The sequence below is a fragment of the Amblyomma maculatum genome, chromosome 10 (genome assembly GCF_055883805.1).
Source record: "Amblyomma maculatum isolate TAMU_Amacu chromosome 10, ASM5588380v1, whole genome shotgun sequence".
Taxonomy (NCBI): Eukaryota; Metazoa; Arthropoda; class Arachnida; order Ixodida; family Ixodidae; genus Amblyomma; species Amblyomma maculatum.
Genome location: NC_139353.1, coordinates 100,824,446 through 100,896,534, shown reverse-complemented (window position 1 = coordinate 100,896,534; position 72,089 = coordinate 100,824,446). Strand labels below are relative to the sequence as shown.

Sequence of the window (72,089 nt, the reverse complement as noted above, 5' to 3'; positions counted from 1 at the left end):
GGCCCGCCAAATGCCCGAGCAACATTCAGGCCTGCGTTCAGACGGGGTTACGATCTCGGGCCACAGGCACTGGCCAAATTCTGCCCAACATAGTACATGACCGTACTGGTAGGTATCCAACGATGGGCCGTTGCATGGCCAAGCCCCCATTGCTGGCCAGGTCGGCTGGCGACCAGCAGCCGATGGTCGGCTATATATCAGCAGTCGGACGATGTTGCCCGGGATTTTAATCAGACAATCTTAAGACGAGCTGAAAGTGCTTCAAAAATGGCAATTTTATTTCAAAAATTACGCTGCTAATGAATAGTAGTAACTCGTCCAATTTCTTCAGCTCGTTTCAAAAATGCTCTTGTACGGAAGCCTTCCTAGCCTCTTCAGCTTTGCTGAAAGTGTTACATTCATTTATGAGCTGTTAGTGAAACTGTCGGGGCTCATCAAAAACCGCCACTAGACTCTGTTAACGTTGAAATCTTATCAACCATATCTTCAGAGCCCAAATGCACAAAAGGAACACTTACCCTCTACGTCTGTTGCATTGTCAGGATATGTAAATCCGCTAAAAGCAAGGAGAAATAACATTTATGATTTAAGCTAAATGAAAGAGCTTATTAGGCAATGACACACATAATTTTTAAACGTTCTATATGAAGGTAGTTTTGTGCAGATGGTCAAAAATATCTGGTTATATTACATTTATATTGCCTTTATATAAAGCAAAGTCTTTGTCATCTGTTTCCGAACTGAATAAAACAGTGCTTCTGTAGTAACAAGCATTGCATCGATTTCGGTTAGCAATTTATAAATTCCCTGTTGAAAACATATGCAGAGTAGAGATATATTATAATAAGGATATATAGGAATATAGGCTGACCCTTCTATGCTTAGCACATATGCAGTTATCGAAGTGCGTCTATTCTTCTCTGCATTGCCTCACTGCGTCGTTGTCCTATCACATACTCCCATCACAAAAATGAAGTCCGAGTTATCAGAGTCTACCAACCGCAAATCCCTCTTCAAGGCCTTATACGTATGCCTGAGTGGTCTAGGGGTATCATACCTAATTCAGTACCCACGGGGCCCAAGATGGCTGCATTCTTATGACACCCACCGACCTCTCAAGCTAAAACCTGTGCTCGTAGCGCTTGTTGACTCAGGAATATCATGTGTGCCCTTAACGTAATAAAGCGGGAATATCAGTCCACGCACGGGTTTGTCACCTACCAGCTACGAGCATGATTATCACACCAAGAGCGTTTACTTTCCACGCTAACAACGCGGAAAACGACATTTAATGCTGGCGACTGAAATACGTTTGGGTTTTGGCATCGCGTTAGAAGTCTTGTTTTTCTGTGCTTCTCGTTCTAGTAAGGCCAGTTTTCATCGATAGTGCGAGTATAAAACTATTATTTCTTTAAATGAGCGAAGCCTGAACCGCAGTTTCCAGTCGCTTACTCCAATTAGTGTTAGTTTTAAGGATATGTACGCCTCTTGTCACAAGTGTACAGTTCATCGCATTGTTTTTCAGGCAGTATTGTGGAATGTTTAGTCCAGCCAGGCTGATATTAATACATCTAGAAATAAACAACTGTACGCTCTAAGAAAAAAAAACGGCTGAAGTGGGAGTAACGTTCCCTTTGCTCCTTAAATCGGGCCATTACTCCGCGAGAGGAGCAACTGCGGCGAGAAGTGTGCCGTGTGCACACTTGGAGGATTAATGTTTAGTCCTGGCTCGAAAAAGACTAAAAAGAGGAGGAACAGGAAGACGAACTGCTCACTTGATCCCTGGCCCCCTTTCCGCCTCTCTCGTGGCGCGTTTCAGGTGCTGAGAACGTCTTACTGGCTCGATGGTCAAAACGTGCATGTTTCTGGAATTACATACTACGTGCTGGAATTAGCATTTCGACGTTGGGTGTGTCGCCGGCATCCGCGATGCCCTGGGAAAAGTGCTGTATGTGCACTGGGGCCACACTTGTTCCAGTATCGCTTTGGAAATAGTCGGATGTCCGGATACTGGGAGGGAGATATAATGCGCACATGAAAATATGGTTCGAATAAGCGCTTTTTTGCTATGAAGTGGCTGCGTACCAGTAATAAAACAAAGGGAGTATTTTTTTCTAGAGTTTCTATGTTTAGATCGATTGTTTTGAGCGTTTCGAGAAAGATCACGATCGCAGCGCCTCTGAATCTCATGACACACTGACGATTAACCTAAAACTAAAACTGGAATTGAATAATGTGGGCTACCATGCAAAACAAACTTCAAAGCTGATCTTGAGGGCACTCTAACAGAATGATTACTGCCAAAATGTTCAATGCAAGCTCAATCGCAGGCAATCGTAGCCTTACACATCAGCGAGAGTAGCCTGCACCGCGGACCAGTATATACAGAAGAAAGAAAAAAATAAAACGAAGAGAGTAGTTTACTGAGCGATTGGCGCATGAAATAAAAAAAAACATACAGCGCTTGTAATGCATAACATTTTGCGTGTTTCTCAAACCTTTTGCGCTGCTTCTTGCTCTGCACATAAACCAGCCGAGCCATCGGTCATCGCAACGCTTCCCGAAATGTTTACATGCAAATCAGATTTAGTTACCAACAAAATAGTGTCGTCACTGTTGCGCTTTCCAGTATTGAAGCTTGATTACACTATTTTTCTTGAAGGTTTGTGCTAGAGCTCCGTCTTCAGCGAAAATTACGCCCATAGTAGCAGAGCACCATCGAAGAGCCGGCGCTGGCGAATTTTCTAGCGATGTCAAACTCTACATGTTAAAATGGTTCCAGTGCACAAAATAGTGCGCATAAGCACCCATGAATGTTATTTGCATGTCGTGAGGGCAGGCAGTAAGAGCCAATGGTCAAGAAGTTGTAATCGTTAGAGCGGCAGCTATGGTCTGTATACTTCGAAACTTGAAGTCCCAACCTTATAAACGCGATCATGACCAACATGAAAAAATATTTTAAAGAATGCCGGTTCTCGGCGTGGCCGATTAAAAGGGCTTTACTGAAGCCAGCTGATCCAGCGCTTTAGGCAGAACGTGTGCTTAAAAAATTGGTAATAAAGAAAGTTCGAAGCGCACTAGTGCAGTGGTATTTTTTTCTCCCGGTTTTTTCTTTTCACTTTTTAGCTCATTTTAATGTACTTGAGATGCGTCGTTACTTTTAGCTTTTATTTTTTATCTGAGTCCTTTTTTTTTCCCGGGCGACTAGTGCCACCAGTGCAAGTCGTGCGAGTATGCCGCGTCCCAGGACACTAGTATCTTGGGGTGCATCTGCAAGGACCAACCGTTCCTCCTCTGGCAGTTCATCTTTTGGAGATTAAGTTTTTGTCCGCATGCAGGCCGTCCCCAAAAGGATTATTGGTTGTGGCAAACCAGTTGGTCCCCAAAAGGACTAACCTTACTAGCCCTTTTACGCTTCTTTTCTTAGAGTGTAACTAATTGCATTGCTCTGAAAGGCTGGCTCATAAGTCTTAAAAGGGTCAGCTACTAAACAGGAAGTAGTCAGAAGCTTGCCGACCTAAATAAATCAAATTTGTTTCCCGCGGCCGATATAAGACCATGCATACCGGTAGGAGGCGTAAAGCAAGTCTAAAAAATGTGTGGTTCCTGTGTCGTTCGCGGTCGGTGTCAAGAGGGCCTTTTAAATATGCTACCTCTCAGACCACAGCATATATTAAGTCATAACTACTGTTCCGACTTGAAAATTTGAGCTAACTTTAATGCGCTTCCTTTCACTTTGCATCTTTTAATACCTCCCAGCCATCTCTTTGGTTACAGCTGCGCTTGTGCGCATCATTGCTGCCTACGTGAGAATAAATGCCCCCATTAGCGTACCAGGATGGTCTATTTTACACCGTAAATACCAGCTAACTTGAGTTCAAAAATGTGAATAATTAATAATACATTCTTCTCTTGTTTATTTATTTGTTGCCATTGTGCCGAAGGAACGTGGCTTTCTTGCAGTATTACACACGACAACAGCCCTACTGTGGATTTTTAACCCTGTGTGAATGAGATGGCACCGAACAGATTAGTGCTTGCAACCGTTGTTGAAGCGTTGAAGACAGGTCCCCAGGCATTGGTCCATTTCATTCCGCCTTTGCTCTCTGATTACGTTTTCTTCAAGGCAGCCAAGTACCCTATGTGTAGTATTATTCGTTCTGTATGTAGTCTCCGGAATTCAAACAGCCGATAAAGGTGATCTGAAAATGGCTGAGTGACGTTAGTGTGTGGTGAAGAAGACATTCACATATATCATATCACTGTAGCAGTTGACAAATTTTACTCCTGGTGTGACAGGCCATCGCTTTCTAATGGTCAGTCACGGTTCTAGAGAGGACGACAAACCCACATGAAATCGCAGGATAATAGGTAAGTTGGCTACGGCTACTCTCAAAAATGTACAATTGTCCCCGCAAGAGGAGAATTCATACATGAGAAAGCCGGCCAGCATTCGTTTTCAGACAAAGCGTGTGGGCGATACTACGAATTTCATCTATCATAAATATAAATATGCGAAGTTTAAATAGCCTTGGGGTGAAGAGCAGGTAGCACTGGTGGAACCCGATCGTTTTTTGTGTAGACATTATGACGATACACCTGAAAAAGCAAACTGCAGAATGGGGTTATAGCTCTCGCTCAATGATGTGAATTAATAAGATCAAGGTGAAAAGATCTCAGCTCATGCGTTTGAAAGGTATTTTGTTCGCAAGTGATATAGTGTATATTGTTGAAAATGTACAGTGCAAAATGCAAACTGTTCTATGACAATGACATCTTTGGAAACATACGTCTCGGCCATTACTTTCCATTCGCCGACATGGGCATAGCGTTTTGCCGCAAACTTCATGACATTTTCAGGAGGTTACAAAACGTAGAAGCTACCGTCTCGCTGTAGTGCGTAAAGTAGTATGCACAAGGTAGACCCCAAATATCGCTATTCAGAGTATAAAGAATAGCCCGATACGATTCAGTGAAACTTTATCCAAAATATTGCGCAGACGAGTTGCAGGATGGAGCTGAACTTGTAAAGTGAAGCATTTGTACCCCTCACACTCCGTGAAGCTGACCGCTTACCGCACAGTTGTCTGGTTCATCTTTGGGTATTAAAAACAGTCACCGGAGTAATAAATAACCGGATGATGACTCTGAGATGCCATGGTTAGCTGGCAGTCATCAGGAAATGCAGCTAGAGAAAGGCCTATGGTAACTGCGCTGATGGTATGGCTGTGACCATGTAAAGCATATTGTTAACCGCAGGGTGTCGCAATTGTGGCGATTTTGAATTTCAGTCACACTGCTTCAAGCTGTACTTGAGGGCACTGGCCGCGTAGGCAGAGCTGCTCGAATTGGATACTTGACGTCAACTGCTAAGGAACGCCAGAAGTATGTTCACATCGCAATTATCGTTATCAAACTATCCCAGCAATGGCAGACCGAATGATCGGATGTATATTATACAATGCTAGCATAAAAGAACTTCGGGCAGTCATGCAAATGCTGGCGCTATGCACCGCAGCTTGCAGATCTTGGATGTCAAGGATGGCGTCGTTGATTGAATTACGTTTTTTTATCCAAAAACGAACAAGAAGACGTCTTCTGTGTATTTCTAGATAACGCGCCTTCTCTTATCTCTTTGGTTGTTAGCATCTTGCAAAGCAATAGGACAGTGTCATTACACGCAGTCCGAGAATGCAGTGCAACGTGCGCCACTGGGAATCTTTCTGACTAATTCTGTTCAAACTACAGCAGTTGCAATATTGCTTGAATTCGTTAACATGCCGCACCTAACTGCTTAGCACTTCCTTTTTGGTTCTCAAGACAGCGGACTGGCTTGGGTAAAAAAACGTTGAAATTCCCGGGCTTTTGTAGCTTCGTAGCAAGTGATGCGCTTGTCGACGTCATCTGCGTTTTGTCTAGAGTCGCGTTTTTGCGGCAGTCGTGTGGAATCGCTGTCGCGGACACAGTGGATTCAAATTCATCACTTTGTGCGATGAGACATTTCGAGGCATTTCAACGCGGTGCAGAGCGTCGCACAGCGCATTCTCCGGCCCTCATGATCCGTCATGTAGTCTCCGCGTAGCTTCGTGTGTGTGCATCTGTGCGAACGCTTGTCAAACGCCACAGTCGGGGAGAGGAGAGAAGTGACAACCCGGCTGTGCGATAAGGATGCTCTGCCGCCTATGCGTCTGCTTTGGCATGGGCTGTCTGATCACGTCACGTCGACGAGCGTTGCCGTGCACCCTCCCGAGTGCCATCTGTATAAAGTGGCGTTGCTCTCTCCGAAGGTGTCAAGTCACAGAAACACTTGATGTGTTATCATGTCTGCTTTCTTGGACTTACTTTTAAGGCCGTTTTGCGTGGTTCATAAATAAACGTTGTTGTTAGTTGGCGATTCTTCTTTTGCTAAATCCAGCTGACGCCTCCGCGGTGACCCCAGCTGCCAGGCCAAATACAGCCTGAGGGCTCGCGAGCCTCTTCTAATCACTTTTGTCATCGCTGTGATGAATGCTAGCCCCTTGGAACAATTCGTGCCGGTTTCAGGATAGCTGCGCGCCTTTTGCAACATCAGTGAAGGCACGGACTACCCGATATGGCTATCAGATTTGGCACATTGAAGCTGAGTGATGTACCTTATCCGGCAGCGGTGGTGTTCCGCATGGTTGTTTTATCCTCCTGAGTTGTTCTATGATGCGTGGTGACTTGAACTAGCGGGAGTCCGCTAGGTGACGGCTACGGTAAGGCAGCAGCAGTTGACGCAGCGTCCTGCTTTTTTTTTGTATACAGCACCTACCACCAAGCTATTATAGGCTGCTACAGAGTAGACTAGATGTAGCAGAATAGACCACAGTTTTAAATGGCTGCTCAAGCGTGAATGACGCGTATGTAGGCGCCGTTCTATTCGTTTGCAGATATCTACAGTAATCTTAATTTGTAATGTTATTAATATATGTTTCAACGTAGTCAAATGTGAAATAGCCCACGCACCGTGGGAAGTGATGAAAATTGAAAGAGTCACGGAGTAGTTTTCAACTTCTAGAAAAAAGAAAGCAAGTTCTGCGATCTCTGAATGGAGAAATGTATTTTGATCCCTCCCACAATGCAGATTATTTTTCATTGTTTCCCTCATTTTACCACTTATTCAGGCTGTTCTATGCCTACCGAAAGGTGTGAAGTTACTTGTTTTGCTTATCTTCACTATCATTTTTTGAAGTTTTCTAATTAGCATAGTTGGAATCATAGCCTAAGCCACCCGTGTCATTAGAGCACGCGATGAAAACCCAAAAACGACGACATAATAAAAAAATTATTTCATCTTCGTTTCACAATGCAAAGCAATCAATTAACGAAAAAGTGAGTAAAAAAACTTTTCATATTTTACACATTATATGGACAAAAAAAGTGAACAGTCATGCAAAATGCATTCGAATGCACCATCTCTGCTTTTGTGACGCATAAACACATTACGTGTCTTAGCAGTTGCGCAAAAGGCGTAGATGTGTAGTCCAAAACTAGACAAACGTTACTGCCCTCCCTCTATTAGCCTTTTCAAAAGTAGTTACTTCAGGTCAGTGTCGGCAAATAAGTTTTTTGCCCCTCAGGTAATTCTGTCGGCAGCCACCATCAGAAAACAAGCACTACTGCAGCAGACGTGTGCTTGCTTAGCATAGTTTCCTGTTTTGCGATGATAGTGACCAGGTTGTGCCGGTTCGACAAAAGAAGACTCTCGGAAGTAGAAATTCGAATCCTATGTCTACTATATAATGCCGTAGAAATAATTTCTCCATGCGGTGCTAAGACTGATGGCTGAGAATTGTTTCGTAATTTCAGAAACACTGCATTTTTCAAATAAGTATGAAATAAAGACTTCGCCTAAAGTTAGGTCTCAACGAAATGAGCAGTAAGCGGTCATAAATAGTTGCTCATTACTCACCTGCAGTGCATCGTGCAAAACACAAGTGAACTAAATGAGTTTGCTGTCAGCTCTCTTCCTAGGGCATTACACATGTAATATTTTTCGCATGTCATTGAGGATTTGTTGTAGAAATATCTTTGCCTTGAATAAAGTTCGTTCTCTTCACAACTTCTAGGAGGGTATAAGAGACAAATGTCGCCCTCTTCATCTAGGAGTACAAAAATATAAAAACTTTACTGTGACTTCATACATGAGCAACAGATCGTGAAAATTCAGTCGCATGGAAACCTAAATTACAATCAATTCGACGAGGTCCAAGATAATGTGGCCAGCTTTTTTACTCCGAATGGCCCATAAAAAGTTATTTACTGAGGCTGTAAATCCCACACGAGCAATACTTGACTGGCGAATAGGGAAGGTCATTCCAATCTTCAAAAAAGGTGACCCATCATTGCCAGGTAATTATCGACCCATTTCACTAACCAGTGTATGCTCTAAAATCATGGAGCACATCATATACTCTAATGTCGCTACATTTCTAACTTCAGTTAACTTCTTCCATCCAAACCAGCATGGATTCCGGAAAGGCCACTCATGTGAAACCCAACTAGCTTTGTTCCTGCATGATATTCATTCCAATCTAGACTGCAATATCCCAACTGATGCTTTATTTTTGGACTTTGAGAAAGCATTCGATAAAGTACCCCATTCCCGCCTCTTACTCAAACTGTCAGTTTTAAATCTTCACCCGCTTGTCTTTAACTGGATCCGAAGCTTTTTAACAGACCGCATGCAATTCGTTTTCGCTAACGGCTTCTCATCTACTTACTCGCATGTTCTTTCAGGATTACCTCAAGGCACAGTCCTGGGCCCATTACTTTTCTTAATATACTTTAACGACTTGCCTTCCACAGTAATGTCTACCATACGCCTTTTCGCGGACGATTGTGTAATATACCGCCCTATAACTAACACCGACGACACTGCTGTCCTTCAAAATGACCTTGCTAGCCTACACCAATGGTGCTCAACGTGGCTAATGTCTATAAACACTACAAAGACAGTACTGCTTTCTTTCCATCGCCGCCGAAATTATACTCCGCATGCTTATAAAATTAATGATTCTGCCGTTACTTCCACTAAATCTTTTAAATACCTTGGTATTAACCTCACTAGCGATTTATCGTGGACGTACCACGTCAACCACATAATAAATTCATCTAACCGAACAATTGGCTACCTTCGTCGTAATCTACGCATGGCTCCTTCTTCCTTAAAACTGTTAACTTACAAAACACTTGTGCGACCTAAACTTGAATACGCTAGTGCTATCTTTGATCCTCATCAAACTAACCTTATCACAGCTCTTGAATCTGTACAGAACCGTGCTACTCGCTTTATCCTATCAAACTACTCAAGATATTCTAGCATATCTGCATTAAAGCTTCAACTTCAACTTCCTTCTCTCGCTTCCCGTCGCCAAATTTCACGCCTCTGCCTTTATCACAAGTTCTTTCATAGTTCACCTCGTGACAGCCAGCTCATCCAACCTGTACGTCGACCATCCCGCACAGGCCATTCTAACAGCGTCATCCCGCATCGTGCCCGCACTACCACATTCCAGAAGTCTTTTTTCGTGCACACAGCTCGCGACTGGAATGACCTTCCCAGCAGCCTTGCCCTAATCTCCGACCCTGCTCATTTCAAGACTGCCATCGAAGAAGCCTCATCATCTTTGTAATCACTTCACAAAAACCATTGTTAACCGCCGTTCAAGTGCCCACCCCTCATGTAATGTCCCATCTGGGGGCCCTTGAGGTTCTAATAAATAAATAAATAATAAAAAAATTATCTCATTAGTACTCTTCGGAACGTAAACTATTTAGGCCGATTTCAGTACCAGAAAAAATATAGGCGATGCCAAATAACTCCTCTTCTCAACCTGAGCTCAGTCCAAGCCGGCTCGCGCGAGAAAAGGAAAGATTGCAATAGCGCCGTACCACCCCTGCCCAGCCCTCCTGTCTTGTTAGCGTCCAGAGTGGAGCCGCGCCCAGCAAAGCCCTACCGACGCCATTGTAGATGTTTGCGTGTCGGGATGTGTCATCAAAACAGTTTGTGAGCGGTCGATAGAAGCCCTTTTCGAAAACCTGTAAATTATTGGCGGCAGGCAAGCCTTTCAAATTTGACTTCAATGGTCACAAAAACAATCTGTACAAAATTCTTGCATTATAATTATACCGCAAATAGCATATAAGGGGCCCTTTAGGAATATTAAGTGTGTATGCAGCCGACTATATGTTTACGGTATTAAGCTGCCCTGTTTATAAAAGGCGATTAATCGATAATACAATTCAAAACGTCAGCTTTCTACGCTGGGATATTTTCGCTAGAGGTAGAACACGGAGACTATCAGTGGTTGTGAAAGAAGCTGACGTACACGGGTTGCCACAATTTTTCGCACAGTCAAAGCGCGTCTGGAAGAGTCCACGTGAAAGGCACCCATTCCACAGGATATACTGGCACACTTCCGCAGTTGCATTGTAGAAATATCTCGGCACTCTTGCCATGCATCGACCTTCGTAATCGTTTACTGGCATGATGCATTTATCTGCCTTGCTTTTCTTTCCCGTTCCTGAAAAGACACCAAGAAGCAGTTTCGTAGACAGCAAAGTAAAAGTTTTCAGCTACAGGTTTGCTGGTAGCCTCTACTGTGGAATAAAAAAGATCAAAGAACGAAGTTCGCTCGCAAGGAGCAGTGTCCGCGAGAATAGGCCTCGAGGCCTTCAACTGCCACCCCCAAAAGGAATGTCATTTTTTACATCCTTCGCAAACATCAGCATCTATATGATCATGCTATAAGGAGCTCATGAACAATTGAAAACTATTTCTGGCAAAATAAAATTAAAACACTACAAATCACATATTATGATTAAGAAGTCTATCTTTCTAGGCTTACGTTCAAATTGGAGGTAATGAGTGCTGTGAATATTTTTATTTTAATTGCCTATTCTTAAAGGGACACTAAAGATAACCAAATATGCTATCAAAATCTATTAAATGGCATTTGGTGACACTTTCGTCGCATATCCGGCAGCAAAAAAAATCAAATTATTGCTCAGATATTGCGATTAGAAGTTGATGTTTTCCTTGTTCCCGCCGGTCGAATTCAAACGGTTTCTTCCTACTACGTAGTCGGGTAGGATGACGCTCACTATGACGCAAGAGGAGACTCCGTGATTGCTGCCACGCGGGGAGCGGAGAATACTTTGCAGCTGCGTGCCGGGAGGCGCATCTGCTGCTCCGAGTTCGTAGTTCAGGCGCCGCAGGCCCACACGAAGCTATCAGAGCACGCACGAAGTGCCTGAGCCGGAACATAACTGAAACTGAAGTGGATGCCTGCAGCGCCGTGTTAACTAAGAGACTAGCGGCATCTACCGACAAGCGGACCAAATTATTATATCTTTATATTTGCCTTGCAACACTTCTGTTGTCTTTTCGTCTTTTCGCCGTTGTTTACGTGTGATAAAAGCATGTCATCATATTCGAGACAAAACTGACTACCGCATTCAAACGGTCAACGTAATTCGCAATTGGCAGCCTCTGGGGTCCCTTGCGCGTCACGTGACCCACAAGGGATCCCGGGTTTGATGAAACCGTAAATGGAAGTTTATGAGCTCACGTTTCAGTTAGCGTGCCAGCTTGTGGAGCAGAGCTTAGTTGTTAGGAAGCCTCCGTTGTAGTATAGTCGCTTTGCTGTGTTTTGGAACTAGCTTCTTTGTTTTGTGTTATTATTTTCGTCGTCATTCATCTCAATGCGGCGAGACCTATACGTCGCCAGCTGAATCGACTAGCACCTCGATGGTTCAGAAGAACTGAAGAACTGAAGGAGAAAACAATGAACCCGATTTGACGGCGCAGCCAACAGGATGTTTTAGCAAACGCAGCACTTCGCAAGCCCAGCCCGTTAGTCCAGCCGTCACAATGCGGTCCGCTCTCACCGAATTATTTCGGTCGCTCAATGAGGTGGGAGAGCATTACCGCGTGCAAGGGCCTGGAGACACCAAGAGGTAACGGTCAGAGGCAGCAACGAGCAGAAGTGCCCTGCAGCGAGGAGCGACGCGGAATGGAACGATCAACCATTGCTGATGTGCCAAGATATCACGATCGTTCTAGGTAGGACCTTCATCGATGCATGCAAGGGCTTCGGGACCCTCAGTGCGGATTATAGGAGGCAGCGACGAGAGGAAGTGCCCCACAGTTCTTAAGTGATTATGCCCCAAAGTAATATTGCGACTACTAGGCCTAAAAGATTATTATCTCGTGACCTTAATCTTGGCAGTCGTCACGGGCCACTTGGTGGCCTACGTGACTATGCCCGAAAGTCAAAAGGTGACCATCTGGCTTAACACAAATTTTTGACCTCTAAATCCCACGACCTTGACAGAGGTCATGGGCCACTTGGTGGCCTACCTGACAGTGTCCCATAGTCACTTGGCAACCAATAGGCTTAAAACAAAATGTCGACCTTTAAGCCTCGCGACCTTGACCTTCGCAGTGGTCACGGTCACTTGGTCTACGTGACTATTTTTGCAGCTCACATGACTACCACCATGCTTAATACAGAAGTTTGACCTCTAAATCTTCCTCAAGTGGAAACCCGTGCATACCCGACGGCTCGAACTACCTACCGAAGTGATGCTTTCGCTACAAAACGCGCGGCTCATTTCTGCAAACATGCTAAAGTAATCTGTGTATGCCTACAATGCTACGGACACACTGGTGAGAGAATGCGCGCGGCCCGCCGCCGGCGGGAGGGCGCCCGCGCAACAGAAAGGCCGCATCGGTTAACGCTGCGGTCACCGCGCAAGCCACATGTCAGCGCTGATCTCGCCTTTCGCCTTGTGTCGGACTGAGGGAGCAGAGCTGCGGTTCTTTTTCCGGTCAATATTTACACCGCAAAACAGCAAGACACACGATGAAGAAGGAGGACACACAAGCGCTGATCGGGAGCCGAAAATGGCTCCCGACCCATTCGGTACGCGCCACATCTGCCCGCCGCCGCAGCAGGTTTCACGGCACGCTGTTTGCCGCCAGCGGCATGCCGCGCACGTTTTTCAGCCACTGTGTCTGTACATTAATTCAAGTTCGCCTGACAATACGGTCACAACGCGAGGAGTTTCTGAACACCAAACTAAAATTAATGGAAACCTGAGTAACCCGTGTATCTCCAAATATTGCGGCCGCTAATCCAGTGAACCTGCAACGAAAGCACTTGACGTTCTCCCGCCTTTAGAAACTCGCCCATCAGCATCAATGTCATTTTTGTTTGCATAAGTATATACACAGCGATAACCCTTCGCTGTTGCTATTCACTATGCTTCTGCGCACATATGGGTGCTTGCAGAACCGTTTTAGTTTAGTACATCTTTGTGCGCACGAGAGCATTGAGTTCTTCCGCACTATTATTGTTTTGCCACTATGAAACGACATTCCTCGTTCTTGCTTTATTATTTGATCTTGCTTTATTCTCGGAGCACGTTCTCAGTTTCCACTAGTATAATAATCCGACTATATTGTTACGTGGTGGCGAGCGATGACAACAGGACAACAGAGGACAGAGAGAAGGTGCTCGAAGGTCGTGTTATGACGTTTAATAAATCTGTGGGCGGGCCTAGCGCGCACGCTCCTGCCCACGCCACTGCCCTCTTCTTCCTCCTTCGTCCGTAACGTGACCCGGGACCACCGAAGGATCGTCCCGATCGTAGACGAGCAAGTTTACCGATGATGAGTCTCATGGCATGACAACGGGCGTGTCTAGATGCTTGAAGAAGAGGAAGAAGTAAGAATAGAATGGTTTACCAGTACGATGTCTGATGCGTGGGTGATCCGCCACTTCTGGAGGTGTCAATCATCCCTCACTAGAGTCCATGGGACCGATGGCTCGAGGTCGCGTCGGGCAGCTTGGGTGGGGTTGCGTGTTCGTGTCCATCGGTTCCTTCGGGTCATTCGGGTCTTTCGGGTTCTTCGTCTCGGTTCTGATTGGTATGTCCGTTCTCCTTGTCTTCATGTACGGGGTGGGGGCTGGGTGGTGGTAGTTGATCAGGTCTGGGCTTGAACGGCTGGGGCGAAGCTGCTCAGCGACGTCCCTGGGCCTTCGGTCGATGGTCCCGGCTTACAGATGGCGTCGATGCTCCAAGGCGAGGATGGAGATGACGAACGCCGCATCTCCACCAAATGTTACGCGGCGGCAAGCGACGACAACAGAACAGAGGACAGAGAGAAGAGGCTCGATGGTAGTGAGATGACGATTAATGAATATGTGAGCGGGACTAGCGCGCGCGCTCCTGCCCACGCCACTGCCCTCTTCTTCCTTCTTCGTCCGTAATAATATATTTAGGTTGGTTGGTTTGTGATTTATGTTGCATGGCTGTCGGTCGTCGAGTATGTAGTCTTTAAAGCTTAGTGTCCGTCTAGTTTTATTTATTGATATTTCCTTACACAGCTATGAGGTGTATTGAATATGGGGTAAAAAGATTGGCACATGCACAAGCGAAACAGTTAACACACGATGTACAAAAAATTAACACAAATTTTTTTCAGCAACAAAGCTCGAGTACTATGACACCGGAACAAAACTATCTTCAAAGAGACTCATCCTCTCCATATCGGTACAATGGAATAATAAATCTGCAACATACATTCTGGCTCACCTGTGGAGACACCGATAATGATAGATATCCCGAGAAGTGAGACGAGGCAACAGCGCATTTTATAACCTTTGTAGGAATAGTTATAGCTGCGAAGCAAATAAGCATGACCAGTTTTATTCCAGGACATATCTATATATACTGCGTTTTAGAAAGATGCTGACGCACATTTTATCCCCAGAATGCCAGAGATGACTTTGGAGAAAGAAGACCCAAAGAGCGTTATAGACAAAAGACATTTTATTTTGCAGTCGATTCAATAACCTGCTAAAGGTAAGTGCGAGGTCTCTATTTAAGAAGACCTGTCACTTTTACGGGCCATATAAAATTTACGCAGGTGTTGAAAGCGACTCTTAGTCTTGCAAAGAAATGCAGCGCGTGGAAATCCGTTTTTGACCAGACGAGAAAACCACACGACCATGCCAAAAATATGCCAAAATATTCTACACTTCTCAAGCAAACCCTATTTTTTTCTGTAGTTGAGTAGCCTTTTGTGGTAGTTTGTAGTCCTAGTTATGTGATCAGTTTTGTAGCAACTACAAAAAGGATTTTGCTGTTACAATAGAAAGTTCTGATGTCACATCTTTGCTGTCAAAAACCATGTAGAAATTGTGGCAAAGAACAGGCATTTCCCTGTGGGTTTTTCACTATGGGACTACCTTCGCAATAGCAGTTGCGATGTTAGCCTACAGAGGAAAGTTTGGATGTCCTAAAATATTGTATTATAGAACTGCATATTTCTTGAAGGATCCTATGGGGTCATTTTATGGATATATCCCATCAATGACTCATTCGTAATTTAAGAGAAAAATTCTCATTAGCTCGCCAATATGGCAAAACCACATCTCAGCTTGTTTTCTGTCTTGCTGAAATGCTGATCAAGTCATATTTTTTCGTCCATTTCCGCATGCTATATTGTCTACATGTGCCGTTTCCCACTGTTTTCTTGGTATTTTAAATGTTGAGGAGATGAGCAAAGGAACCATTAGTGTATGCTACACACTGATTTCTACAAAAATCAGGCATTCATTACTATACATTTTACGAACAACCTACACAGTCCTCATGAGTGCAGTATGCATTCATGACTTTGCTTAGTGCTTTTTAGATGGGGCTTGGGAAAAACAAAACAACTGAGGCAAATGTATATTGTGTCGAAAGCAGCGCAGGTATTGTTAAACCTGCGTTCATCATGAACCACTCCACTGCGGCCTTTGTTATTGCCAATAAGTGAAGAAGGAAAAGAACATGTACGAGCTTACCACATTTCTCATGCAGTAAAAACAGACTTAAAGGGATGTGAAAAATAGCTGAAGAGATTCACCTCTCAGCAGCCTTCGTCTGTGAAATCGACAAGTACAGATGCTCTACCAAGTCATCAGTTCAGTTCAGTCGTTCAGTCGTGTCCGACTCTTCGTGACCCTATAGAACATGTCACGCCCCGCCTTCCGGTCTCTCTCTATCCTCCTAACACCGCATAACTTCATCTGCAGCGCCTCGAGGATGCCATCTAACCATCGCGTTCGCTGCCTACCCCTTCTCCGGCGACCCTCAACCTTTCCCAACATCAAATGTTTCTCCAGCGACTTCTGAGCTTTAACTTTAGAATTTGACCCTCCAATGAGCAGTCAGGGTTTATGGTCGACAATATCGACGGATTTGAGCTTCTGGCAGTCCAAGGAACTCTCAAGAGTCTCCGCCAGCACCACAATTCAAACGCGTCGAGTCATGCCCCTGTTGCAAGTAGTGGGTGTAGCAAGGAAGCAAAAACCCTAGATTCGCAATTTCGGTCAGCTGTGGCACGCCGCCTTTATATCACATCTTTGATATTGCTTCATCATTGTCATCGCCAGCTATAATATACCCACTGCAGGCAGAATGTCTCCCGAAATGTCCTCCAGTTGTACAGTTCCTGTGCTAATTGCATTCCTTTACCCCTGTGAAGAACATCCCCCCCCTCACTCGCCTAATTTGTAGCCGCCCCCTGCTGCGGTTTCCTTCCCTCGCAATCCATGTAGTTACTTTAGCGACCATCTGTCATCTCTCCTCGCACTTTATGTCAAGCCCATGTTCATTTCTTCTTGATTTAGTCTAAAATATGAATAACCTCGATTATTTCTCTGAACCACTATTCCTGCTTCCTATCTCCTAACAATATACCCATCATTTTCCGCTCCATAGATATCTGCTTTGTCCTCAAGTGGAGCAGAACTCTTTTCACTAGCACCAACGTTTCAACCTCATAGATAAGCATCGGTATGATGCAACTGTTACGTGCTTTACTCATTAGCAATACCAGCAAGCTGCTAGTGATAATGTGTGAGTGCTTTCCAAATGCGCTACATCCCAGTATTGGTCCCCTGCTTATTTTCATTTCGTGGTCTGGATCTGCTGTTACTACGAGTCCTAAGTGGACAGATTCGCCTAACATTAAAACACTTCGTTACGTTTTTGAACTGTGGTTCCTTTCCTAGCCTGTTCAGCATTACCTTAGTCTTCTGCATAATAATATTTAGGCTTACCTTTCCGCTTCTCCTGTCTCGGTCATTTTTCATTGGTTGCAATCGGTCAACTGAGTTACTTTTGTTGAGGATATATTGCCAAAAATCCGATTCAACCCAATGGCCTGCTACAAACCACGCCTCTGCTTCATATGGCACGGTCCCGACGAACACACTGAGTTTCATCGAGATCAAATCTATGCTAATTTTCGCCCCTGCTAGGACCTAGATTTCTGGGCAAATCAGTCTAGCGCAGCACTTTTTCTTATGCAGCATTTTATAATCTAAAATGTATTTAAAGTTGTAAAATCCTGCGATTCTGGATCCGGTCTGGTACACGGGCGTATTGTTTACAGGCCAAATTCAATGGAAATAGAACTTTACTCTCCGGATGCTTACAAGATACAGAACGTGCAAACTTCAAACTTCATATTTTTACGAGGCGGCAAGCCGACAAAGAAAGGAGACGCAACATGGCCGATGGCGATGGTAGATGACGTTTAATGAAATATGGCTGACCTAGCGTGTGCGCGTCTTCCCAAGCCAGTGTCCGCTGCTTCATCGGCCGTAACCACACCAACCACTTTCACCAGAACGAACCCAGCTTATACTGAACTTCGCCTTCTTCACTAAACCACACCAGCACGTCGTCGTCGTCTCAATACTGCGCACCGTAACAATATTACAAAATTCGATTTGAGCGAAGATGTAAGGAAAGAAAAAAAGGGCCTGCGTGGGATAGATGAATATAAAGACGCAGGCTGATCTCACAGTGGCATTTGTAATCTCCGCGCTAGGGAGCTGGCCATGTACATCAAACATTTGGCGCAAAAAAGTCGGCACATGAAACACGACACTAATCCTGCGTTTTAATAATAATGGCAACATAAACGTTCGGAAAATTTAATTTGTAATATTCTCTTCAGTAACGTTCGATATATGCCACCACCTGCAGGCTTTCAATTGGCAGGAGTTGATATCTCTTATACAGCCACAATAGGACAAAAGGCATGGTATATGAACTTTTCAATTTTCATCGATTTTGCTTCGCAGCCATGGTAGCACACTGCTTTATGTATTGTTGTCTCTGTAGCACCAGCCTTTATACCTGTTTTTGGGATGTTCCACGTCCGCCGCTATGGATCAGGGTGGTGCTGGTGGAGTCTCAAGTTGCGGTTACAGACAACATTAATACCCAACAATGCAGAAGGTTAGACAACCGTCGATGCAGCTCAGAATGTAAGGCAGCGGACATAATATTTTGAGGTCGTTGGTTCGGTTTTTGCCGCCAGCACGCTTTTTTCTGTCTACGATGTATTCAATTATATTTCATTTATTTTATTATAGTATATAATCTGGTTAACACTTAATATAAAATTTAAATCCCCTATGATTTCCTCTGCCTAGCCTACTGCTGGTTTCGTTCGTATATATATGGCGTAGCAAAGACAACTACATACGCGACTTCCTCAGCGATAGAACGGCAACTATCAGTATGGGGGGACACACAGTAGAAGGTATTCGACTGGGAAACAAAGCCACACCACAGGGATCGGTGTTGTCCCCGACGCTGTTTAATATCGCCATGATTGGTCTCCCCCCAAAACTAGACGAAATCCAAGGGCTACACCATACATTATATGCAGATGACCTGACTCTGTGGATGTGCAGGGGCAGTGACGGTGAAACTGAACAGACACTCCAGCGGGCAATCGAAGTTATAGAAAGATACTTAGAACCGATCGGGCTCAGATGTTCGGCCGAGAAATCGGAAGCGCTCGTTCTCACGTCAATGCGATCGCCCCATCGTCGACGTATAAAGCAGGATAACCCGAAAATAACACTCAGGGTCAACGGTAACGTTATACCAAGGGTGGAAACCATTAGAGTTTAGGGATTACGAATTCAGGCCAACGGCAGGAACTCGGAAACGATACAGAGGCTAGACGCTAGCACGAGTCAAACCTGTAGACTCCTGAAGCGGATAGCAAACAAACATGCGGGAATGAAAGAAGCTAACCTCCTTAGGCTAGTCCAGTCTTTTATAATCAGTAGGATAGTCTACGTGGCACCGTATTTACGGCTTCACAAGGCAGAAAAGGAGAAACTTGACGTTCTCATTCATAAAGGGATAAAAACGGCACTAGGTTTACCACCCAATACATCGACAAACAAGATTATGAGACTAGGGGTCTCCAATACCCTCGAAGAGCTCATTGAAGCTGCAAGGACTTCACAATACCAGAGACTGCTGCGCAGTCGTACTGGTCGGAGCATTTTGGAAAAACTGGGGTATGAGCCGCAAGCATGCTCCAGACGTACAGAAAAAGTACCTAGACAGGTTAGAGACAAATTAAAAATACCTCCGCTCCCCAAAAACATGCACCCCGTTTACCATGAGAGCCGGAGGAGTGATAGAGCAACAGCGCTGCAAGCCCGTTTTGAGGGAAGACAGGACGTCTTATATACAGATGCCGCACAATGCGCGAACGGTAGGGGACGTGTTACAGTAGCAACTAGAGAAGACGGGGACTCGGTAGTATGCTGCAGCACCAGAAATTCGACCACAACGGAGGCGGAAGAGGTGGCCATCGCGCTAGCTCTAACACAACAACAGGTCAAAATTATAGTTACAGACTCGAAATCAGCGATTAGAAACTTTGACGCGGGCCGCATTTCGGCCATAGCAGCAAGAGTGTTGGCCAGTGGTTCACCACCGGCAGAGCAGGTCGCGCTCATTTGGACACCGGCGCACCAGGGGTTGAGGGGGAACGAGAAAGCGCACGTACTGGCCCGAGGATTAGCTACATTCCGGGATCCCAGTGACGACTTATGCGCAACCCCGTACCCCTTGCGCGATGAGGAGCCCCTGCAGTTCGACGAGGACCTTAACACCTACCAAGATATCCTAAATCATTACAAATGAGGCAGATCAGTACTACCAAAAGCGTGTAAGCAACTCAACAAAAGCGAGGAGGTTATGTGGCGTAAGCTACAGACTGGAGTATTCCCGAACCCCCAGCTTTACAGCAAGTGGCACCCGGAAATTTTTAGCCCCAGGTGCAAACGTTGCGATGGCATAGCGGACATGATCCATATGATATGGACGTGTCCTAGATTTGGAGAACCTGACCGAACAGATGAGTCCTGGGAGGCACTACTTCTCAAGCAGGACGGAAAAGAGCAACGAGAAGTCATCCGTCTTGCCCTGGCCGCTGCTAAGATCCAAGGGATCCAGGTCGACGGCTGAGGGGGAGGACATGGTTGGGACAGAGCTTCGCCTCGGATCCTCACCAACCTTTTGACGGGTGCAATAAATGTTATTTCTCTCTCTCTCTCTCTCTGGGCGAGTTGGTAAACACCCAAGCGCTTGTACTGTGGCTTTCTTTTATCTTGTCCTTGTGTCTTTCTGTTCGCGCTGTTTATATTAACAGTGGAAGTATCTGTCACACTTGCTCTGCGGACACATTAACCGCTCTGTAAGCGAAGGGAGGAAGGTGGGAGTGAATGTGGGAAGAGAATGTGTAACCGTAGTGCAGGGCTACAGAGTAATTTCGACCACCTGAGGATCTTTAACGTGCGCTGACATCACACAGCATACGGACGCCACTTCGTTTTGCCTCCATCGAAACGCAGCCGCCGTGTTGGGGTTCGAAGCCGGGAACTCCGACAAAGTAGTGGGGCATCTTACCACTGCACCACCCCGGCGTGGCAATATGTTCATGTTTATTTCGTAGTTTTCGTGTAGAAAATTTTTACTTCTTTTGTTCTTTCTATTTGTTTCATTATTATGCATACTTTTTTTTTTGTAGAAATCGTTTAGGCCACGATTAAAAAAAACAACTGCTACGATTCAAGAAAGTTGCTTATGAATGAAAATAACACTTTATATAGTTCAGGACGCAAAGCTGTAAAATATCTAAATCCTCATCTAAAATACAAATCCTCACACATTTCACTTGCGATGTGCAATGGACGTTATTTCAAACAATTGTTAAATTTCACCTTGCACTTCCTACTTAAATGGCCCTTGTCATGAGCAATAAATGTACCCGTGTGCCCAGTTTATTTACTGTCGCAGTTGAAGTCATGTAGTTTGACCGGACAAGCAATAAAGGTCATGCTCTCCTGCACGCTGTTTTGAACTATGCTATCGCCACCCCTGCCCTTAAAGTGCAGGAGCTTTGACCAACAGTAATCTATGTATGGCCTACGTGGGTCTTTCGCCGTGGTCACGGAATGAGCGAACGTACGCCATAAGGCGGCTTTCTGGAGCCACGGGTATTTATCGACAACAAAAATTGAAATGTTGGATGGCCAAAATTCAGAATCGCTAGTGATTACCTTTAATTCTGGTGCGACCTGATGTTGACGTACCAAGCAGCGATCAATATGGCTGAATTTCACCGTAATGTTTGAGGACCGTCACTTAATTGTTGTCCGGCAAGTTGAATTGAGCACAGTTCGTTTGTATTTTGGCATCCAATAACGTCTCTCACCTGGCGGTCCCACTGGCAGCCCATCACACAAAGACAGGTTCAGTTCAGTTCAAAGTGGGAATAAGCGAAGGAACTATCACGAGCCGAATTCGTATCAATCTGACGCATCGTTAATATGTTTTCAATTGTACTGCCACCAAAGGTACGTTCATCTGTTCTGTTTGTCTGTGGTAACTTTTCACAGGATACTTATTTGTTCATGTGTACTCATAATGAAATAATTTGAGCCTCCCACATTTCTGAAACGATTGGCATTAGCCCATTCTCTCACTGAATTATGTTTGTGTAGTCAATACGTGAGAAATATTGGAGCTTGAGATATTTAGTTTTCCTTAAGCTCATAAAGCAAAATGAGAGACACTATAGTTATGTGTAGGAAATTATTTATAAACCAACACCGATCTGTGACGTAATCGCGATGCGGTGGCGCTTCTGTCGCTAAGCTGGGCCGGTTGGGAGTGAAAACTAGGCTTAGCGCCCATTGGAATACATGGGCCCGAAACATTTTGATGCAATTTTCTAATTTCTCGGAGCACCTATGATCTCCTTATTCAGTAGAGAGCAACCACGAACATCCTAGAACAGATGACGAAAATATGAAATCTCATTAACGATAAGCATTTTTAAAATACCGCGAAACGTATGCGGGTGCGAGTTGGGAGGGCGAGCCATAGAAACACATGTAAACACAACTTACCGCAACATTTTACTCGGTTCAGGAGCATTGAACCCTTCTCATTTTTTGGTGAGCGTCTTGTATCACGCCCGACATCATGTTGCATGACACACTTCACTCCCTTGCAAGTACTGCAAGTCTGACGACTTGTGGGACCGTTCACAGCACCGTAATCCGACCGCGCACACTTGCAGACGGCAATGCACCACCGGCGCGGCGCTGTCGCTAGCAGACGCTTCGGAGCTGGAGGCGGCCGCGGTGGGTATCGCCAGCTGCGCTGTCGTCTGCTGCAATGCGTGACTCTCGTTCGGTCCGTATTGTCGCACGGCGTTTGACAACTGCCTTTTAAATTTAATTCTGTATTATCAAGCTAATTTACTCCATGCGGCAGCATTTCAGACGGTAAACAAAACTACGTGTTTCGCTACATGAACATTTTGGGGATGTCCGGATTCACAACATAGATTATTCGGGGAATTTTAAATGTAGACCGCCTTTGCAATGACGCTGCATACTTCTTCAAAGCACTGGCCAATGTTTAACGACCGGCCATCACTTCTGGTGATCTGCGAAACGAGCAAAATGTTGCGTTTACTTGTGTTTTTATGGGTCGCCCTCCCAACTTGCACACCAATACGTTTCGCGGTATTTTAAAAATACTTCGCCTCTATCATGAGATTTCATACTTTCTCGATCTGTTCTAGGATGTTCATGGTTACTCTACACCAAATACGAACATCATAGGTGTCTCGTGAACATAAAAAACTGCTTAGAAATATTTCGGTTCCACGTATTCCTATGGGCGCTAACCCTATTTTTCATCCCCAGTCGGCTGTGGCACCGGCTGTGTAAACACGGTGTTGGTTTATACAGGATGGAACATTTTGGTATGTGATACACAGCAAAACACATGGATGTTTATGCGTCTTCTCTCCATCGGAATTTTGAATGCCTTCGTGGGTACAAGGCTGCGTATGTACAAACGAAAGGAAGGTTTGAAAGTGCATAACGAACCTCAAAATACATAACAGTGCCCACAGCATTCAGTCATTTTTTTTTAAGTGACCGTATGGGTTTTAATAATTCCTAAATCTGTGTTTATAAAGCAGTTTCTTTTATAGGTACTTGTTTCGGTTTGAGGCATAGTGTATGATGTCTGCGAGCGACATCGATGATATTTTACAGACCTCTATGATATATATTAGTTATACACGTCCGTTTGATAAGCAGATTCCATGAGTGTTTTTGTTTCCTTATGACTGAAATGTATGCTACACCTATGCGGAAAATGTCGGATTCTTTATTTGCCAAACGCTTAGTTGTGGAATAGACGTCGATATTAATTGTGTGCACCACTTTTACAGGGAATAATAATAAAGTGTGGTCCGCCTAACACTGTCTTATAGCTATTGAAAACAAAATAAAGACAATTTGCATAGGTAATAAAATGCAATCTACAAACACGCCTTACCTCTGCTATTGATTTCTATGCAATTTTACTTTCTTATGATATTAGGAGGATTAAAATATGAGCAAAGCACCTACTCTAGAGTTTCGGCCTCACCATATCTATTACAGTGAATGAACGGTAATCGAAAGAAAGCGACCTAATTCTAGTAGTCGTTAGGGTGCGCTGGTGAGCACAAGCTGCTTCACGATGTGGCGAGCAGCGCGGCGCGTCTATCCAGTTAGCACTAAATGCTTACTCATATGGTGTTTATGAAGAATGAGGGGAGAATGGCACGAAGCTAAGGGAGGCGGAAACTCCGGGTCCCGAGCGACACGCGACTGCTCAGTCCAGAGTAACACACGCTTGTGCAACTATGCCACGAAAGCAACTGTATTACGCACCACTCTAATTTGCTGGAACTGTGCGGCTACTATACCTCCTCGATGGCTAAGCGTCTGGACCTACCCGTACCCACCTGCTCTTTCGCTCTTCAAATCCACGAACGAAGGGAGAGGGAGAAAGACAACGGCTAATGACACATATCGGTGAAATCCGAGATTGCGGTGATATGCACTCAGGACATTACATACACTAGGGTAATGAAGGAATGGCTTGACCAGCCACCTCGCTTTCCAGATTCATGTGCTAGCCCATGTCCTGCCAGTGGGCGTGGTGTATTGCTTCTTAGAAATGAGACGCAAAGCAAATTGGTCTTTGGCCAATCTTGTGTCGAGAAAATACAATCTGTGTCATGGCGCTATATGGCAAGAGTTGCCCTTCCACCATAACGAGCACGGTCATCAACAAAATGTAACAGGATTTCGACTGTCGAAGGCGAGGCACATGACCTACAGGTGTGTCGATAATGTCAAAGATGCTGGAAAGTCAACAAGTGCTTGAAAATAAAAACTTCGGTTCAAACCAAGGTATAACTTCCAAAGGCAATGCTTGAATGATGAATCTAATGCTGGTAATAGCAAACGATGTTTTCAGGGAACATTTGCGTATGAGAGAGCAAGAAGGTCAAAGCAAAGCGAATAAAAAAGTCGTCATGTAGTAAGGAGGAAAGAAACTCTGAAAGTGTGCTTAGAAAAACAGAAAATTGTCCCGTGATGTTCACGCAAAATATTTTCGGTTGCAAGAGAGACGGTTTTCAATAATGAATGGCAAGCCTCTCGTTCCATTACTTCCTGCTGTTCGCTTTCGCCTCTCTAGCTGGTCACCGTGCTGAGTCATCGCTGTACCGAAGCAAGGGCACCTGCAGGTACAAATGTGCTCATTTAGGACTATTTCGCTGCTCACCGGGAAATAAAATCGATACAGACGTATCTTACTAAAATATCTTATTTATCGAACAAAAGAATACTTTCTAATAAATCATCTGGCTTCCTCTTTCAGCAGCTGTTATTCGAATATTGCGAATTCAACGGGCCCACTTATCTTCGCTAGAATGATGAATGAGCTCCATTTGCCTTTTTTCAGATACTCTAGTGCCTATAAGAGCAAGCATTATACTTTAAATATCTTCAATAGACTTCACCCTGATTTCCTTAAGAATAAGCACTGAACATTTTCATGTTCTTTTCTATTCAATAAAAGTGTCATAGAGGGGCACTTTTTAAAGCATACATCTCTCATTCTGGAAAACAAATTGCACATATACATTCTCCAATATATATATCCAGACGAGGTACCCCGGGTTAATGGGATGTGCATAACCGGCACTTGCACGCATGTAGAGTGCAAGGAACAGTTTATGCGGCGTCTACACTACCACTCTATGAAGCTAAATTGAGAGCTGGAAGCACTATAGGCTCCTCACCGAGTGTTGGTGTGGTTACACAAAAGACTAACTAAATTTCATAGCTAAATTAGGGGCCACACTTTGGTGGTCATGAAATGTTTGTTTGGTTTACTACAATGCCTGACGGTGCAGACCTATTTAGTAAGTTTTTACTATATCCGACTTATCTTTTAAAAGATGAGGTGATTTGAAGTGATACGTGCACTGACGCACGAATTAACTAGCTTGTCAACAGGTTCGAGCAGCAATGTCTGCAACGTACATTCAAATGGAATTCAAGAAAACTCTCCTGCCTCAGGAATCACAAGCACTCGTAATGGGGACCTGGGCCATGTCTTGGTGGGTGATTTGCTGGCATTGAAATGATCGTTTTAGGCTCTGTGACATTTAACATAATATTATTTGCCCGTGCACTGGCAATTCTCAGCATATAGTCACTGAAGTGCAGAAGGCATATGTCACTTATAACGGGAAGGCATAAGGTTACTAGTAAACGTTCTGGTGCACTTACCTGGCTCCGCTCAATACATACCAATAGGCAACAGCGGTAAAGGCAAGATATTTGAATTACCTCATAAGAAAAATCTTCAAGGGTTTAATTACATCTCAGCTTTCGACTTAAGAATTGCCACCACCTTATTCTGCAAAAATATAAATGATGATCGTGCCCCCCCAAAAAAACGCTATTTTAAGATGCACAGTTTGTCTGCGTTGCCTTCTTTTTGTCATTTTACGTACACACAGTCCCCTTAGCTAAATCATTAACTACATGCAGGATGTAAAACTTTGTGTGACGTGTAAATAACTATTTGGAGCTCACAAACTTCAGTATAAGAGCTAAACATTTCAGTGAAAAACAAGGAAAAGTAAGAATGTTCGGGGTCCACACTAACGCAATAAAGAAGGAAAATCAGAACGAGAAAATCAGGAAGTCTTCAAGGAGTAAAATTACATAAAATCTTTCAATGTGGAGCATACAGGTGAAGTTATTTGTTATGGAATACACTTCGAAAATTCGTGCAAGATGTGCGCCCAGCGCCTCATTAAAGTCAGCAAGGCTCAGGCAAAAAGTGGGAACCCGGCAAAACATTGTTTCGATATGCGCTGATATGAATTTTTTTCTATAGCCGCCAAAGCTGTCATATCCCATACTGGGTTTAGCTACTTTAGAAATGTACCATTTTGGTCTGCGAAGGTTTTAGAGGTGTAATCATCTTACTTCACTTCGCTGAAATTATAGCTACGGTTGCGAAAAGATTGTCAGCATAAAGTGTAGATTCGGCAATCAGCTAAAGCTCAAGAAATGCTTCAAATACATTGTGTATTACACATCTTTAACGTGTGGTAAAGGTACATAAGTCATCATAGGCTTGTCTAAACAGATGAATTGAGGAACGCGTAAAAAACAAGGGCTGGATCAGCAACACCATCAACACTTCCCCGGCACTAGGCATAATGCAATGACGGCTGTGCATGTTTGGACAAACAATTATTTCTGGTAAATTTAGTCACGACAGGGAAGTATTAATTTAGAAGAAATACGCAATGTTATCCGCTAGGTGCTGAGAATGCATGAACGACCTGTAGATAGCGGTTCCACACAACGATGCGCAATTGTTGAGACTCAGTGAGCTGTTAAACGGAGTAGAAGAGGTTTTAGATTGCCTTTGTGTTCATGTAGACGTTACTGTATTTTCATGGTTTTTGTGCGTCATTTCGATATCTTTTCATAGATTCAAATTAATTTCGACGTTTTTTTTATTTTGAAAGGTACACAAATTACGTGTGCTTTTTACTTGTTTGTTCCGTCTTAGCGCTTGTTTGAAAAGGCGATTTATTGAATATATATATAAAAGAGCTGTCAAGCGTTCGGTACCAGATATGCTTTAGGTACACTTATCGTCCGGCATGATTTCTTGCTTCCTAAGTTAACTCGGCACTGCTCAGTTTCTGCCCAATCCATATTAGACTCAATTTTTAGTGCACACCAGATCACGCGCGAAATAATAGATACCGCCCACATTCTAAAGACGGGACAAGATCGCATTAGCCCACCTTCGATTTCGCTAACGACGCTGAGTTAGACTATTAGAGTCATGCATAGAGTAGTTTTAATATTCGTAACTCCGGATTATGGATCTTTAATTCTTAGCGGCATTTTGGCATTTGTTCTTTTAGGTGTTCTGCTTTTAATGGCCCTATTTGTTTTATTGGTTTTAATTTTTATTCTCCTTTTACCTTTTTTTTTGTTTTTCTGCATTTTCTTTTTGTGTCTTCACATAATGTTACTTGTTATTTGTTTTTGCCAATTGTCTTCATCATTTTATCGCCCTTCTATTATTTTTCTAACTTGTTGTTTCGCTTTGTTGTGTTCTGCTTTGTTATTTCGCGTCTTTTCAAATTTGGTACGGTATCTTTCTATCGCGTCCAAAATCAGGAGCTTTTACTTAGGCTTTCCAGCCCACTTTTTCAACATATATATTTTGTTACTCTGTAATAAAATAACTAGTTGAAGTCAGCGCTGTACTTATAGTCTCTATCTTTGTCCGTGCATCAGTAGTGCGCTGTTTTGTTATCCTAAAATTAACTACCAGTTAGCCCGTTCTTCCACCCTTGCACTTTACAGTATGTTTCAAATACACCTTTATAGCTTCGAGCATGTATATTTGAGAAATAGGGATATGTAGAAATGTATGATTGGCGCCAAAGTTTTCACAAGACCTAAAGTTTTGGTTAACACTTCTTTTTGGGCGAGTTGGTTCATTTTTGGAAAACTATGAAAGAGCGCAAACACACACGACCAATAAGGACAAGAGACGAGACACAAGCGCCGACTGTCAACTGATTTTTATTGGAGCAAGGCAACACCTATATACACAGCTGCTTACATAAGATAAGAAGTTTCAGTAACGCACGTGCGAGCAAGAGACACTGGGAAAAAAAAGAAAAACTAGAAAAGCAAGATGCTCAAGGGGTGAACATATTAGTCGCATCTAAAAAACAGACCTCAGCGTTTAAGAGATATCGAAGGCTTGCTAATGCATCTGTTGCCATATTTCGTGATATGAAAGGCTTCCAAGCTGAGACGTGCTGTCTTATCAATGCTCTTGCCGAGAATCTTCGTCTCATTAAATCGGGCCACGCAACCACTGCAATTACTAATATGCGCAACTAAATGTGCGTACTTGTCTTTAAAATTCTTAACATTTCTTGAATGGTCCCCTAATCGATCATTGATGCAACTGCCGGTTTGGCCGACATACACCTTCCCGCACGTCAAGAGAATAGCGTAGACCACTCCCGTGGAACAGGTCACAAACCGACGTTTATGATTAATTTGGCACCCACTCTTTTTCTGGCCACAGATGCGGGGGCATAGCCCTCCCAGCTTACTGGGTGCCGAAAACACAACCGGCACACCGTGCCTGTTGGCCCCTTTTTTTAAGTTGTGAGTGGTCTTGTGTAGGTACGGCACAACCAAAGGTTTTTCGGCCTTTTCCCGATTACAGCCGCTCTTTCCTGTTCCATGCTTCAACTTCTGGAGGAGGGTCTCCCATTCAGCAATCAAGATCGAAGAGGGGAACCCCGCCGCTAAAAGTCGGCTTATCTGATTAAGGAAGCTATTTTGCATTCGATGCAGGCACGATTTCTTGAGAGCAGATTCCATGCATTGCAATGCTATCCCTCTCTTCACAGTCTTGGAATGCGCCGAGTCATATGGCAGCAGATCGTTTTTCGCTCGAGGGTAGTAACACCAACAAAGGTGTGTTTCGCAGAATGTTAGTTCGAGATCTATAAACTGTAAAACAGATGAATCAGGTAGTTCATGGGTAAAGTTTAGCCCAAGTCCAAGCTTTTTGAAAGCTCTTAAAACTTCACCTACTGTAGAGGGGTAGGTGAAGGTAGTCTGTTTTCCTAAAAGCACTAGAAAGTCTTCAATATATCTAAAAATCTTTAAAATCCTTCCCCCATTAAAGCGCTTATCTAAAACTTTGTCGACCTTAGATAAAAATATGTCACACAGGGTGGGGGCCACGCAGGACCCAATACAAATGCCATCGCGCTGCAAATAAGGCAGGTTGTCAAGAACAATAAAAGTTGACCTCAAGTAAAACTGCAAAAGATCAGTAAAACTTTCCACAGTCAAACCTGTCGCATTCTGGAACCACACGTCGCCGTTAGCTTCAATACAATCTTTTACAGCCAGCATTAGTTCGTCTTGAGGCATCGAATAGAACAAATCTTCTACATCTACAGAGAAACCAAATCCAATATCGTCTGTATTTTCAAGGAAAAGAGCGACATCTGCCGATTTTTTAATGAGGAAGGGGTCATCTAAAACAAGCGTCTTTAGGTGCCTTTGCAAAAATTGGGTAACATTTCTCTGCCACGACCCTTCTTCACTAACAATGGTCCGGAAAGGTATTTCCGGCTTATGAGTCTTTGCTGTGAAAAAAACATTTAGTTTGCTACCTCTGCTCTTAGTGATGCTTTTGGCGAGGGAATCAAGATTCAAATCTTTACAGAAGTTCACGAACTTGGTCTTAATCCTTACCTCGCTTTTTTGACAGATATATAATTCTTGTTAATTGCAGCTTGCGCTTTCTGGCTGTACATAAACTTTTGCAAAACAACAAAACCAGTCTCTTTATCGGCCTCTACAAGCATGAGGTTATTTCTTTTAAATAGTGAAACTACGCCTTTCAACAGCCCTCTATCATTGTGCACGCCATGATCAGCTGGCGGAGACCTTCTCAGACAGTCAACACCTTCAAGAAGACACCGCTCCTGATCCTCCTCATTTCTAACTTTCAGGGCCATTTTCCTGTTCGCTACAATCAGTTCGTGCGCAGGAACGCTGGGCTCTAAGCCAAATTTTGGGCTCTTCTGCAGCAGGCGCATAATGTTCTCAGGCAAGCATACATTCCCCAACACGGTAACACTATTCTTCCTTCTTTCCAGTGTCCTCTTCTTGTTGTGTAAACATGGCAGCAACAGGTTCAGGAGGCATCTCCAGTAGTACTCTGTCAGTTGCGCAGCTGTTTTTCTTAGTAACGCCAATTTCCGCGCGACGACCCAGTCAGGGTGCACAGCGTAGCAGGTCAAATGAAGCCAATCTTGGAAAAGCCGAATTTGCCGCCAAAGTTCAGAGCGTAATAGTTTGCAGAGTCTTTTCACGTGCCCCCACGACGGTTTTACAGGTCCGAAAAGGGCACTTACTTCTTCCGGGACGAGCCCATTGCGGAGACAGAAAGGTATCGTCTTGCCCGGCACGTTGCGTTGACGATGTGGGTGAGCAGAAGATCCGTGAAAGAAGAAGGTGAAGGAGCACAAAATGAAGGGCCAACTACTTCATTAACATTTCCTTTTGGGAGAGTTGGTTCATTTTTGGAAAACTATGAAAGAGCGCAAACACACACGACCACTAAGGACAAGAGACGAGACACAAGCGCCGACTGTCCACTGATTTTTATTGGAGCAAGGCAACACCTATGTACACAGCAGCTCACATAAGATAAGAAGTTTCAGTAACGCACGTGCGAGCAAGAGACACTGGGAAAAAAACGAAAAACCAAAAAAGCAAGATGCTCAAGGGGTAAACATATTAGTCGCATCTAAAAAACAGACCTCAGCGTTTAAGAGAGATATCGAAGGCTTGCTAATGCATCTGTTGCCATATTTCGTGATATGAAAGGCTTCCAAGCTGAGACGTGCTGTCTTATGAATGCTCTTGCCGAGAATCTTCGTCTCATTAAATCGGGCCACGCAACCACTGCAATTACTAATATGCGCAACTAAATGTGCGTACTTGTCTTTAAAATTCTTAACATTTCTTGAGTGGTCCCCTAATCGATCATTGATGCAACGGCCGGTTTGGCCGACATACAACTTCCCGCACGTCAAGGGAATAGCGTAGACCACTCCCGTGGAACAGGTCACAAACCGACGTTTATGACTAATTTGGCACCCACTCTTTTTCTGGCCACAGATGCGGGGGCATAGCCCTCCCAGCTTACTGGGTGCCGAAAACACAACCGGCACACCGTGCCTGTTGGCCACTTTTTTTAAGTTGTGAGTGGTCTTGTGTAGGTACGGCACAACCAAAGGTTTTTCGGCCTTTTCCCGATTACAGCCGCTCTTTCCTGTTCCATGCTTCAACTTCTGGAGGAGGGTCTCACATACAGCAATCAAGATCGAAGAGGGGAACCCCGCCGCTAAAAGTCGGCTTATCTGATTAAGCAAGCTATTTTTCATTCGATGCGGGCACGATTTCTTGAGAGCAGATTACATGCATTGCAATGCTATCCCGCTCATCACAGTTTGGAATGCGCCGAGTCATATGGCAGCAGATCGTTTTTCGCTCGAGGGTAGTAAATCAGTTGACAGTTGGCGCTTGTGTCTCGTCTCTTGTCCTTAGTGGTCCTGTGTGTTTGCGCTCTTTCATAGCTTTCCAAAAAGTTTTGGTACCAGAATTATCCAGTTCTATCGGTGCGCTGTCTCTAGCACGCCGGATGTGTAATCATGTAAGCGATATTCGATTTAATGCCATGTCCTGCGTAGCATACCTTGCTATTAAAATGCGCAATCACTGTTATGATTCGAGCTCGCAGACCCTGGATGTTCGCAGTGGGATCTTGCCGAACGTATGCTTTCCAAAGAATATCCAGTCGGATCATATCTGTAGACCTTGGCGGCTAAGGAATTAATGGGTCTTCCAGCGCAATCAAGTGACCTGGAAGTAAGTCTTGCAAGGGTCACTAATATTAAAGACCCATGGAGAAGAAGCACCGTCTTGCTTTACGATTGTCAGGTTGCCTCTCTTATTTCTGACAAGCAAAAGGAGCATCATACGCGATTTCCAATGTAGGTCAGTCTGGGTTAGTCTCTGCGAAGAAAACAACACCCAACACATGGTTTGGAGAAACCGCACTAAGCGCTAATAATTTAACTGTTACGGTGAACCTTTTGGTCACTTAACAATTCTGCGGAAATAATAAACTAACAAATTTGTTGTGTGTGGATTTTATGCGGCAAGAGTATATTTACACCTATCCCAATTGATGAAGTATACGTGATAAAAGATATAAAGTTATGTTTGTGTTTTGATATTCGGCCACAAACCTGACTGTCTACATATTCGCATTCCTGAAATATATGCTAAATGTTGTTGAGATTATTTTTGAATGCACTAAACATTAGGCATGCATGTTAGCGCTGGATAACATATAAGAAACCGCATATATGCAATTAGCATTCTCACCTGGAGTTTATTATAGTAAAACTAGAGTCTGTGCCACCGGAGTGCCAAACAAGGGTAGTAGTGCGTTTCTTCCTTTGTGCATCCAACAAAACGTTTACCTCTTCTCCAAAATGTTCGCAGTGCTTGTTTTAATTCTCCTAAAATTAGCGGCATCTGTTATGAACTGGGAGCCCAGTCTAATGTAGGCTTTTAATCAAAAGGTAGCGCAGTGGTCACTGAATTGGAGGCGGTCAGTTTACATCCCCATTCCAAAGAAACGCAGTGCCAAAGATTGTTCCAACTACCGTGTGATCGCGCTTATTTCGCATGCTAGCGATGTGATGTTGAAAATCTTCCTAGGTAGGCTGCAGCAGTATGTGGATCGGGAGCTTCCGGACGTGCAAGTTGGGTTTCGCAAGGGTTGAGGAACTAGAGACCAGATTGCCAACCTTCGCTGGATCATGGAAAAGGCAAGAGAGTTCCAGAAACCAAAATACTTCTGCTTTACTGATTATGCGAAAGCGCTTGACTGCGTAGATCACAGTAGATTGTGGCAAGCTCTCCAAGAGATGGGAGTTCTAATTCACCTCATCTGTCTCCTCAGGAGCCTGTATGAAAGGCCCCTTAGCAAAAAGAAGTACGTTTGGAATACACAGCGGCATATTTTTTACGCATTTTAAATGTAATTCGTATTCACGAATGTGCTCAAAATATGTCTGAAATATGTTCATCAAATTCCTTGCTGAATATTCAAAATGTATTTTTAAAATGTGTCAAAAATATCGTATCTTAAAGTACATTTCGAGTATAGTTCAAATAGGTGAAAAAATATGTAGGCATTTTTTACATACTTAAAATGAATTAAATATGTACTTTTGCAAATATGAAATAAATTTGTCTGAAGTACACTTCAGGTATAGTAAATGGGTGGCCCTTGAAGATATATTTGCAGCACCCTTCAAGCATCCTTAGAAAAACCATGCTTAAAATCATATTTGGGGCAGCATCTTGAAAATGAATTTAAAATGTACTTTTGTAAATGTGAAAGCAATGTGCCTAAAGTATACCTCAATTATGAAAATGGATATTCCTTGAAAATATATTTCAAGCACACTTCAAGCTGCCTTCAAAGATCAGTGCTCAAAATCATATTTGGGGTAGCATATTGGCAATGAACTAAAAATGTATTTCTGCAAATGTGTATTTAATTTGTCAAAAGTACAATTTTAATAAACGGACACTGGGGACTAAATTTAATGATCATTAAACCTTGTGCAAATAAAAATGCATTGTAATGATGTAGATGTGGATGACAGCTCGTGCGGACTGGCCACACGTGCGCATCCGAACAGTGATGCCGTTGTTAGCTGGAACGGTCAGGTAACGTGGCCGCGTGAGACTGGCATTCGGCAACGCATCATGGTACCCTGCCAGCCGCCAGCCCGTATGTTATCCGACGCAAGTGCTCAGCGCTCCAAGCCACATGCAGGCGACGCACGCTGCTGTCCCACACCTTGCTGCCAGCCATTGGCATTAAACAATGCCATTCATGTAGGATGCTCTTTTTGTTTTGTTTTCCTGTCATTTTCGTTGCCGTCCGTGGGTCCACTACATTGCCATGTGTGTACAAGCTGTCTCTGGCTCCTGGTGGACCTGGGGCCACTAACAATATCACAGACATTACACTACCTATTACCGCGCGAGCTTTTTTAAACACATAAAACAGTGCTTCGAATAGTGTGCAGAACCCATATTCATTGCTCAACCCTTAATTCCTTCTGTGGATTATTTCAAAGGTAATGAAAGATATATTTTTTGCATATGCAACAAAGCTACATTCACAGAAAGAGTGCTCAACAATTTCTGAAATTTTAATCCAGCAGAAAAATTGACACACACATAGGCGCTATTGCACTGTATGGTGACAAGCAAAATACATAATGTTGCATTTCAAGAAGAGAGCTTTTTCGGGCTGGCTGGTTCATGTTGAATGGAAGGAAGGAAGAGCTCAAACGGACGGGACGTGTAGGAAGGCGAGACAGACACATGAGCTGCTCATGCGCCTGTCTCGCCTTCCTACGTACGGTCCGTTTGAGCTGTTCCTTCCTTCCATTCAATGTTGCATTTACCCACAAGCTCCTGTTCCAAGAAACTGCCAAAAAGTTCTTGCACAAAGTGAGACAGAGCAGGTCGGGCTTTTTACTCATTCTGGAACACACTTTTTTTCCAACTTTTGCATGGTTTTAAATATTGATAATGTCAAACTGAGCTACATTCATCAAGCTGACCATCTTTCCCAATATTTTTTCATTTAAAAGGGACTTCTTGCTACTGCGGGTCTTAATCTCTGGCCATTAATGAGCTGGTGGCCAAGCAGCGCTGAATTAAGATGTGGGCTAAGGAGGCTGCGGCCCAGGGTCTTATCTCCGAAGATAGGAGGAGAGGGCCAATTTATTCTAACCTGCTTCATATATAGGACGGCAAATAACGTAACTTAGCAACAGGTATGAAGAGGAAAACTAAGAATGAGACGGGGTCCCTGCTTAATCCGACTGATTTGTTTAGCAACAGGAGAGACCTTGTCGAGCTGCAAAAGCAGGGATTCCCCACCATTCTCGGAGGCCCCTTTCATGTGAGGTGATCTGCACCTGCTTATATTATCACAGAAGTTTTAATAGTTTCTCCTCCATCCTGTGACATATATTATGTTGAGGCATGCAAAAGGAAAGAAAAATAAAGAGCCTCTGCCCGTGCCACAAAGTATAACGGGTTTCCATCCTGTGACAGTGGACTACATAAAAAAAATGTAATTGAAAGAGCTGATGCAAGTAATTTTTTTTTTACACCGCCACCTTCATCCCTATCACTATCGCCCTTCATCTCTCAAATAGTTCTGTCTGTTCTTTTCTGCTTCTTTAGGGGAGGAAAATGGGCTATGTCAGAGTGAGTGCCGGACTAGTCATGTCTGACTGTTAATGGCTTTGCTTCTGTTCTGTGTGGTGCCAAACTAATGCATCACTCTCGCACTAATTGCAATAATCACATCTTGTCCTTCTTAAATTTAATATATATAAAATAAAATGGGGCATATTGCAGAAGTGTAGGATAAAAGTGAGTAAGGACAAAAAAAAAAGGGGGGGGGGGGGGGTTAGGTAAGCGCTTTAGCCCAGGGCTATTTTTTAACTCTGCAAAAGACAGAAAATTCACGCTCAAAATCCAGTCAGGCTGAGCAAAATGTGGTTATTTTCATCATGGTAAAAGAAAACAGCTTTTCTTTATGCCCTCTAACTTTCCAAACAAGTGTTTGTTGCAATCTAGTTGTTCCTTTCTGTGCAAAAAAAAAGGAAATCTCTTATCTGGCATCTTTATTTTAATGAATCTGCAAAAAGCTATGAAGTTTCGAGCTCTAGACTCGCTGCTTCATCAAGTAGGCATGGCTGAAATCATATTTAAACAATGTGTTGAAACTTTACGGATATATGGAAGCACAGAAAAAGTGGAAATCATGACTCATGTGTCCCTTTGCAACTTATGAGCTGCTCAGTGATGTATGTATCATTGTAGGACAATAATCACGAAGGTTGCAAGACATTCAAAAAATTTATTACACATTTTAAACCAACAAAGAATGGTGACTGCACAAAGAAAATAATAGAATCAAAATATAACAGCACCTGTTCTACAAAATGAAATGAGTGAGAATACGAGCCATCCATTAGAATCAGCCAAGTGACACCCGAAGAGCAATGGAGTCAAAACAATAAGCTTAGCCCATTCACGAAGCCAGAGACAACCACGGCTTCATTTTGCATTATGAGCCTTTGTTTCAGCCATCCTATGTAGTTCCCTGTAACCCAGTTGTTTGAGCATCAAAAAAAAAAAATAACAATCGAGTAAGACGTGCGAAAGCTTTTGTGCACAGGTGGCAGTTGATGGAGACGAGGACATCCAGTGCACAGTGCAAGAGTGTGTTGCAGTCTGCACATGGGGGGATCCACTGCAGTTATAGCTACAGCACTTCATACTTGCTTCCCATGAGTAATTCCTGGGTTTGAATCCACTATGTCCCCATTGTTTCTTTTTAGTGTGAAAGCACTACAAGCAGACACACAAGCATTAGACAATTTGGCTATGCCCTGAACCGCTGGATTAGTGCTAAATACATTCATGCTCACATAAGGCACAATAAAAGACACTAACTTCAAAGCATCCTGCCCATTCGTAGCTGACCATATTTGCCAAAAGCCTAGACAGTCAAAGCCTAAGAAGCTGATGCCCACCTGCCCCCTTTGCCCCATTACTGCTGCCATAACACTCAACAAATGGGAGGAAGCCGCTGGCTTGGTAATCGCTGAACAATATTGTTATGAAGACGAAATAATCTACAATATTCTTACTGATATTGCCGCCAACTGACCCTGCCACTCTGTCACTGACACAACAGCTCTAGCCATTTTTGGCACCGACCCTGCACAGAACATGCAAGTTCCAACTGTCGACTTTCAGAATCGGCAAGCCTCGCTGCCTCAAGCATTCACAAGAGCAGTGAATGTTATATGACCTTGCTGGACTCCTTGATTGTGACTTTCAATGGCAACAGAAAGCTATTAATGAATAGATGTCAAGATGAACATAAGTACACCCAACAGCTTGCCTTTTCAGATCACTTGCCCCCCTCTCTCCTGTTTTATATCACCCTTTCAAAGCATGATGCTCCAAGCCTTCATTACCATTTCAAAAGCTGATCAGAGTGGAAGCAAGTGCTTATAGTGCAGTTCGGCAAGCAACTTTTTCTTATAAAGGCAAGATCTTGTCAATGTGCCTGAGTAAGCCAGCAGCGAGGAATTCACTTCACCAAAGACAAGATATCTGGAACGTGCCCACTCTCATTAACTGACAAAGATATATTAGTAGCAGGTTTAGGAGGAGGAACAACTTTTATTTCATTTATCTCTTTCTTCCCAAGTGGAGCCCTGCGTTCAGTGCTCCATGTGCCACCACTTTCCTCCAGGCCCGTTAGACTACAATTGTAAGAGGTGCAAAAGAAAAAAAAAAAATGAAAGGCCAGAAAGTGAAAAAAGAAAAAAAACATAGAGACAAAAAATAATGGGAAAAAGAAGATGCACAGAGAACACATCCTTCACTACATCAGGTTTAAACTGTACCCAAATACTCGCCAAGCAGGCAAAATTAGGAAAGATGTATGAAAGGGTAAATGAAGCACAACTACATACCTCATAGAAGCCACATGACAGGAAAAAAAAACAAGCTTACTTGTAACAATGGCAAAACACTTAGCAGGGAGAAGGAAAATGTACATATATATATGTATGTATACAATTGGAAAAAGAATGAGCAAAAATGACAAATGTAAAAGTAATGGCAATAAAAAACTCAGTAAGCATCCATGACTGGAAAACTTCCAAAATGCATAAAGCTGCACAAGTGGAAACAAGGAGTGAAAGAGGAAACAGACACTTACTAAAGGTAATGCCTATTGCACCAATACTGCAGGCTTCTGGAGCTCAAGCCTCAGTGAATAACAGTGCACCACAGAGGAGTTATGAAATGTATCGACACAACTCGTGGAACTATTGTTAAAGCATCTAGCAGAGCTGGTTCAGTCTAAAGGAGTAACTCAGACCTGCACATCGCAGCACCTCCAGCAAAAAAATGATAATAATAGAAAATAAAAGAAATAATAATAAAAAGAAAGAAGTGGTATGCCCAAAGTACCTATTTGCTCGACAAAGAAGCAGGAGCCCTCCTCTGTACAGAGCATGGTAGGGTGTCTGCAGGGGGTCTGACACCTTCCAATTACCTAGCTCAGTCTTCAAACCTCATTGGGGTGCAGGTGATCTCTATTGGAGGTGAGATGGTCAACACCAGGCTATTTAGCTGAGTCAATTTGTATCTTTTCTACCAAGGGCAGTCATACTCGCTTTCTAGCCACAGTTTGAGTAACTGTCACATGACACCAAAGCAGGCACAATGCTGGTAATCGGGGATGAAACCATCCACCACATCAAAACGAGGTCACGGCAAGGCAAGGTCCCTTGACTCTATTAATAAACAGGCACTTAAGACGTGCCTTTTCTAGCCACTTCAATATGCTTCACAGCAGTCCTGCACACTGGAGCAGGATCTCAATATTCGTACGAAGAGCCCCCGGTTTAGTAACACCAGGCACACCCATAAAAACCATTAAATTGTTTATAGTTTCCGACTGCTGAACGAATGGCATCCACTGAATATGCAGCTGCAAATACCCTTATTTGGACCTGTTCTCCATGTTTAACTAATGGAAATCCTAAGGAAAGCTTCTGTAGCTCCTTTGCAAAGAGTGTAAAAAGAGTGGTGATGTTTGGCTTTGAAAAACCAAAACAAATAGCAGGCATAAGCCTGTTCTGCTTTCAGACTGCAAGGTCCAGCTCAAGAATATCACACTGAACTGGCCAGATGTCAAACGTTAATTTTTAAAACACTTTAATTCTATCTGTATTCCACAATAGTGAAATATTGTGAGTTGAAAAATCAGCCGACAGCCTGGCATGTTCTATGCCATCCACTACGTCATCACACTTCCTCTGATTCTTTGCGGAAGCAACTTCAAGTTTTGCTGCCCAAGAATTCGTTGAAGCTGCTCTTTCAAAGGAATTACAAGAAAGGAAGAGCAAAAGGCTATGTCAATATCCCATTCACAGTTCTCGCAGTGAATCTCAATCTGAGCTGTACTACCCAAGTACCTGGTACAATCAAGACAATAGAAGTGGTTCTCAGCTTCAGGAATGTGTACACCCAAAGCTTTGAAAAGCAAGTATATTACAATTTTTTGAGCTTTTCCTGGGTACTAGATGATATTCAGCAGGTCCAGCGGGTCTGTCATCCCCCTGGTCGCTGACTTTATGGTGCATCACAGAGGACATGAGAAGGGCTGCAACTTGTGTCCTCTCATCAGCAACTTGCAAAGTACTTTGTTGAGCTCTGCAGTCAGCATCTTAAAATAAATGAGATATTCCACAAATATTAATTGGAGGAAAATGTTAGTTCACATCAAATTTTCCTACAGTCCACTTATACATAAGTGCCAAATAGCAGAATCTAACTGATACAATGACAGGTGTATTTTACTGACAAACAGTGCGATATGGTTCCTTGCATGATAAATTCCATTTTTTTACATTTGTTAGGGTCAGCATAAAGGTGAGCATGTACTGAACATGCAAGCCAGAGAAAGGTTATCTGCCCAAAATGCTTAACATTTGCACTTGATTCAAAGCTTTTGGTGTCAAGATGGAATTATCTGGCATTTAAATCTTCAGCATTTCAGAAAAAAAGAAACATGCTCACTTGAGGACCTCAGTCTTCATCAGAACCTGAGCTGTCTGCATCACTTGGCACAGGATAAGGTACTGGCACTTCTTCCTGCTTTGATAAAAAAAAATATGAGTCCAGAGGAGAAAATCTTGCCTCACTCAATAAGAACTTAGCCCAGCTTTCCTTTCTGAAATTACTGAAGCTTAAAATATTCATATCATGGTAAGCTTCATGAACAGCACTGCACGCCACTTACAACTATTATATGACAGTAGCATATTAATCAATGTTGCATGGCAGTTTCATTAAACCAAAGAGGGGGAGCAGAAAAGTGGACACAACAGAACCAATTCTTTAAAAAAAGAGAGGATGGCCACTACATGCAATTCATTTTTATAATCAGTTTATGAGGCTCGATAAACGTTTAAAGAGGCAATAGCTATCTCTGCTAGTTTCCTATTTAACTAAAATTTGTTCAATTACTTTTTAAATCTTCACATAAAGGCTGGTTCACATGCAAGCAATTGAGTGAACTCAGTGGTGAGCGGCATCGACACAGCAAAAAATTTCCAACAGGTTGGAACTGGAGAGCTCGAGCTGCCGTGACGGCTCAAAATAAGTTTTTTAGTTACTCCGGCAGAAATTGCTGGAGTTCTCACTTGCATGTGAAAGGCTTAAGCGCTCATATGGCAATTATAATTTTAAAAGCAACTGTTATAACTGAAATTGATTGAAACGCCCACCTAAAGCCGTATATGTAAACACTTTGGATGTTAAGGGGAGTCAATGGAAGGAAAAGGAGAAATGCTACATGGTGAACGCTGGAAGGCCAAGTTTGCTACATGGCCGCTTGCCAACTGCAAGCCAAAAAGTGTTCGTAATTTCAGTATCTGGAACGATATTTAGCCAGGAAGAGCACCTTTTTTAGTAGTCTTGGCGGCATTAGAGTTAAAATCAGCAATTCTCCAGAACTAAACATTTAAATAACTAAATGTACATTGGAAAAGTGTAAATCTTAAGCAACTACATTGCCATAGGTCAAGCACTCATCTTTTATGTCTTTTATGATAACCTGAGTATCCTAACATTGTGGCATCCTATGGCAGACACGAGTAATTGTGTGCAGCGAGGGGTAATTATGGCGTGCTCTTGTTGCAGCAAAAACGTGAAGATGCACGTGGTAGCACTGACTGACCATGATTTTGCTTCTTCCAGAGCCACACATGGCTCCTCCTAATGGTCAGGCTAGATACGTACATAGATCTGATTCTGCTAAACAATATTTAAGTATATATTTAGCAATTCTTTGCTTCCACCTTGCGCAGCTGCTAAATTAGAGGAGAAAAGAGTAATTCAGGCCCTACCAATCTTGATGCATAGAAGGTGACAAAGCCCTGACTAAGCCTTGAAGCATATTTTTGTTTATCCACTTCCCTCCAAAATCACAGCGACATACCTCTCCAAGACACTGAACTGCTTTTTGCATAATTATCGCAGGCATTACTGATCACAGAATCTCACTCTTGGTAGCGCGAGTGACACTCAAGCTGAAAGAAAACTAAAAAACCTTCAGCGTGGTGCATATCAAAGCCACATCCCTGTTTATGCAACAATGTGACCAGGGCTTAAAGTGCTGTTTTGTGATATGGGTCAGGTAATAAAAGGTGGGAAAGAAAAAAATAAAAAGTATCTGAAGAGCCACTGACTTTTCAGTAAATCCATACAACTATAGGTGTCATTGGCATTAAAATTATGATTTTAAAGTCATCAATAAGCTTGACAGAAGCAAATTAACAGACTTTAGTGAGTGACCTTATATTTATTGATGACCAACCTCAGATAGGGTGTCCCCTAAGCATGGTAAACACACTTGATAACACTGTGTATTTTGGAAACTGCAACTTGGTGACATTGGAAACCCTGTCCTCCTACAGGTGCTCTCATTTTTCAGCTTTTGTCAAGCCATTTCCTTGCGTTAGCAGCAACTCAGCCACTAATTCCTGTTTCTTGCCTGAGGCTATCAGTGTTCAGAGCGATAAATGGATTTCAAACCTGCAAACCTGGTCCTTTCTCCATGAATATGAGCATAATACTATGCTTTCATACATAGTCATCTTAATTACTGCATTACGACTTGGGATTTCACATATCCTTCACACGTGACATCACACCACTACAACACGTACAAAACCAAGCTTTACGTATATTTACATTCAGCCCATACCGTGCCAATATTCCCAAGTTTTTTCAGCAACAACATTCTTCCCATCTCTGCCTTACTCACGTATAACTTAGGCACTTTCACATATTGTTTTGTTAGTAACAACAATCTTCTCTAGTTTATATATCGTCAAGATCTTACTGACCCCAATACCATTAGATTTTCATCAAGAAGTAATTTTCTCCTGCCAAGAGTGTGCACTAATTACCGTAGTTGGATTCACATCAGTCAAAGCATGGAATAACATACCTCCGGGCATCAAATCAAGTCTTTTGCTACATTTGTTTAATGGCGCTCATTTTGTTCTTCAATTCTTCAATCATTCAGTGCCACCAACTAATGAAATACTTCATACACACTTTGTAAAAAGTTACTTTTAAAACTTGTTTTCTTGCACATGTTCACTTGTTTGTATTGATATTTGAATAATGGATACTTGTATTTTCTTGTATTACTTTACGCTATGCTGCTGTTCTTCCTTTCATTTTTTTTTTTTATGATATGATACTACTTGTCGTTCTGTCTACGGCTACTTCTTTGTGGGGTATTCGATAATTTCAGAATGAATTTTTCTTCCTTGCCTCTATAACATTTATTTGTTATAGAGGCAAGGGAAAAAATTATTATTGTTATAACATACTACATTTTTACTTTGTACATTTGCTGTAACCACTGCTCCCTTTCATAACTCGTTTTAATTAGCTGAGGAGGTCCCAGTACAGTACATTTCACTATGGGACTCCTTTTGTATTTATTTATTATGTATGTAATGCTATCATATATGAAGTGCAATAAACTTGAAACTTGACAAAAAAAAATTGAAATCTTGGACCCTGGTTGCAGTTTCAGTTTAGATCTTTAGACCTCAATCTTCTTTTTTTTTTCTACTTGCAGCACAATAGGTTACAAAAAAAAAAAAAAAGAAACAAGCACAAGAGCTACTGTAACGTTTCCATAACAAATTCTGGGACAGGCCAAACTAAAATGTTACAATTTTACATGCGCTGTTGCCGGCTGCTCCAGGAGAGTGTCATGCACATCTGTGCCTACTGGCAAGCAATATCTTGCTTTGGCCTGGTGTAAGAAAGGCAGGGTTATTGGTTATCACATTTATCACTTTTTAGTGGCAGCTCTAATAGGACACCAAGTTTCTCAACAGAGAAATAAAAGGTATTTTGAAACATCTCAAAATAAAGACCATCAAGGAAAGAATGCAGTGTGAGATGTCATGTGTAAACTATGCTAACTGTGCTTAGTTTGAACTGTGCTGAAAATTAGATACCAGATTATAAATCAAGAAACTTCGTACTGTGCGAATATGAAGTTCCTTGTAGTGGGGGCAACTGAAACAAATATGTAATTAAACACTGACAACTTTGTGCCATGAGCATTCTCTTTCTCTGCCAAAAGCCTTTTTCATACCTGGCATCAATCCAGGGGCACCTCTCTATCCTCGTCTTCATCAATGCTCTGTGTAACCTGGTAACAAAGAGCATAGATGTTAGACATTAAGTCAGCCGACTTCATGAAACATCGGGCACACCGTTAACATACATTCAAGTAAAGCTTCGAATGCAGAGCTCTATGCAACATGCTGAAGAGCATGTACCCCCCACCCTTACACACACACATACACACACAACAGTGGCCCTTCCTACTATGGTATATATCTAATAATGTAAATAATATATCCTGGTTCGTATGTTAACCGCATGGAACTAAAATAGTAGAGTTAGGGCAAGGGTGATGCATTAGTTTAATTTCAGCTCACAGAATCCAAGCACAAGCTATTTAACAATCAGACGTGGAGGTAATGCATAAAAGACTAGTCCTGGACTCACACTGATATGGCCTGTTTTCCTCCTCTAAAGGGGCAGAAAAACATTGATGCAACTATTTGAGAGATGTAGGGTAATTGTGACGGTGGTGGCAGAAAAATATTTTCCTCATTATCTCATTTATTGTGCAGTTCCATTTTTTCAATGTTGTCTATCACCACAGGACTGTGAGATTCACAGTAAACCATTAAAATCACTTCTCCAGTCACTAAGCAAGTGCAGATCACCTCACAAAAAGGGACCTCCTAGAAATCCTGTTTTTGCATCTCGACAAGGTCTCTCAACAGCTAAACAAAGATTATGCGGTGTTCTGGTTTTCTCTCTAAGTGCCTGTTGCTGGAAGTTCCATTATTTGTGATTGCATATATGATGCAGCTTAAAACAAAGCCCCTTCCCCCCTCCCTCCCCCTCCTCCTACTCTCATAGGTTGCAGCCCACTGGGAGCAGAGAGCTTATTTAAGATGACACTTAGTCTATGAAGGTGCTGTACGGAATACCGTGCCAATTACTGTAAAAGGTCAGTAAACATGGCGTCAGTGTAATGTCCAGCGCCCAGGCAGTGAGAGATTCAAAGTAGCAACTTCCGGGATGTTTGGCGTACTTGTACCCCCCCCCCCCCCCCCTCCGCCACTTTTTTTTTTTTTTTTTTTTTTTTTTTTTACGAGAGATCTCGACTGCGCACACACTTATGCAAATGAGACGCTCCTCAAAGATCGCGCTTTCCGACCCCAGAACAATTATTAGACTCGGCTCTATGTTTTCAAATGAAATGAATTAACACCATGAAAGCAAGCCCAGATTTGAGTAAAGTCTGTCCGCGCGTCTTTAGCCAACCGAGTTCGAACGTATATATTTACCTCTCCGGCCGCCTTGTACTACTGCAGAGTGGTCGGTAGAACTGTCGTCGTCGTAGATCTCGCCAAACTGGGGGCGTCGAAGTCAGAAGCTCCACCGCTCGAAGAGGCATGAGAGGTCTCGGCAGCCATGTGCATTCTGAACCGCCGATTTTCTGTTTTTCTGTGCATGAGCACATATCTTGCTCAAGGTGGCGTTTGCACCTTAAAGGCATAGCGCGCGTCGTTCCACAGGTTTCACAGTCCCCCTTTTGTCACAGAACGCACATCGACGAATCAGTCCAATAAAACGTATCCAGAAATCGTACTGCCTTTACAGCTAGGCCTAGGCCTTCCCTTGGCAAAGCGGTGTGTGTTTGTCGATTAACTCTATGGATCTATGGTTTGGTGTGGTTGGTGGTGGGTTGGTGTATAGATAACTGCCACATATCTGGTGAATAGTGTAGATCATGAACGTAAATGTACATACCACTGAAATTAAGTGGTACTATGCGCCACCTGCCTTTTGTATTTTGTGAAAACTACCTTGCAACAGTAGCCTTTAAGCCACAGAATCCTTGGCCTACATCGTTTTAATTCACTCGTTTTCATTCTCGGGATAAAAATTCAAACGCTGAAGAGCGTGAAGGACTGTCCGTTGAACATGCATGCATGGGTACATGAGCGCAGCCGCGGTATCCAAGTTGAAACGGACGTTCAGGGCACAAGATTAATTCCCGGGTCGCTCGAAATTGAATTTGGTTTTCCTGCAGTAACGCACTTGCACAATTGAACCGCTGAACGATTAAGGTCTAATTGCCATAGTTTTTTTCTTCAAGGACCATATATAGTTATTTGATACTGCCCATGGTAAATTGCATGGTCTAATTTGTTTATAGAACTTAATTCCCAGTTGGTATATCTGGCTGGCTTATAGAAATTTCTTGCAAAAAGGGTCCTGGGTTCGCGCTGCAAGCTTTCATGCTCTACGTGCTTCCAGCATTAACACACGCTCGACCCCATGACTAGAGCACTGCACCTGATTTTCCGGTCCGGGCCCGGCCCATGCCCACCGTTTAAAGGCCGAGCCCAGCCCGGGCCCATAACTCCAAGCCCGGGACTGGGCCTGGCCCATGCACACATGAACCAGGCGCGTACCTGGCCCGCGTTTCCAATATAGGCCCGCCCCAGGCCCGACAAAGTCTGCATGCGCAGGCGCCTTAAAAATGTACTGCTTACCGCCAGTACATAAAAATAAGCCAAGATGAGACAAAAAAAAAAAAAAAGAAACTTACAGTAATAATATTCTCAACAGAGAATTAAGGGCAGTAGTATCTGTAGAAGCAAAGGTTTCGTCGAGAGAGTTTTGGGAAGACATTTTACTCCTTTGTCTACAATACGCTTTCTTTTATTCGGCGTCAAATAAATCACTGGACCAAATTCAGCGGCAGGTTTCCTTCATTTCCGAAAGAAGGTGTATACACAGAAAGCCCCGGCCCGCGGCCCGTTCCCATGCAGTGTTCTACCGACCTCCTGCCCCAATCCCGATCACGTATATAACACAAGCAAATATACGGGACGTCGTGTCAGACAAGTATGGCGAGCTTAGTACGGATCACACATATGCTCTTTCACATATGTACTACAATCAGCTGAATACGGCAGCGACGATGTCTTGCGATGTGTTTGCTAACACGTTGAAATGGCCACAGAGCGTAGCGTGGCGGAACGTCCGTGGCCACGATGCCGATCTTCTCTGTCTCTTACTCAAGTGATTAAGAGAGACTCACGTATACCACTTTCAGGACTAGGTCATACCTCCTAAACCTCCTGCGTCCCTTTTGTTTTCCTGAATACATTCGAGGGGTGCACATACATCATGACTGATGTTTTGTGGTCGTGTGCGCCTCTCAGCCAGCAGTTCTAGTGAAATGATGCCGAGACAGCGAGAAAGCCGAATTGTTATCCTCTCGAACAATCGTCCTCCTAACGCTGCGGACGAGTTCTTCGTTAACTTCCGGGCAAAAGGAGCAACATGCAGTACGACTTGTCTGACGACGGCGACCGCTAATTGACAAAAAAATAAAAATAAAATAAGAATGGAGTTGATAATGAAATTGCTACGCCTTTGTATATGAAGCTGTACACATTATGGTGCGTTACAAAACCTAAGCAGACACAAAAGCAGATGCAGAAGGAGCTGTGTAAGAACATTATGTGTGTCAATATCAAGCGAGACAAAAATGTGTCGTGTAGGCCTATAAAATTTGAAAAATAAATATATAAAAAGGTTGCTTGTATTACGGCCTCCGAGATCACCGTTTGGTGATCTCGGAGGCCATGCTTGTATACATGGTAAAAAGATGTCATAAGTGAAAAAAAAAAATAAATGAGGAAAAAGATCGTTAAAATAGAACAACAAGGGCTATATTTGGGCTAAATGGTGTGAGTTACTACTAAAAGAAGAGACAGAAACATTATTTACTCCTTATAGGTGGCGGGTGCGACACACGTGCGATTAGGCCATTTTGGGATCCATTGGTGACATGTGATACGGTGATACCTTGTTCAAGTTCGCGCTGTTCCAATTTCCCGATGAGTCTTTTGCTGTAGAGTATGTTAATGTAATTCAGGGGCACGACGCAGTCGTCAAACGTAACTCAAAAACCTTGCCGACGTTCAGCGGCCCTTCACAGAAGGTCAATCGGATAAACGTTGCCTGGCTCGAGAGGATAAAAAACGGCGGGCAACTGGCTCATCAAAGCTGTTCGTCGCGCAAGCTGTCAAGTTCAGCCGTAAGTATACAGACTGTTATTGTATTTTTTGCAGATGTAGAACTGGCCCCCTTGCATTGAGCCGGATAGCGTTGCTATTTCGCTGTGGCGGTATGCATGCATGTTTATCAAGAAGGAGGAATAGACTTCGCGTATCTCCTCCACCCGCGTCTGGCGCTTCGCCTCGGATGCTGGCTGGTGCGCGTTGTTCTTCGGTCAGGTTGATCGCGCCCAGCTGGGTCTCAGGGTCAGAGCTGTGCAGGGTCTCCCAGGTTCTTTGGTTATTTATATTTACGGCCCTCCTTGGGGAGAAGGGGCATGCACGTAGTGCTCAACATGTCGACAGTGCAGTAATTTTTTTTTCCCCAATGTTGGTATTAAGGGAGAAAAAAATACGATGTCACGCCACAGAAAGACTTTTGGCACATATCGCAGTGTCCGGATTTTGCAGTGACGTAAACAAGTGGAGCCATGGTTAAAATACTTTATGCTTGTTTCTGTACTCTGAAGGGACGGAAGAGGAAAGTTTTTCGTCAAGAACTGGTCCTAGATACCAAAAACCGGCGTTATTGGGTTTTTCAGATGCCGTAATTTTTTTACCGGCGAATGTTTTTTGGTTAGAACCGGAAAGTACATTGCCTGCTTGTGCCGTCTGTTTTTTTTTTTTTAACGATATTTACTGCCTAAGGGCATCAGTAGGGTATGAGATGAAGAATGAAGAAATGATTAAATTAATGGAAAAAGGTTGGGTGATTTTATGAAGTGAAGGAGTGAGCATGATGTCCCTCCGTCCAAGTGATATACGAGGCAGGATTGTTTGCTGGTAGGCTAGCTATCGCCAAGTGCCGGATTTGTGTCAATTTCAGTGCTGGGCAGTCCCACAGCAAGTGGTGAATGTCGGCTTCAACATTTTTGTTCTTGCATATCGGACACCGTGGGTGGGGATATAAGTGTCCCCGCCCAGGGTGTTCGATATGTAAAAACAAATATGAACGTAGTCATTACTTTTTCAGAGCAAGAGCTCAATTTTGAACTGTGCCATTTGTATGTTAAGGCAAGTGATGTCATTCACAAGCCATAATATAGAGTGAAGCAAAGACGGGTATGAGAATGTCTGCTAATAGGTTTTCTTCTTCCTAGCTGTGCGCAGCAATCTGGAAATATTACTGAATGCAATGCTTGAGGAAGAGGAGGGATATGGTGATGCCCATCGACTGAAGACCAGCAAGGTTTCTGTCTTCTGTACCTTCCATTCGTGTGTTATAGGCCATAATGAGCAAATGTTTTGTATTGCTTTTTAGATTTCTGTAAAAATGTATTGTTTTCCTTCTTTGACAACAGCATAAAATGCTTACGTTTGCAATCTAATCCCTGAGACAGAGTCAGAAATTAAATAGATCTGCGGGCCATTAAGATATGTTTTAAGATCATCATGTAGCAACTTCCTTATTCGAGTTAGCAGTGTGCTGCAGAAGCCTGTTTGAGCCAGAAATCCTGTACAGGGTGGGCGTGAACCCCATGTGTATCGTCCAGCTCCACAGCATCTTGGAGCTGGTAGATTGTCAAATTATTCAGCAGAAAGCTTTTTATGTTATTCAGTAAGTCTGGCACACCAATTTCAGCGAGTTTAACATGCAGTACATTGGCAAAATAAATTATTTTTCTGAGCCTTAATGGGCAGCTTGGTGGCATCACCTGTTGCCTTAGTGTTGATGCTAAGCTTTCACTATTCTCTTAAGTACCACAGCTTGCTATTGAAAATAATGTTCAAATTGCATTCTTCATTATACCATTAGTCTCTTAACATTCCTCCAGGCCTCTTATTGATGAATGACTGCTGCTTGTTAAAAGCTAGGAATCAGTTCTAAATTGTTTGTGTTTAAGCAGTTAAACCTCATTTTTGAAAAAAAAAAAATTATGGTGTTTCTTTTTTGTATAATAGAAGCCAGGAAAAGGAAAGGGGGAGACAGCATCTTAGGCTGGAATTAGATCAAAAGGTAAGCAACTACATGTTTTTGGCTATGTTGAAGTAGTTAGAAGGCTTATCTATGCATAACTCATATTGAATAAAAAATTGTCATTGGCAATTTAAATACACTTTTGCAATATTATGATCCTCCACATAAATAAGAGTTAAAATCAGTCAAAAATTTTTCATATTGTGTCTACTGGAGAAATGAATGGCTTGTTTGCAATTTTAATGGCCTGGGAATGCATCATCATATTATGCATGTAGTGATCACACAGCCTCAGCTCTCTGTGTCAATTTCTACAGGTCATGTTACAGCTAATGATTACTTTTGTAAATGGGGAAGGATTTTCACGGTACAATTGAGTGTCACAATTAAAGGCCTGTGATCAATCATTACATGGCACTCTCTGGCACATTAAATGATTGGCATGGTGCATGTGCAGAATTAGACATATGATGAGGAATGTTTTTCAATGCCTGTCCCAGTCCTATCTGCCATCACTGCAAATTTGTGACTGCCTGCAACCCAGTATTGATTTCAAAGCTCTGGCTTGACTTAGAAAGGGGTCCATTCACAGCTGGTTCATTTATTGCTATGTCTTGAAGCCGGTTAACCATTGGAGGGCCTGTCTAAGAGTGCACTGTCTTAGCTCAGCTAAACTAACAATAAACGAACACGCAGCGCAGTGCTAATACAGTGGAACCCCACTATAGTAAACTCGGATATAGTAAAATGAAACTCTAGTCCCAGTTCCTCTTCCATAAGTGACATCTTTTGCCTAAATGGTAAAAACATTTTTGGTAACAATCAGTTGTCGTAAAGTGCACCTGGCCACGGGGATGTACTTCCCTTGAAATTACATCACTGCACATGCACTACTTAGAATCGAAGGGCAGATATCAAAAAAAAAATGCAAAACTGCTTTTTTAATGGCTTTATCATCAGGCTCACCAACACTAAGGAGCCAACTTTACATAAGCCTTAGAACCGTGAAGGAAAGAATGCAGTGCATAGGATAAAAAAGTAAAGGTGGCTATGAATATGGAAGGAAGGTGGTGCAGTTCACTCAGAAGTAAAAGAGTGGAAAAGCGTAGCAAGAAGTAGGGAAAGAAAGAAATTTCCGAGCTGCAGGGCGAAACACAAGGGAGTGATGGCAAGAAATGTAGGCGCGGCATGTTCAGTTTTGCTGTGCTTGGCTGTCACATACATTTCTCATCTATTGCCTTTTAAATGCCCTAAACAGTGGAGCGCAATGCCGTGTACATTCAAGGCTTTGGTTTTCACATGAAATCACTCAGTTGAACAATAATAGAGTAGAATGTTGAGCTAATTGGTGTAACATCTTGGAAGGAGGCAGCAGAGCAGGGGAACAAAACCGAAGAAGCGCACACAGACACAAGGACAACGCTGCACTGACAACTATATTGATCTGAACCCGCGCATCTTTTCTCCCTTCACTTTACCTCTGCAGTTAACTTATTCCTTATCTTTAACATCCTGCCAACAAGCGTAATCTGATTCCTTTTTCAACAGTACCACTGAAGGCGTGGTAACACACTGGTCTTCCAAGCTCCTGATTGCACGTGCTTCGAAAATTTTCCTTGTTAACCTGTCCTTATTCCTTCTCAAAACCTTCACATTGTGAAGGTCAGCTGGACATTTTTGGTCTTTGCAAATATAAATAAAGCAGCCTCTGCAGTGCACTGAGAGGTTGGTGTCTGACTTCTCCGATATTGCTGCAGCGTGCTCTCTAATTTTGTCATTAATGAATCTTCCTGTTTGTCCAATGTACTGCTTGATGTAGGTTTTTTTTTTTTTTTTAGCGCAAACAAAGACAAGAAAGGCGAGACAATTGCGCTAAAAAAAAACAACCCTACATCAAGATGAACTACCAACTCGCCCAGCAGGAAGTTTTAATCAATGTATTGCTTCCCACAATGTAAGGGAATCTGGTAGACAATCCCCTGGATACAATCGGAGTACCTTGTCTGGTGCGCAGTTTGGCATCTAGACTTAAACTCCTGGTTATTCACTCGAGCAAACTTGCCTTTGGCTCTCTTTTATGTCGCAGGACACAATCCGGATGGCATGTCTGTGTCCAATCTTCATCAAATTATGGGTCAATCCATGAGTATATGGTACCACTGACCACTTATTTCTTTGTTTAAAGAAATAATGTAAAGGGCATCCTCGGAAAAAGGAGCCGTCCAAGCTTACTTTGCGTGCGTCCTTACTGCTGATTCTGATCACATGTCGGTGGCAGCACTTTGCAAAGTGTGGAGGCCACGTGCTCCTGTGTTCTCTCATATTGCTTCTAGCTGTACTATGTCGCATAATTACATGCCAAAGTTATTGGCACGAGCACAAGACTGCCTGTCTTGTTTGCGTGATAGAAAAAGTTATGCGTTCATATAACCTTTACTGTGTTGAAGAGCTGGAAAGGAGCAGACATTTTCTGCCAGCCAAATAGTCTGTCTCATCATCATTATCATCATCCTTTTCTATCCCTTAAAGGCCCCAAGTGGGGTATTACATTGGGGGGGGGGGGATCGATAACATATGTATCAGCGGTCAGGAAATGAAAAACGAGAACAGGCACTACAATGCAGTAATACAACAGCAATACAAGAATGCCATAAATTGTACCTGAGCACAATTCAAAAACTCCTAAAACAGACTATGGGCAGTATAAGAGCAAAAACAAATGCAACATAGACCACAATCACATAAACTCGAAAGAATAAAAATTGCACAGAAAGGAAACCATTGTAGTTGTTCGTTTAGATCGGCAGCAAGTATAGCCGTAAATTTAAATGTCATGCTTGGAGGCTATTGATTCGGATAATTTATTCCATGCTGCAATTGGTCTAGGAAAAAAGGACCTGTTGAAAGCATCAGTGTGACCATGAAGACGCTGAACGCTCATTGAATTATAATGGCAACAAGAAGTGCCTAGTGGCAACTCTAAGAGCAAGTTTGGTCAATGAGGACAAAGTTGTGCAATTTTCCGTCGGAATTTCCAGTGGGTGAAGGTCAAGGGAGGCTTTGATACCAGTTATGTAATCCAAATAATGTGCGCTAAAATGTTGTTATCTGAGCACTGTTGCGATACAGTGCTTGTCGTTCAGACTTAGCACTGTATGCGACTACTTTTTTAGAGTACAAACATTTTCGTTGAATTGGGAACCAGAAATCTTGCATCTAGAAAGAAAAGCGCAAATTTTCTTGGGCTCACTCATTCAGAATGCACCTTGAATATTTTAATCTGAGTGCTCGCTTTGTCTGTTTCATCTGAGGCAGTTGAGACCATTGCGCATTATTTTGAGCAAGTGAGTCCATTTAACCGAGCAGCTGGCGGGTGCGTATGTAGGCACACCTTCTTCCTGTAAGTATTGCTTTATGTACACTGGAATATGGACACTGCCTCCTTGCATTCCAATCTTATAGTTGGTGCTGTGCAGTGGTAGCTCATTCGGCGTTGGTTGTACAATACATAGCTGCCTTTTGTGGTGCCACCTCAAGGACGATTTCTAAACTCTGCAAGTGATACCTTTCTGATTATGTCTGCAGACCTTGTGCAGGAGCAAATGAAAAAAAAAAAAAAAAGAAGGTTATTTTCTAAGGCCCAGACAAAGGCAAATAAGTTTTACTCAGTAGCATTGTTGGTTGCTGCACGACATAGTGCAAATGATTTCTAGCTGAGTAGCATCTTTGTGTTGCTCTGTGCTGTCGGTAGCTAAATAAGTTTGCGAAATTTAAACTTCACCCATCTGAAGCTCCAATGTGCAGTGTTGCTCATGTTTTCTTTCTGTAATGTTCTGTTGTTTTATAGAGTTGCCAGAACTTGTTGACGTCTTCAATACTTCTGGGATGGCTGGTGCAGCAGCAGGAAATACTGGAGGTACTGAGTGTTTTGGCTGTCCTGTAAGTGTTGATCAACTGTTGCAATGAAAATTAAGTTAACCTGTAGCCCTTTATAAGAGGCACCTATTCTGCATTATTTTTTTATACCCGTTGCTAAGCATTATTCTCTCAGAAAGTACTGTGTGTCAAGTTGGGTAGTGTAAATGCCTCATTGGGGCACTGAAAATTGACCTGACAGAGCTGCACAGTCTAAGCAGTAAGAAATCTAATCAGCCCAGATACACCTTCAGTTTTACTATGAACAGAAGAGTTTAACATCAAGTCTAAACAATGTTTGTTGCGCTGTTGGGACCATGAAGGTGGCACATCTATTAGATCAAAGTAGGGAATTCGCTTGTAGGATGAAAGAGCACTGAACAAGTGTAGAGGGGGAGCCTCAGTTAGCAAGCCGAGCCAACATTTCGACAAGGGGACTTGTCTTCGTCTGGGCAGCACAATTACTAGTGGAGGTTTTAAATACGGTTTTGCTTCCGAAGAAGACAATCTAGGGGGGGGGGGGGGGGGAAAGAAGCAGGGCGAGAAGTGAAAGAATGTTTCCTTGGGTATGAATTTCTATGAGCATGGAACCAGTGCTTTCATCATCGCATGAAAAAAAAAAAAAAAAGCAGCAGCAGCAAGAAAATTTAATATGCAAAGTAAACGATTGTCAGCACCTAAAGCAGGTTCGATGCTGACACGTGTTTCTTGAAAGGGGACAGGTAGAACGAAAGGAAGATGGTTTACCCGGTATGAAGAAGTACTGAACAAGGGTAAAAGGGGTGCGCCTCAGTTCACAGGTCGAGCCAACTTTTCGACAAGTGGACTTGTTTTCGTCTGGGCAAAGTGATTGTCACTGGCAAGGGTTTAAATATTCTTTTGCTTTCGAAGAAGAAAAGATTAGGAGGGGAAAGTGGGTAAGAAGAAAGTAGGTGAAGGAGTGTGGAGGGGAGGATGGGTGAGAAGGAAGTAGGTCATGCAGTGAAAAAATAAATAAATCTTCAGTATGTATTTCTCAGCCTGGAACCAGGGATCTTGTGGTGGCCTGCAAAAGAAGTAAAAGCAGCATACCAGGAAAAACTAAAATACCTGATAGATGATTTGTCACCACTTAAGAGGGTTTGGTGCAGATACACCTGACAAAGGGACAGGCTTTGCAAAGGGCCCTGATAAGGAATATATCTAAGGGGGCCAATTCTTAAAACTTTCTGCAAAGCTGGTGGTGGTGGTGGGGGGGGGGGGGAGGTTAGTACAAAGTCACAGGATAATAACTGCACAGTGAACCACAAATGACATGCAAAAGAAAAAGTTTGAGGACAAACTCAAGCAACAAGTGATAAGGGGGAAATGTGTTTGGAGAAGCATGTACAGCTTATGCTATTGCAGAAGGGAATAGAGTGTACATGCGTTGTGAATAAACTGTACAATTAACGCTATGTGGGATTGTTTCCACAAATAGTTATATTGCATAGGGAATATACTTAAGGGATTCTCTTAAGTGGTGACTAATAATCTACCCGGTATTGTAGTTTTTCCTGGTATGCTGTTTTACTTCTTTTGCTGGCCACAGGATCCCTGGTTCCAGGCTGAGAAATACATACTGAAGATGTTTTTTTTTTGTTCACTCCATGACCTACTTTCTTCTCATCTTCTCACCCATCCTCCCCTCCCCACTCCTTCACCTGCTTTATTCTCACCCACTTTCACCTCCACAGCTTTTCTTCTTTGGAAGCAACAGCGTATTTAAACCCCTGCCACTGATGATCGCTTTGCCCAGACGAAGACAAGTCCACTTGTCGAAACGTTGGCTCGACCTGCAAACTGAGATGTACCCCTTTTACATTTTAGGAAACGTAGCGCAAAGAAGACAAGGACAAATGCAAACGCACCAACTCACCCAATTCAGCATTCTTGTACCCCTTTTACCTTTGTTCAGTGCTCCTTCATACATTGAAAGGGACAAGCATTCCAAAGGGACCTGATGAGCAATACAGCTAGCTGCATGGGAACAGCTATCAAGAGGTTTTGGAAAGGGGAGAGAAGGACAAAAAAAATTAAAATAACAACAAATCAGAGTATACTATACCTGCCAAGCATGGCATTATCTGAAACGATTCAAGGGGAAACCAAAGTAAGAAGTAATGAGAAACGAACATGTTTGAAAAAACACTTGGAGCTTTTGCTATTACAGGAGGGGGGCGGGGATACAGAGTATGTACAGGCTGTTTCACACTTAGGGGAAAACTCGGAGCGAGTGGCATCGCGATGCGGCGAGCGCTGCAATCGGGAGCCGCCAACAGCTCGAGCATGCGCAGATGCTCGAGGGGCGGAGTCTAAGCCGCGTCGTCTGCTACGACTCTCGGCGCTCGCCGGGAAGGGCACCACTCTGGGCAGTGCGCGGTTTTCGTTGTTTTGCGGCAACTAAGCCGATATGCTGCACTAAAATTTTGCGACGCCAGCCTCTTGGCCTTCATTTGCGAAACTGAGGTTGTGCACACTTCCCCTGACAGCATGCTTCTTTTTTTTCATCATCGGGATACTGACCGCGAGCAGGTGTATTTGTCCACTGTGTCTGCTGCAGTAATACGCCGCGACTAGAAAGAGACACAGAAACGTGTGCGCAGTGTGCTCAGTCTTTATTTAATCACGAGAGAAAAATTTAATAAATGAAAAACAGTTCCCAAACGGCTGTAGAAGTAAGACACAATGAAACAAACCGATACGAATGAAGGAAATATATGCTGACGGTGCTGCGTCTCGGCAATACTGTCTTACCCTCACACACCGGTGCCCGCCGGCGGGAAAAGGCGCACGTCAAGCTCCGAACTTAACTTAGTATCTCGTCATGTCTCCACCAGCAGCAATGACAGCGCTCATTCTGGATGGCAGTGAGGCGTAAAGTGACTCGGTAAGGGACTGGTTCATGCGCAGCGCTTCCCATTCGGCGATAGTTGTGGACCAGAGCCTATCCTCGGACAGCCCATGCAGAGCGTGGCGCGCCAAAGATGCTTTTAACTATCCCCAAACATTTTCTATAATGTTGAGGTCCGGTGACTGGGGCGGCCACTCGAGCACAGTAACACCGCGCTCTTCGAGCAGCTCGTTCACAACGCGAGCGGTGTGCATGGGCGACCTGTCTTGCTGAAATATGTAGTCGCCTTCTGGGAATGGGCCGTCAAGAATGTAAGGAATCAAAACGTCGCCTATAATTCCCGCGTACTTTTCGGCGGTGAACTTTCCTTCGAGACGTATTAGCGGTCCAAGTCCATCTTTACTGATGCATGCCCAAACGCTGACACTTGTACGCCCGCTCGCCGCGACCCGTTGCAGATACTGAGACATGTAGCTGAAAAAAAAAAAGCGAAAAAGCGTCCATTGAGTTCCGATATTTTAAACCACATGCCTCAACCTTTCTTCGAATCTGGGCTAGCTTCACTTTACTGGTTCATGTTCACAGAACCGTTGCGAGTGCTGGTTCAAATCACAAGCTCATGCACCCTCCGTAGACTCGGTGATTAAATTGCAATACAGGCTGAAATAAGTGATGTCATTGCGGCGCTTTAGGTCAATTTAATAAGCAGTTCCAGTAACCAAATATATTTAAATATTTGTTAGACCAAGGACTATTTTCTGACGTTTTATGATTCATCTGCCGGATGCTGAAAAAATAAGGCTAGAGCCGTACCTCTTTAGAAAAACGTAAATATTATATGTTAATCTCCAGATTTAGCAAATGAATAATTAGTGGGTATACAGTAAAGACTATACCGTGTCTTGACAGGGCGCCACACTCGTGCTCTTTCGTCACCAGTGGTCGTAAAAGTGGATTCGTCACTGAAGACAACATTTTTCCACTCTTCAATGGACCACCTCTCATGTTCTCTTGCAAAACCTAGCCGCTTTGCCTTATTCTCATTCCGAAGCAGAGGTTTTTGAGCTGCCGCTCTACTCTTCAGGCCTGCTTCATTCAGTCTCCGCCTGACGGTAGCCTTCGATGCCTTCAGCTTCAAGCTTTGCTTTATTTCTTGAAGTGATGCGCGGGGGGCGTCTGCAGCAGCCGCAACTATCCACAAATCCTCATCTTCTGTTGTGGCCCTTGGCGGACGTCCACGGGGAGCATCCTTGATGCGTCCTTCTTTCTTGTATGCTTGTAAAATCCTGTTCACAGCTTTTAGAGATCTTCCCATAATATCAGCTATCTTTTTTTGAGTATAGTCCCTGCAATATAGTTCTACAATTTTGAATCAGTCTTTCTCCGGAATACGGGCCATGTGCACAAGACAAAATCTTATCGCCGACGGTATAGTACCGCTCTTGTCAAATAAAAAAGCTGGAATGAGGCAGGGAAGATGAGCGCCGAGAGCAGTCTTCAATCTTTTAAAGCTACCGGTATCTTTATCGAGTCACGCCAGTATTTTCGCAGCAGTGACTGAAGGAAGATGACGAGGCTTGTTGGCTTTTCAGCACTATTTCTTTTGACCTTAAGCAGTTTAAAAAACGAAAATCACCAGTAGGTCCACCACTAATACCTCATGGCGCGTACTTTGATTTGAGGTCCCTGACGGAGACAATTTACACACTGCTGCCTTCTAGAATGAGCACTGTTATCGCTGTGGCTGGGGACATGAAGATATACTAGGTGAAGTTCCAAGCGTGACGTGCGCGTTTTCCGGCCGGCGGGCACGGCTGTCTGGGGGTAATAAAGTGTTGTCGAGATGCAGCACCGTCAGCATCCATATCTTCCTGTAGAGATTTCTTTCAATCGTATCAGATCGTTTCATTGTATTAGACTCGTACAGCCGCATGGGCTATTTTGCGTTTAGTAATTTTTCATTTCGTGGTCCAATAAAGGCTGAACGCACTGCGCGCAGTTTAGTGTCAGTTCTTGGATTATTACGGGAACGCACACTGGGGATAGGGCTGCTCGCATTTAGTACCCTTGCCCTCCTAATAAAGAGAAAGTGACACATGCTCTGAAGGGAAGTCTTTACAGGCCCATTGTTGGCAATGAAGGCCTACATGCTGGCGTCGCAAAATTTTAGTGCAGCATATCGGCTTAGTTGCCGCAAAACAACGAAAACCGCGCACTGCCCAGAGTGGTGCCCTTCCCGGCGAGCGCCGAGCGTCGTAGCAGACGACGCGGCTTAGACTCCGCCCCTCGAGCGTCTGCGCATGCTCGAGCTGCTGGCGGCTCCCGATTGCAGCGCTCGCCGTTTCGCGATGCCACTCGCTCCGAGTTTTCCCCTGAGTGTGAAACAGCCTGTACATATGCTATGAATAAAGTGTACTATTTACACTTTATGGGATTGTTGTCATGACTAGTTGTGGCAGAGAGGAAATATATTTAAGGAATACTAATGCTTCTTTCAAGATATTGTTGCAAGATAACGACAACGAAGTGTTTCCTTCACTTGCCTTTTGGAAGGGACAAGGAGATGACAACAAAGTGGGCCTGGTTCCATGTTGCTGCTCGCGGCTATGCTTGTTGAGGCTGTTGTAAATATACTGTAAATACATAGTTTCCACGTAACAATATTTGCTCCTGTTGGTTCCAATCTTCTAAATTTATGGATTAGATATGCCACCCTATATTTTGTGTCCCTTGAAGATTTAAAGCCCAACATGGAGAATAAATAAATAAATTTCAATAACCTTACGGCCCATCTGATTGAAATGCTGGGAAGCTGCTTTTGGGAGGTTTTTGCCTGTGTCTGCCCGATGTTCATTTACCCTTCTGTTCATTGATTGCCCAGTCTCTTTCGGACAAGTTCGGAGCCATAATTGAAAACCTGCTTGAAAAGCCATGCCCTTTGCTGACTGCAAATATCGCTCTGTAGGATGAGTAAATGAATGCGCTTCTTCGACTGCGATGGGCAAGGCACTGATGCGTGGGGTGCAGCACAGATGTCCGCACAGCTTCTCCGCACCTCCAGTTCCCCCAATTTACTGCATGTAACACACTGCTCCCCTGCAAGTCCACCGTCGTCTGGGGAAGCCATCGCGCAGGGCAAGCCACGAAACTTTCGCTTACCAGTGACGACTTGAAATGTGCCCATGCCACAAAAGTGTAATGCGATGATTAATTACAGTACTGGTACCGGCAGCTGATCAGAGTTATCAAAGCTTATGCTACGCCGCACGTTCAGACTATAAGGATGGTCGACTCTGGCAAAAAAAAAAAGAAAAAAAAAAACAGATCTCCCGCTCCAAGCGGCCTGGAGTAGAAGTTGCAGTGAAGGCATGTCGTGAATGTGGCAGTTAGTCTTACCGCCATATTCACGACTGCGCCTTCACTCTAACTTCTACTCCAAGCGGCCCCCGAGGCCCGTTTTTCGTTTCAGAAAACAACCTCCACTCGAATAACTCCCAACAGTGGCAGAGAGAACTCGAGTTTTCTCAAGAATCTCTAGTCCGCAGTGCCGCTGCCTTGGCGCCGCTCCTCGACCACTCCACTTGTAAACACTGAGGACATCACATCGTTTGCTCGCTGTGTGGACTTTGTTCTACCGGTATACCAAACTTCACGAAAGTGGATATGACGAGGATGCACCAAACCTTTCTCTAAAGCATTGGCTGAAAGTGACAGCGAGCCAGGACATCTGGCACGTTATAGTTTTACAGGTGTGGCCGTAGCCTCTTGCTGCCCGTGCCGAGCTTTTATAACTGTGATCAGCCGCCGGTACCAGTACTATAATTGATTATCGCATTATGCGTCTGTGGTGTGGGTACATTTCAAGTCGTTGCCGATGAAGCGAACAACTTTTCGGAGCCTACTGAGTGCAGAGTTGAGGCGCGCATTTCACGGTTAATGGTGAGCTTGCTTGCAGGTGGACTCAAGCTGTGGGGGAGGCGCACTCCTTCCATAGCTCGCCTTGTCTGATGAACGGCGGCAAACTTGTCGTGGGGGAACAGCATGTCACATGCACTAAGCTGGGGTGCACCGAAGGTGCGGTGGGGCTGTGCGGACATCTGTGCTGCACCCCACGCATCAATGGCTTGCCTGTCACCTGAGGGTACGTAGTGCGTCTTCGGACGCGCGGCACTGTCGAGGGAGTGCATTGGTGTGCTTGTCCTACGGAAGGATATTCGCTGCCAGCAAAGGCATTCTCTTCAAGCACATTTTCAGTTAGGGCTCCGAATTCAGTGTGTATGCGCTGAAACGCACTGTGAAGCAGCATGCAGGTTTTCACCGTTTGCCCCCGAGCCCTCTGAAGGCCAAAGCCATGTTCATAGAAAGTGCCGGCTTTTACTTTTTTTTTTTTTTCAAATGTATTTTGATGTCTGTCAAAGCATGGCAATAAAAAAAAAAAAGGCAAAGCAGCAAAGGGCGAGAACATCTCACAACAAACAAATAAAACTCTGTCACCAGCAGCGACTGTTGCCAGGCGCAAAAGCATTTTTGGTAGTTTTTCACAGCCACCCTTTTCATCTAGCCCACAAAACAAGTTCCACTATGCTCTTAACATCGAACTTGCTTGCGAAGGTTGTTGAAGACTCAACATGAAAAACTAAGCGTGCTACTTTAGCACACAGTTTTCGGGCCAAAAGTACGCCTTAATTTCATCCCCATACGCCATTTGCGCTGCTTCGAGTAGAGAGAGAACTTGTCAGAGGAAATGCAGAGTTGGATTCATGAATCCTAATTGGCCCTGAAGTGGAGGAGTGGCTGTTTTCTCCACTCCAAGCACTGGTGGTAGAGCGTCGAGTCGAGGCACGTTTACAGTATGGGCGCTAGTTTGCATTCATGTGAGAAAACCATTGAGAACTTATAGTACAAGAATCAAACTGAACTTGGTGGTCTATATTGCAGAGACTTTCAGTTTGCACATCCCATTCCTATTATACCTGCAATGCAGCTGCAGGCTTTCAGGCACCGTTAAAACATTCACAGCGCCAATTGGTTTCGTATTGAGTGGGAGCACCCATTTCATGGCAGTTGTATCAACACATGAAGCTTATGATAATTTTTGATGGCAATGTTTGTACCTCCAGCCGTCAGTCAGGATTTTAATTGAGATGTCCCAAGTTTGGTCAAAAGGTTTTCTGTGGGTAAAATTAATGGTAGAGCACCTGTTGGGAGCAGCTTGGCTCCACAGAAAATTAACTGTACTGATATTTTGAGGTATGCAATTGTATGTTACCAAAGCTTTACTTGTTTCGTTTGCTGTTTCTTCCAAATTCGCTTGTATTATAGTCACAAATGCATGCATTCAAGATTAAGCGGAAAGGGAAGGGTTTGAAAACTTGGGTTTTGTATTTTCTACACCGCTAAAAGACAAACTGTTCATGCAGTGAAGTTCGTAATATAACAGTGTTTTTTTTTATATAAATGCTGCTGTGTAAAAACAAAATTTCGTTGTAAATTAGGATGGATTAGGGCGGACGTTAAGAAGCGGAGATTTTTTTTTCTTGTTTTTTTGCCAGAGTCGACCGTCCTTGTCGCCTGAACGTGCGGAGTAGCATAAGCTATGGTGGATGCGAATGTTAAGAAGCGGCACATTTATCTTTTTTTTTTTTTTTTTTGCGAGAGTTGTCCATTCTTGCATTTATAAATCAACGAAAGCATGCAGTCAGCTGTGATCATGACACCGGCTTTTAGAAGGGCGGTACTGGTATATCTAACCTGGCCAGATTTGGGCTGCATTTGAGAATTTTATTCACTTATTTTGCGTAAATAGGGGCTGCCATATTTGTTACAGCTTACAGTATTTATTATTTTGTTACAGTATTTGGTTGTTTTAAATGTTAAAATAGGTCTTTAATTTGTGTCTTGTTTCCTTCCTCTTCAGTTCATGCGATGTCAAAATTTCCCCACCTACCTTACTCTATGGTCCAGAGTTTTTTTGCGTCACAAATTCAACAATGCAGCGAGTGCATTGAAGAAAGCAAGTAAAGAATCATAAACAGGAAGGGTCAGGGTTCGGGCTAGTGGGTAATCTACATGAGGTTCCATAGTGCACATTAAAGAAGGGACAGAACACGAGCGCTCGTGTTCGGTCCTTTCTTTGATGCACGCTATGGAACCTCATGCATAAACGGGAAGTATGTTTCATTTCTCATTCTCTGATAAAAAAAAAAATATATGCTTCCAAGATTCTAACCCGCACTCCTTTATTCTGAAAAATGGAACTATTATATTCATGTCAGAATCAGATAAAAAAACAGAATGCCCCATTGTGGTTTCCATTACAGGTTGGTGGCTTTGCCATAGTCTACATTTCAAATACGGCGTTTCAGACATTGCGGTTTCCAACTCCAGCTCAGCTTTTTTACTTTTGTTTTGTCATCATTCATAACCATGTTAAGAAGGAATGAACCATCTGGTTTCTAAAGCTTGTTCTTGTAGCAGTATATGATTGTTAATTGGAATGTTAAAAAGCCTACTTTAATTTGTGTCTTGTTTTCTTCCTTTTCAGTCCACGTTGCGTCCAAAGTTTGGAACCTATCCAGATCTGCGGTCCGGACTTTCTACTTGCTTTCGTTTAGCACGAGATCAGTGTTTTGTTACTCTATATATTGGTGTATTGTAGCACTGTTTCTTAAAAATTAAACTCTGTAAATAGATATTGAGTGGCATAGGCGTATTTCTTTTCCATGGACTGTATTGTGATTTAATGTGTGATATGATATGGCCGAAATTGTTTGCTGCGAGTACTATGAAAGACCCCATAGTGGAGGGCTTTGGAAATTTCGACCACCTGGGGTTCTTTAATGTGCACTGACATTGCACAGCACTCAGGCGCCTTGCTTTCCACCTCCATCGAAAAGTTGCTCCTGCGGCCAGGATTCGATCCCACATCCTCGGGCACAGAAGTCTTGCACCCTAACCACCGCACCACCACGGTGGGTCATTGTACTCAAATGCTTCAAATAAAGATATAAAGGAAGTTGTGTCACATATATTCAGACTGGGTGGGTAAAATACGGACGGAAATAACGGTAAGTTAGCTTAAGTAACATTGACTTTTGAAAACTGTCAACCAAGGAGCATGAAAAAGGGTCATGACAATGGACACAAATGTCGCATTGAGGTGTTTGTCGGTATTGCCCTTCATTTATGTTTCTCGGTAGCTAGTTTTCAAAATGTCGGACGTATTTTCAGCATTTGGCAGCTATATTTTTGGTGCATTTTTGCAACATTTTTGTAATGCATCAAAAATATGAGCGCATCACATTTTTCATGTATTTTTAGTGCATTCCGAGAATGGTATAAATTTATGCTTTTAGTATATTATTAGTATATTTTTCTTGGTTTGGAAAATATAACTGCAACATATTTGTAATGCTCCAAAAAATATGAGCGCATCCTATTTTTCATATATTTTTAATCCATTCCAAGGGTACTTTCTCCCAGCATGAAAAATAGGTCAAGTACATTAGTAATACTTTCAAAGTACATTGTCAGTCTATTGGTGGAAGATTTTGCGAACCCTGCCAAGCTGAAGAAAGTACATTTTCAGTATGTTAGAAATATGCTCAATAGGCGAAAAGCATATTTTAAACATATTTATATTAAGATATGCAGTGTTGTACTCCTAGTATATTTATAACATATTTGTATGGCATTGGGACAAAAAAATGCGAAATTAATACGAAATAAATACAATGCGTTTGAAGTACATTTTTAGTGTGCCTGTTTTTTGCTAAGGGGCAAGAGCCCACTGTCAGAACGAAGCATGGTCTTACTGATAGGTTTCCGATTGAGAAAGGAGTTAGACAAGGCTACATACTGTCGCCCGGCGTATTTAACCTATATGCTGAGCGCATCATGAGGAAGGCTGGTCTGGACAAGTCTTCAGCTGGAGTGAAGATTGCTGGGAAACGTATCAACAACCTTAGATATGCGGATGATACCACTTTAATGGCAGAAAGTGAAGTGAAACATAGGAGACTTTTGAAGCGCGTACAAGAAGAGAGTGAGAAGTTTGGGCTTAAACTGAATATTAAAAAGACAGCGATCCTGGCGTCTTGCCCTATCAAGTCCTGGAGCATCAATGGACAAGAAGTGTAAGCTGTGACAGATTTTCTCTTCTTGGGCTCCAAGATTACATCGGAAGGAAACTGCAGCCATGAAATTAGGAGATGCCTGCTCCTGGGAAAGAGAGCCATGGCTAGTCTTGACCGCCTAGTAAAGAGCAGAGACACTTGTCTGCCAACCAAGATCCGTATAACTCGTGCTATGGTCTTTTAATTTGTGATGCATGGATGCGAAAGTTCGACTGTGAAGACGGCTGACCGCCGAAGAATTGACGCTTTTGAATTGTGGTGCTGCGGAGGCTCTTGAGAGTTCCTTGGACTGCCAGAAGATCAAATCAGTCGATATTGTCGACCATAAACCCTGACTGCTCATTGAGGGGTCAAATTCTAAAGTTAAAGCTCAGCTACTTTGGTCATCTGATGAGAAGAGAAGAGTCGCTTTAGAAATATTTGATATTGGGAAAAGTAGAGGGTCACCGGAGAAGGGGTAGGCAGCGAACGCGATGGTTAGATGGCATCCTCGAGGCGCTGCAGATGAAGTTATGTGATGTTAAGATAGTGAGAGACCGGAAAGCATGGCGTGATATGGTCCATAGGGTCATGAAGAGTCGGATATGAATGAACGACTGAACTGAACTGAGGGTAAAGTACATTCAGCTATATTTAGCAAATTTGAATCTCTTCTCCCTATTTTACTCAACTCGTCTTCTTTTCTAGACTCCTCTTCCGTTCCCCATTTACCCGCATTTTCTCTCCTCCCAAGTAGCACGGCGACATTCTAGTAGAATGGGTGTCCAGAAATGGCCACCAATGACAGACTAGGTTATTTATTGACATCCAGCCTCCCTCAACGTCTACCCAATATCTTCCACCCAAGCATACCCACTGGCTACTAAATAACGTACAACCAGCCACTCTCACTGGCTATCCAATACTTACAACCAAGCTTACTCACTGGCTTTTAATAACTGCTTTCCAGCTAGGCTCATCGGCTGCCCAACATCGCCCACCCAAGTTTGTCCACTGGCTTTGCATAAATGGCATCCAGGCAATTCCATTATTGTTTAATGTTAATTTTTGTGACTATTTTTTGCTTTGATGGGTGTTACGGCACAGAGGCACCTAAAGCCATCATGCGCCAAACACAGGGTTGTTTGTTTTTCTGCAGATATTTTACATGCAGCTAATAATATATATACAGCATCCTGAAAGTATAAATGCATTCCCACAAAAAAGCCAAAATTGTTCGTTTCATGGATACTTATTAGGTGCGCATGTGATACATCATAAAAACAGCTATAAGCAGAATTCTTTCAGACTTCGAGGACTTCCCCTATCGTTAGGTCCATTGACAAGATGTCGACAGATCCCACGTTGTAGGAAGACGCCGCATTAAAGGCAGCTTCAGGTGTCTGCCAAGCGAGCATCTTTAGTATGCGCCTTTTGCTCTCGGTTACAAGGACAGCAGCTTTCAGCACCCCTTCCCAATTTATGCTCGAGCAGCTTGCGTGTCACCATCTTCCTTTCGTACACACATCTGCGAGCGAATAATAGACAATAATATGCAGAATTAGTTTTTAGTACAGCTTGGGCAAATTGTTCATGAGCAGTAAAATTGGCCACTGCTACAAAATTAATTTGTCCAAGTCAGTGTGCTGAAATTGGTATTTATAGAGAAGGCATATTTTCTGTTTGCAGCAGTTGAGTTAAAGCAAAAGCTTTTCTTACTCTTACATAAACAGCTAATAAGCACATTTTGTTAATCGGAATTATCCGGTGCCAATGACTGACAAGATGATTAATTTTCAATTAATATGCTGCACTGTATAAAAATGTATATCTTGCCGCTCGTCCAGCACACCCTTGCATGCAGCATACACCGAAGAACCCCAAGAGGAAATTGACACGCAAAGGTCAATCCTAGTAATCCCGAGTCTTTCCTCCTGCAGGGAAGCATAGCAACATGGGAGGCAAATAAAGCAACAAAGGCTCCCTAAACCCTACTCCGTTACGAACATGTATCTTAAAATAAAGGGTCGTTGGTACTCACACTGAGCTGCAGACTGTTCCGTGAGACGGGACGAGGCATGTCGCTTTTCTAATGTTTGTTCTCCGAATGCGAGCGGAGCTGCACTACTGCAGCAGACAACCCGCGAGGCGCACACCTGTGCTGCTAGAGAGGAGAGAAGAGAGAGAGCATGCCGGTACCAGTAGTGCTAGCGCGGCAGCGCTGTCCGCATGGTTTCATCTCAAACTGCAAGTTGGAATTCCGGCGGGGTTCAATGGACGCTGCTCAGGCGTGGGAACGTAGAATGCGTAGCCTGCCATGGCGAAGGCTGGCGCCGCTGCGTCGCAAATAGCCGCCTGTCTAACTCTGCTAGAAAGAACATACCGTCTGTGCCAAAAGTAACCAGGCTGCCCGATTTGCTCCTTAGTCCCGTTGTTAAGCGTTTTAAAGGACATGAAAAATTATTATTTACCTGTGGGGAAAAAAAGCCCATCACTCTTATCTCTAAAGACCATTTTTTTGCCTTTTGAAATAGATCAAGGGCTCCAAACACGGTTTAAAAGGAAACACATCAGCCAGATTGCTTTGGCTGCTAAACTGTTACTAAACTGTTAGAGCGAACGAACGTAATTTGTAGATTGAAATAACGTCGGCCCGGTTGCAATGTGTTTTGATAATATTCCTAAAAAGCGTGGTGAATGTTTCCAGAATACTGCATAGGAACAAGAATTTAAACACGTGATGTTAAGCGGACATTGCAAAAATATTCGAAGGCAGGTCATGAGAGTTAAACACGCGCTTATACAGCTTTCGGACAAAAATAATTTCCTTGAAGAGCAGCCTGACCAGGCAACAATAATTTTTGCGACAAATGTTTTGGTGATGAGCACGCGTTCGTGTTTTTTTGGTTTCTGTAAAAGAAAAAAATCATCGACACTTATTTCCAGTCTTCAATTGTGGGGATTCTATGCTTCAAGCTTCAATATTTTCTTTTAAGTCTTTAGCAGGAAATGTTAAGTGCGAACTAGTTAACAGCAGCCAAAGGAAGTGCACAACTTTTAGTAAAAAGTTGGCAGCGTGTAATGCTATTGAATTTAAATACACTTCATTCCAGAATATCTGAGAAAGCTAGATATTTTTCTCTGCCAGGCGAAGGTAGAGATGGTATAGAAAACAATGCTTTTATCTTTTATGTGGGGGGAATCTACCTTTTTAGTATGAGCTATGCTGCATCAACAGCTTAAAGGGTTTGTTCATCATTTGTCTCTTGCTGAACCACTCAAAGCAGAGCACGCCGGCATATAGGAATCAAGTGCAAGTTTATGGCTGATGTTAATTATAACACAAAATATGCTGCAGCTAGCCCGTCTTCTGTGCGTACAAGGCCACCTACGGCGGAATACAGTCGGTGCTGGCGCCTGGTTGAGGAGTCAACTAGCGTACATGATGGTGCAGCATTTTCCTGCACTAGCACAATTTCTTCGACCTCTGTTTTCCAGCATTTGATATTTCCTTTCTCCACGCAAATGAAATAGTGCGCAAATAAAGCATTTATGTGTCTATTTCCAGTCATGGACAAATGGTTTCAGGATGTGGATGTAAAACCTGAACGCTACGAATTAAGCTCGCCTGGCAGCCTATAGTATATATGGTTTTTAAGGGGCTATGTCTTACTGGCCAACTGCAGATTGCAGAAGTGTATTACGTATGTGTACTGCGCTGTATTGTCATTCTATACATAGGCAGCGGCCATTGTTAACTTGAAATTTATGCTTTTGTTTTGTTGCAAATTTATCGATGAGGACGAGGAAATATTCTTAACATTTTGATGTATGAGTGCCCTCACGCATCACACTGAAGACGTATAGCAGGAATGGTAGGGCCTGTAACTGCTGCACGTTCCACCTCTATACTAAACATTTTCCCAGCTGGGAACAGCGCAACAGTCGGGCATTTCTACGCGCTTCTTAGGCGGCATAAGCCACGCGCTCGACTCGATGGCAACATTGCACGAAGCATGCCCTGCTTGCATGCGTAGTGCCACCCAATGATTCATTGCGGGGCTTTCTAAAGGTTTTGGCTAAAGAATCTGTCTTTATCTCATGGCATGGGTTTGTCAAGAATATGAAGCCTTCCGCCGGCAGGGATTAAGCCACTGTAGCAATGAGGGAGGACCCTATACCAACTGCGCTCTTACAGCCTAAGCCATGTTTCTTGAATAAATGTTCTCTACTACTGTTACTATACAGTTGACGATGTATAAAACATACTTCAAAGTCATCGCGAAGGAAAAGACACTATTGTTCGGGACATTAAAAATATATATGCAGGTTGAGAATTGATCGTTAATATCTGCAAGCCAATTCCAGCCGACACATGTCATGTTATGTGCAATGTTTTTCCAGGCGTCAAAAATCCATAAAAAATATCGACCACTATAACCCATTCATATTCATTGTTGTAAAGTCCCCAAACCTGGCGGGGCCAAATCGACCACTGTATGCCAAAATATATTCAATGTAGATAAGACAGCTATATTAACAGGATCATGTCAATCAATGCAAACAATGATGCGTGAAATGTTGGCGAGCCATCGCAGCTGCCCATAAAATATCGACCACTATAACCCATGATGGATACAATACTGGGAAACTGTCTCAACTAGTAGTAAAATATTGACCATTGCATGGCAGTAAATATTTCGAGTTGACAGGCCATTAATGATGGCAAAAGAATATTGATGAACCTATGTAAAAATGTATGGTATTTTGGCAAGCCATTACACTTCTTCAGGCAACATTGACCACTGTAATTGCAGATATACAATACTGGGAAGCCACGACTGGCGGGAGGATATTGACCAATGTATGCCAAGATACATTCGATGCTGACAAGCAATCAATACTGCATTGCAATATTCACCAACGTATGCCATGATAGATGCAATGCTGGCCAGTCGCCACAGCTCACTGGGCAATATTGCCCACTAGAACCAACAAGTATACATTGTTGGGAAGCCACTAAGACAGGTGGGATAATATTAACCAATTTATGGCAGGATATATTATATGTCAACAAGCCATTTATACTGGCAGGACAATATTTATCATTGTATGCCATCGTCGACCCTTTTATCTGCCGATACACACAATGTTGGGAAGCTGTCATGATTGGCTGGGGGATATTGACCAATGTATGCCACCATATATTCGATGTTAACAAGCCGCTCATACTGGCTGGACAATATTTACCAATGGATGCCATGATATGTTCAATGTAGGCCAGAGGCAGCCAATCATCGGGCAATATCGGCCACTGGAACTGAAGATGCATACAATGTTGGCAAGCCACTAAGACTGGCGGGATGATATTGACGAATGAATGCCAAGCTATATTCTATGTCGACAAGCCATATATACTGGCAGGAAAATAGTTACCAATGTATGCCATGATTCGCGAATTTTATAAGCAAGACATTGCCGATGGCTGAGTAATATTGGCCATCATATATCATTGTGCATACAATGTTGGCAAACAATTCTATACGCTAGGTCATTATTGCCCGTTGATAGCCCATGAATGCCAGTCATGAGGGGAACATGTAAATCACTGGCCCAAGAGTGGTCGATGTTATCGCATGGCTGTACCGTTATTGGTAGCGCATTAGCAATGCCGGGCCACTGGTGGGCCAGACGTCCTCAATAAATTTCCAATATCGGGCCAGTCACATGTGCTACATGGGCTCCTGGCCACTTGCAACCTCATCTGAAGCTTATGAAAACATGCGATCTAGCCTTTTTCTGCCTTTATTTTAGCTAATCTTCTCAGAGACCTTCCTACCTTGGAAACCACATTTGTTCGCCCTCCATTTGTACCAATGCTTTTAAGCTTTCAATAAAGTCATTTTTTATTTTCTCTTGACCGTTTGTACTTTTTCTTTATTTTCTTTCTTTATCTTCAATTTGTTTTGCCTGCGATAACCTATCCTTGGCGGTGGCCTCTCCCACATAATTATTTTAGTTGTTATATTTTCTCGGTAGTTTTTAATGAAGCGTAGCGTCTAATAATAAATAAATTGGTTCACAGGAAGGGAAAGGCGCAGTAACTGTCACACTTGCTCTGTGGACACCCGGACCGCGCCGTAAGGGAAGGGAGGAGGGTGGGAATGAAAGTGGAAAGAGAGAAAGAGGAGCCGTAGTGGAGGGCTACGGAGTAATTTCGACCACCTGGGGATCTTTAACGTGCGCTGACATCGCACAGCACACGACGCCTCTTCGTTTCGCCTCCATCGAAACGCAGCCTCCGCGGTCGGGTTCGAACCCGGGAACTCCGGCACAGTAGTCGGGCGTCTTACCACTGCACCACCCCGGCGGGGCAAGCGTAGCGTCTCAGTTGCATTTTTTTGCGCAGGAGCAGTGTTAGAAACCTGGAATTTCATAGCTGCGTGCTAAGGATTTGAATGCAATAAGGGCAATGACAGGAACATTTTTCGTGTAATATTTACTGATGTTGCAGGAAGTTTGACGACAATGGTATTGCTATATATCGACCATAGGGTAGTGTAAATTTTTCCAGTACTATGGAGGCGAAACGAAGTGGCGTCCATGTGCTGTGCGTTGTCAGGGCACGTTAAAGATTCACAGGTTATCGAAATTGCTCCGTAGCCCTCCACGACTCACCTTTGCCTCTTTCCACTTTTACTCTCATCTTCATCCCTCCCCTTACTGCGCGGTTCAGGTGTCCACAGATCAAGTGTGACAGACACTGCGCCTTTCCCTTCCTGTGAGCCAATTATTATTATTACGCGGCTCCGTATTGAGTAAGGTGTCCTAATGAATGGACGGTCAATGCCCTTGAAACAAGGGCATATTTATTATTTCATACCACTCCTATTGTAAACATTACCTTATTCCATTTTGTCTAAATACCGTTACCTTTATTACCCTTAGTCTTAAAACTCTAAATTTTGCAAAATTTTGCACTGAGAGCGAACTGATCACGTCATGGTCCGTAACTTCTGTTTGACATTTGCTGGCCCCAGCTTTCATCAGCATCAAGGAATATGTTTGTTTAAAGAAAATATTTTTTTAGCGGACATTGGTTAAACAGAGATGTTGGTTGGTTGGTTTGTGGGGTTTAACGTCCCAAAGCGACTACGGCTACGAGAGACGCCGTAGTGGAGGACTCCGGAAATTTCGACCACCTGGGGTTCTTTAACGTGCACTGACATCGCACAGCACACGGGCGCCTTGCTTATCGCCTCCATCGAAAAGCGGCCGTCGAGGACGGGATTCGATCCCGCATCCTTGGGAGCAGTAGTCGAGCGCCGTAACCACTGCGCCACCCCGGCGGGGCAAAGAGAGATGTATTTTGCTGAAGACATAAACACTGCGTCTTGCATTTGCATATCTAGTCTGAAATGTGGAACAGCAAATGGCAGTTGTTAACAGAGCAGG

At 43.4% G+C, this 72,089-nt stretch overlaps 2 protein-coding genes and 1 long non-coding RNA gene across 5 annotated transcripts; 1 reads left to right on the top strand and 2 right to left on the bottom strand.

The window, feature by feature from the left end:
* Positions 1-287: 287 nt before the first annotated feature.
* Positions 288-14,710, bottom strand: LOC146177140 (BPTI/Kunitz domain-containing protein-like). Its single transcript, XM_084581096.1, has 5 exons — positions 14,626-14,710; positions 10,353-10,547; positions 7,934-8,123; positions 519-556; positions 288-383 (listed from the first exon to the last, which is right to left on the bottom strand). Exons 1-5 carry the CDS (start codon positions 14,681-14,683, stop codon positions 328-330), a joined length of 537 nt encoding a protein of 178 aa, XP_084437222.1. The 5' UTR covers positions 14,684-14,710; the 3' UTR covers positions 288-327.
* A 22,543-nt stretch (positions 14,711-37,253) lies between these two features.
* LOC146177139 (uncharacterized) lies at positions 37,254-45,858 on the bottom strand. 2 transcript variants are annotated; one of them, XM_084583104.1, is made up of 4 exons: positions 45,026-45,858; positions 43,753-43,809; positions 40,143-40,217; positions 37,254-39,789 (listed from the first exon to the last, which is right to left on the bottom strand). In XM_084583104.1, exons 1-4 carry the CDS (start codon positions 45,235-45,237, stop codon positions 39,783-39,785), a joined length of 351 nt encoding a protein of 116 aa, XP_084439230.1. In that variant the 5' UTR covers positions 45,238-45,858; the 3' UTR covers positions 37,254-39,782. The 2 variants fall into 2 exon arrangements, with proteins under 2 accessions (XP_084439230.1, XP_084439229.1); XM_084583103.1 differs by having other exon boundaries at positions 40,143-40,220; positions 45,026-45,843.
* Positions 45,859-47,512: 1,654 nt separating this feature from the next.
* LOC146177138 (uncharacterized) lies at positions 47,513-64,276 on the top strand. Of its 2 annotated transcripts, none has more exons than XR_014701611.1 (5): positions 47,513-47,796; positions 48,916-49,004; positions 49,718-49,772; positions 53,581-53,649; positions 63,065-64,276. It is a non-coding gene; the product is annotated as an uncharacterized LOC146177138 (long non-coding RNA). The 2 variants fall into 2 exon arrangements; XR_014701610.1 differs by having other exon boundaries at positions 53,581-53,672.
* Positions 64,277-72,089: the final 7,813 nt, after the last annotated feature.

Excerpts from the sequence above, each read along its gene's own strand:
- LOC146177140 (XM_084581096.1), bottom strand. The coding sequence starts at position 14,683 with ATGCGCTGTTGCCTCGTCTCACTTCTCGGGATATCTATCATTATCGGT. Across the intron at positions 8,124-10,352 it reads GAAAAATTGTGGCAACCCGT|ATGAAGAGGGCGACATTTGT; the intron begins GTACGTCAGCTT and ends TTGTACTCCTAG. Across the intron at positions 384-518 it reads CAATGCAACAGACGTAGAGG|CAAAGCTGAAGAGGCTAGGA; the intron begins GTAAGTGTTCCT and ends TAACACTTTCAG.
- LOC146177139 (XM_084583103.1), bottom strand. The coding sequence starts at position 45,237 with ATGCCTTTAAGGTGCAAACGCCACCTTGAGCAAGATATGTGCTCATGC. Across the intron at positions 43,810-45,025 it reads AGTACAAGGCGGCCGGAGAG|GTTACACAGAGCATTGATGA; the intron begins GTAAATATATAC and ends CTTTGTTACCAG. Across the intron at positions 40,221-43,752 it reads TGCCCCTGGATTGATGCCAG|CAGGAAGAAGTGCCAGTACC; the intron begins GTATGAAAAAGG and ends TTTTTATCAAAG.